The sequence below is a fragment of the Vigna unguiculata genome, chromosome 2 (assembly GCF_004118075.2).
Source record: "Vigna unguiculata cultivar IT97K-499-35 chromosome 2, ASM411807v1, whole genome shotgun sequence".
Taxonomy (NCBI): Eukaryota; Viridiplantae; Streptophyta; class Magnoliopsida; order Fabales; family Fabaceae; genus Vigna; species Vigna unguiculata.
In genome coordinates this window covers 21,005,866-21,077,954 of record NC_040280.1, presented here as the reverse complement: position 1 = coordinate 21,077,954, position 72,089 = coordinate 21,005,866, and the positions used below count along the sequence as shown (strand labels likewise).

Sequence of the window (72,089 nt, the reverse complement as noted above, 5' to 3'; positions counted from 1 at the left end):
CTTCAGGCTTCAAGTGGGAGGCTCACTTAAGTGCAGTTAGTGGCTTCTTAAGAAAATTAATTTCTTCACTGTCTTTGTGAGGGCACCTATGCTCATCTTTCTGCAAAAAGCTTAAACTGATTTTCCTTCAAACTTAAACTAAAAGGTAAATATCTAGTGGAAAAAGGCATAAACTAAACTTGTAAAATGTTGAAGGTATTTATTGCAATATTGATCAAATTGCACCAAAATACTGCTGAAAAGCAAGTATAAGTGCCAATTATTGCCAAAATGTGAGTTTCAGCTCTGAGACCAGTCCTAATGCATACCCAGTTACGTAGGGTTAGTTTGGAGGAAAAAGTGGCCAGACCTTATATAGGAGTAGTTTTGGAGGATTAGATCCATACCTAATTGGCTGATCTGTCTTGTATTGTAATAGTCTAGGTGGAAGTGTTCTTATGACATTATAGCTGATATATTGCATGTGGTCTGGTCTGCATAATGTGAGGAAGTATAGGTTGGCAACCCAACCTGTAAAGGTCAGCTTTGTGAAGTTGGTCCTGATGCATGTTAACTTTGTGAATGGTTCCAAAGTCAAAGGCCGAATGAGTTCTCAACATGGAAGTGGCATTTATAAAATTTGGCCTGGAAACAAAGTCAATGAGACGTTTTTGATTATGAATATATATATTCATTTGGTGTTTTTGAATTTGTTAACTCTTTAAGCATTTTCATGAAGGGGTCATTTTTATTTTTCCTGCCAGTGAAAGAGGATTGATCATTTATGTTTGGTAGCGTCTGTTTTAGCAGTCTAAATGAAATTACCAAGTTTTGGATTTGACCACATTTGTTAGAGATATTAATTTTTGGCTATTTAAAGATTGATCTCATGGCTGGTTGTTGCTGTGTACAGGTCTGGTGATTATGCTTGTACTGCTTATGTGACGTTCAAAGATGCATATTCACAAGAAACTGCATGCTTGCTTAGTGTGAGTATTTAACAAACTAAAGTCCAGAATACTTGTATATCAACACTGGAATAGTCACATACTCGACTAGTGATTAAGTTGCATTACTGATAAGTTCCGTAATATGTTCTTTGTAAAATGGTTTTAAATTTATGAAAATGAACATTGTCGCTGAATGTGTTGGAAAATGCCTTGGTTATTCAGCTAAAGGTGTTTCTAAATAATTAATTGTCAATAGACAGAGTCTTTACGTGATGTTATTGTGCTTTTTTTCAAAATTTTCAGTTTTGTTTTGTTTTAGCTCTATATGAAGAGCAGAGACATGCTTGTAATGGTGTGCTTGCAAATATAAATTACAGCCTTCTATTTTTCTGCTTGTTCATATTTTCTCAGTTTAATTTTTATTTGTGCTTCTACATAACACCGGAATCAGTTGTTGTCGAATGTCTTACTTACAGCTGCTTTAATCTGTAACCATGCCTCCTAATATAACAACTGAATAACTGCATAGTTGACTAACTAAATGTAATGAACTAATCATTCTATGGTAAATAGCATGTGCCTAGTGAGTAGTGTCTAATAATTTGTGCCTTTCTTACTAATATGTTCTGCTAGGGAGCCACTATTTTAGATCAACGCGTATGCATAACACGCTGGGGGCATTATGAAGATGAGTTTGATTTTTGGAACCGGCCCTCTTACAGTCATGAGGACGAAGCTGCTTCAACTGTATGTATATATATTTCCCTCAATCTCTAAATTGCTAATTATTACAACTTTCTGCTCATGGTGTGACATTCTATTTCAGACACCACAGAGCAGTCAATTTGTTTCCTCTGCTGGAGAAGCAGTCACCATGGCCCAAGAAGTTGTAAAGACCATGGTAGCAAAGGGATATGTTCTCAGCAAGGATGCGCTGGCTAAGGCTAAAGATTTTGACGAGTCTCATCAGGTTTCTGCCACTGCAACAGCAAAGGTTTCTGAACTGAGCCAGAGAATTGGCCTCACAGATAAGATATCTGCTGGTATTGGAGCTGTTAAATCTGTGGATCAGAGATATAATGTCTCTGAAACAACCATTGCGGCGGCATCCACGGCGGGAAGATCGGTAGCAGCGGCTGCAAACACTGTGGTAAACAGCAGTTATTTTTCGAAAGGTGCTTTGTGGGTGTCAGGTGCTCTAACCAGAGCTGCTCAAGTTGCTTCTGATTTGGGTACTCGCAGGGATAGACAGTAAATAAAGCATGAACACATCAAACACTCTGTTGTAGATATGTCTGCCTCTGCTAAATGCATGGTGAAACTTCATTCAGTAATATTATTGTTGTGCTTCTACAGTGCATAACTCCTGTTCAAATAAATTTCTTTGTAAACACTTGTAGAAGAAAAAGCTAAAATGCTGTGAGTTTCCCTTATAAGCTAAAATCGTCTTACGTACTCATTTTTACATACAAGTTTTTCCTTTATCTTTTTTTTTTTTAAATTAAAGTACGCAAGTTAATTTTAATTTATCAGAATTTATAGAAAAAATTATCTTAACAGGAACAAAGTGCATGTAATTATGAATAAATGTAGTGTATGCCAAGACATGATTGAACTAAGAAACCTGCGCTATTTCTACCACTGAATTACGATTCTAACTTTACAGTAAACCACTAATAAGGGGTTAAGATAATTATGATTTGTTGGGATAAAAGGATATATATATATATATATATATATATATATACTCACACATGGCATACAAGATAGAAAATCACAATTAAATTATATGATAGTAATTATAATTATACCAACATCTCAGATATAAACCTTTATCTATTGTAAATTCATTTTAAGAAATAAAAAGTAGTTATTTTTTAAATATCTGTCCAAAGTAATTTCCTACTTATTCTGCTTGTTGTTTACTAATTTTCATTATCCAAACTAGCAACCTGGGTAGTTCTGATTAAATTGGTCTGATTAGTCCGATCATAGTCTCAATGAATAAAAAATGCAAAGTTGTCTTAAAACTAGAATTTATATAATGATAATAGAAAAATATTTAGGTTTATAATTTTTTTCTATGGTATTTGGCCAAGACTCTACCACCTATATAGCTGCATACTTTTACTTTTTTAGACAATGTTTAAATATAGATTTTTTTATACTAGTTCTACAGACTAAATAGGTTTAGTCTGAAGATCTTATGAGATATTTGTAATATTTATATCATAGAACAACAGTTATATACAATCTAAATATATTTTGAATAAAATAAATTTAATGATAATTTCTTTTCTATTAGAACAATTTTTTTATTTTTGTATTTGGAAATAGTTTTTCTATTCGGCTGAATTTAGATTTAATGAGATACTATTAAAATATGTGTGACTGTTTTTGCCAGATAATCATGCTTTGAAAATATCAAGATTCATGCGGGATAGAGAGAAGCAATCAGAATAAATGTTTTGTAATGCAAATTTATACAAGTACATACTAAGAACGCGTTACTCAGATACAATTTTGTTTTAAAAATGAGTGATTGTGTTTAAAACTGGTATTTTAGTGAATAATTATAGGAAAAAATATAGTTGTGGTTGAATAGTATTAAGTCAAAAGTTTTTTTTTATTGAAATATTTATACATTAAAATTAAGCAGAGAGATAGGAATCTGGGAGAGTGTCTGGTGTTGATGAAAGCATGGCATATGTTATGCCTGTGATTTATGAAACTATAACAGTTGGCTTGTCTATTCCCATCACTTTTGTTTCTTTGCCTGCTCACAACTTTCATGGCTTAATCACCTTTATGCATCAAAATGTTAAGAGTACAGAACAAGAAAGAAACACTCTCTTTCATTTGCCCATACTCTAGTTGCTTAATAATATATGTTTCTGCAACATTATCTATAAGTACTTTTAGAAGATTTAAAAAAAATAGTTTATATAAAATTAAAGTAAGAATTTAAGAAGTTGTATAAAAAAGTTTACAAACCCTTATTTCTTTCCTCTAGAAATTATTTTGGACAATTTGTTTTCAAATAAACCTTCGAAATTGCATTTCCATCCATAATTTTTGTAGTTATAAAAGGTCGATTACCAATAGCATATTGTACATCTTTGTCAACGACTTCTAAAAAGATTTTCATTCTTATTTTCAGTAAAGATAGTTTTCTCTGACAAAGAGTGGTGGTCTATTAATTGAAACCTATTTAGAAAAAGTTTGTGAAATGATGACTATTTTTCACGATCTAATTGATTATCTTGCAATTAACTAGCTTTGGTGTCAATTGTTAAAATATATAGGTCAATTCTTCTCAAACCAAGAGAGGGAGTAGATTGATTTTACCAAATTTTACTCAATTTAATCTTTTCAAAATAGTAGCTTGTTAAAACAGTTACAACAATGTGATTGGATGCTTAAGTGGTTGGATTGTTTATACCATGACAAAATTAGAAGAAGGAAAAACAGAACACTCACACAAGAGGTTTATACTAGTTTAATTCTTTGGAATATACATCCAGTTTGTCCTAACAACCACAACTAGAGAGTATTTTTTACTATGTTTCAAAGATTTACAAGATGTACAAAAACACTTAGAAAATCTTAACTCTAAGACAAGAAAAAAACTTATGCAAGGCTATACACACTTGCATCAAACACAATCACTTTCACAGTGAGTTTCAACAACTAACAGAATACAAATTCACAACTCAATAATAAGATTGAATACACTTGTTCAATTCTAATTTTCTTTCATCTTGCCAAGCTAAGATCATGTAATTGATTCCAATTTTAAGAGATCTTGATGAACTTCAGTTATTTCCTTCAATGTGTTCAAAGAATGCTTTTTCTGAATTTTTTCTAGAATTCAATTGCTCAATCACGTTATGACAAAATATATCATTTTTTATGTTTAAAAGCTTGTGCCGAGAACTTTAATCGATTCTATTAATTTTCTAATTTATTAGGTTTCTAATCTATTAGGTTATTAGCCTATCTGATTAATTGTTCAATTTTTTAGCTACCTTTTAAATTTTTTGCACCATATTGATTCATAATGAACTATGCACGAATTAAGGTAATTCTGTGTATGTGTTATACTTTGACCTAATTATAATCTACCTAGATTTCTATCTAACCATAGGAAAGTATGCATGTCATGGTTTTATTTTCATATTTCAAGGACATCATCAAAAAATACAACTCTTTCATATAAACACAAACATACAAATTACACTTCTAGTTAAATGCTCTATGGACAACAATACCAATATCAGTTGTAAAAACTCTAATAAATGTAAAGTTAGAAATAACTATAACATCGATGTGATCATGAATAGGAAAGAATTCACTTCAAGAAAGTTTCAAAAAGAATTAACAAAAATTGGAAATGAAGATAAAGATGTGATATTCTCATGAGTTTAAAAACAATAAAAAATATATTTCATATAATACATTTTTGTTTGGATTCAAGAATGATCCATGGTGTATTGGGTTATTCTTTTAAGTAATTGGTCTTATTTTAGATTTTTCTTTTCATACAAGGGAGTGTTTGATCATCCTTCACTTACCCAAGTTTCTGTTTATTTTAGTATTTTAATCTAGAGCGATTTGTGAGGAATTTGTTTGTTTGTTTTTTCTTGGTATGAAACCTATTTTTAAACAAAAAATTAAATCAACCAAACAAACTGTGAAAATGTAAGAAGACTATGATAATATTTGAAACAAATGAATTAGAATCATAAAAGAATTCGTTAATTAAAAGGAGCTCATGAATCTAATAAATAGAAATGTGTATGAAAACCTTTTTTTTTTTTGTTTCCTAACTCTCGACATTGTCGAAAACAATTAACTAAACAAAACTAAAATGCGGAAATGATTAGAAGAAAATGAATACATCAGTGCAATTGAAAGTAAGAAATCTAAGTAACATTTAAAGAGAGAGGTATATCTCTCTAGAGATACTTTCAACCAAGGGATAGAAAAATAAAGCTCACTTCTATTTGTTTTCTTAATAAATTATTTCACAAGAGACATGATACCTATTTAAAGAAAACTTGGATTGGAAGATTAGAGAGAAAACGTTTATTTTTAAAAAGTATAATTCTATTTTTTATTTTCTTTTTTACTTTCTGGTGTGACTTAGTGTAGATCATTGATTAATATACTATTATATTATTTTTTGAAAAGATCAATGATCCACATTAAACCATATCACAACGTCAGGATAAGGATAAGAGTTAAAAAATGGAAGTCATGATATAATTTTTCTTTTCTAAATTAGGATATGTTGTGTCCAAAGACTCTTATACCTTATTATTGGGTGCAAACACTCTGATCTTTATATTCTTATTACAAGAATCAAGCAAAAGTTTTTTCTTCCAAAGATTTCTAATATATTTTTTTCTTTATACAAGATCGGATTCTCTATAGTAAAAAGACAACTAATCTTAATCTTCTCTTCAAAGTCCTCTAAATTATTCTTCTAGTGTGTTTTTCTTAGAGTCTTTCCTTAACTTGTTAATTAGCTCGAATTCTACTAATGAATCTTGAATGGTCTCTTTTCCATCTATGTTCTCTCCTTACTATAATAATAATAAAAAAAATCCCAATTAACTTTATCGTGAAAGAATCTCTTTATATCTATTAAAATAATGAAATGAAGTTGGCAATCCCCAATTAAAGCAAAACAATGACATCATAATCAACCAAAAAGATGACGAACTCGTCAAAATTGATTAAAAAAAATAAAAATAAAATAAAAGCAACAACTTTTTTTTACTCTTTATAAATTTTAAAATTCCATAGTTTTAAATAATCAAACTATTCTGATAAATTTTTAAAAATTGCAATTTTTTTAAAATTCTTCTTTCAAAAAATACATTTTTTTTTATCATAAATCATACAAAAAGTAGTCGCTTTCTAAAATTCATCCATAAAAAACATATTATATTTATCTAAAAGTTCTAACTATTTACATCAAACTCTGCAAGGGGAATAATAAACATGAAATTTGTCTAAACAAGTATATACTATTTGGAAAAGCTAGAATTTGTAGTTTTCATTATAAGATTAATGAAGATACTAAAAATGTTTTGCTCCTTTTTTCTATGATTTTTTTTTTATCTTTTATCTTTGTAGTTTCTACCCCAGTAGTTGGCTTGATGAAGCTTTTTGAGGTCTCTGAGTCAGTGTCCTCCGCAATGGACGGTTGAGATGTACGATCCATCTTTTTTCCTGATAAAGTAAAAAATGATGGGCACCATCAAAATAAAGAACATAACTGGAGACACTAGACTGGTAGTTGACGAATCACCATCAAACCATGTTTCCTCCACACAAATACTCCCAAATTTCACAATTTCAAATTTTGGACAATCAAACGCCATTATCAATCTTATTATATCTATATTTATATATATTTAATTTTAAGAAATGAAAGCACTTGTGGAAAGAGAAAGATAGCACATGGAATTTGAGTAAGTTGAACTCACCACAGCCATATCAGCATGTGGATGGGAAGATTCATTACCCATTGTTTTCCCACCTAAAATTATTTTTTATTATTCATTTTTTTTTCATTTCAGAAATCATGACATGTTTTCTATAAATGTCAGAGTGGGTTCAAAACCAATCTGTCTCATAATGGATTTTGAAAAAAAAAATCTGTTTTTTTTTTTTTAAATAAGTCAAATTAAACTCAGTTAATACAAGGTTAAATGGATTTAAATTAGACTAAAATAGGTTAATCCGTAATTCACCATCTTAAATAACCTTTGTTAATTTTTCATCATACCTATTTTCTATTTCTAATTATGTTGGTTAAGAATTTATCATTTTAAAGATTAAAATATTATTTGATAATGTTTAAATGATTTGTCCTTAATTTTTTGTTTGTTCATACTATAAACAAATAAACCGAGTTAATCCACTTTAATCCAATAAATATATTAAATAAATTTAGGAAAATAAAATATTTTTAAGTTCGTCAACTCATTAATTCATACACGAGTAACAAAAGAAATCAGATTGAGTTGATTTACTTAAATCTGAATCTTAGAGTCAATTTACAAAGGAAAAATATATTTTAACATATTTTTTTTATCTATTTTTAATCCACCACTTTCATCATCTTTAGATCATCTATTTTAATTTTTTGGTGGTAGTGATATGATGTGATGATATAAGAGTGATGAGAATGGTGGATTAAAAATGGGTCAAAAAAAGTGAGTTAAAGTATCATTATCCATTTACAAAACAATAATTGAAGTTTAAGGTTTTTCCTGTATGCAATACAACATGAACAAATAAACATGTCACTTGTTCAAACTATTTTACTGAAATAACATTATTTCTCTAACAAATACATTACTTTTATTTACTATGACTGTTGGAAGTTTCACATCGATCAGAGATAAGACAATTTCATAATATATAAGTGATGTGCAAACCTCACCTTATGAGATGATTTTGTGGTGTTGAGTTAGACTTAAAACTCACTTTTTTGAATATTCTATTCTATTCACTATTGGGTGGCTAGCTGATCACCCATTTTCAGACCCACACATGAGATAAATATGCCTCAACGTCAAATATTAATGTGATTTATTTGAGAGACAAAAATGACAATGAAAAAACTATTATTTCTATATTGTTTTTCTCTTTTCAGTGTTCTAACCATGTCCTTAGAACATTGGGCAGACCTAAACTATAAAATTAGGTAGTAGATTCCTTAAATAAAATGCAAAAAGCTAGTTTTTAGGCTTTCCTTTTTCTTCCTAATTTTAGTTATTTAACTGGATTAGAAAATGAAGGAGAAGAAAGGATTGAAAGAAAGAAAAGTGTTAATTTAAGGAAGATGGATCCAGCCAATGGCAATAGGGTATGGTACCCTTTGAGCTTCCAACTAATAAAGATGTATGTTAAGTTGTGAGAGCTCCTTGTCTTTGGCTAAATACAAAACACTATTTATAGGGTCCCCATTAAGGTCACATCATTACCTATACTTAGATTAGTGGGTCCTTTTGTTCCTTTTTATCAAGACCAGATTGATTCCATTTCTTCTTTTTTTAATCACATAACAATTCTCTCATTTTCATATCTGCCCTAACTTTTAACAAATACCAAATACTTATAATATATCCATGCACAATTTATAAAATACTCAGAGGGGAGAAATTAACTAACTACTTTCCTTTTCAACTTGCTTCATAAAATATTGTGAAAATTTCCTTGCAATTGCAATTATCAATCACTTATTGGTCATAAAAAATCTAAAACATGTTATGTCAATGGTATATTATTAGATTTTTTCTAATAATTTTTATTTGTTCTTTCCCTTATTAATTATTTTATTTTATTTTTAGTCTTATAAACGATTTAATTTGTTTTGAACAAGTGAAATGTTATAAATGACCACATAAAGAATAAAATAAATAAATGTATTATGAATAATTTCTTTTAAATATTAAAAGTATAATTAATATTCTATAATTTACTATAAAACATATTTAACTCTAAAACATTATCATTCAGTTATTTATTAGTTTTTACCACAACCTGAAGTAACTTTTAACTTATAACATACTTATAACATAGGTAGAAAATTAAAAAATGATTATAAAAAAATTGTGTATTACCAACAAATATTATTCGTCGATAATAGTAAATATTTGTCAGTAAATCAATTTTATCGACGGTTAAAAATCAATCGTTAAAATGGTCATTGATAAATTTTATTGACAGATCTTGTGATTCACATGTTACCTATGAACACAGGTAAATATCCATAGATAAATATTTGTTGGTAATTACCGATAAATTCTAACCTTTCGATAAAATCTATTAGTAAAATTTGCGACAAATTCTTTATTTCTTTATTTCTTTCTTCTTCCTCCCCTCCTCACCGCCCCTCCACCGCCATGTTGTCACCTCCTCCTCATCCTCCTTCTCTTCCTTTTCCTTCTTCTCATCCTCCTCTTTGTATTCCTTTTCTATTTTCTTTCCCACTCCCTCTTTCTCTTCCTTTTCCTTATCTATCTCCTTGATCTTTAGTAGTTACTGTCATCTCACAAATGCATCATTATTGCACTTTTCCATCGCCAACTAATTGTCGGCGTCGTCGTTGCCGCACATTGCCACTGTCATCATCACACATCCAATGTTATCACGTTGTTGCACCTCTACCGCCATCATCGTTGCGTCTCCATCGACTCTAACCTCCTCCTTCTCATTCCCCCTCCTTTTCCTTCACCTCGTCTTATTCTTCTTATTCTCACACATCTTTCCTTAATATATAAAATAATCTCATTAGTATGGGTGAGAAATTTGATACTCAATTATCGACGAATTTGCCAAAAAAAAATTTATAAAAAATTAGAGTTATAATTTATTGATAGAATTCATCGACAAAATGAACAATGAATATATTATCAACATAAGTATCTGTAAATATTACAAATTCTAATTGACTGACAAATCTATCCAACAGATTTTATATACCAACAGTTTCATTATCAACAAGATTCATTATCAACAAAACATTTTATCGATAATTTAAAATTCTATGATCCATTAGTAAAACTTTGTCAAAAAATTTAGATTTACCAACGATTTATTTCTAACGATAATCATGAAAATTGTTGTAGTGGATAAAACATTTATTTTTATCTCTTTCTTCAAACTTGAAAGTTTAATAGGATTAGTTATTTGAATTCGAAATCTAATTTGATTAAAAGTTAAAAATACGGAAAATTAAAAACAATGTAATATTTTGTTTACAGTTACAATTTATCATTCTTTAATATTATGTCTTTTAGTGTATTTATCTACCGTTTTCAACATTATAAAATATATCTTAATAAATATGTTATACTATTCTAATTAGCTTTATATAATTAGATTTGAATTTGTTTATAACTAATATATATATATATATATATATATATATATATATATATATATATATATATATATATATATATAGTTTATAGAGTTGCATGAATTTAAATTTGATTGAGAGAATGGAGAGAAAGGAAGTGAAGATATTGTGAAGACATGCAGCACATGCAAGTAACGAAGGTTGGTGATAATAAATGAATGAGAGAGTAAAATGAGAAAGAATGAGTATATGATATAGTGAAGAAAACAACAAATGTGTGAGAGGGGGCATGAATAGAAATGGGAAGACACGAAGGATTGATGAGAATGAAGGTGTCGTGGACGAAAGGGACCAAATGAAAGGCGCATTAGCCATTGTCGAAGTGGTGAAGAAGGATGAAGAAGACCACCATGTTTAGGTTTTGGGTTCCACCTGCTGTCAGTGTTCATCTTGGCGGTAGTTCTCTCCCAGAACATATGCATGGCCACACACTCATCCTACATATCACACTGTGTGTTCATGTATATGCTAAAATCATGAATTTGGTGTAAGGTCCAGTGCTCCTTGCCTGTTCCAACCATCATAATTAATGGGTAGATGACGCTAATCAATATCATACTTTTTTCTTTCTTTTTTAAATTAGGTTATCATCACTGTCTAAGTATCGATACTCATTTCAAACGTATCAACATCTTACTGTTTACTTTTATATACAGATATAAATTTGAAAAGGACTACTCAAGTTTGAGAATGGATTATAAGTAGGTAAGTTGTTATTACAATACTATGTAACTTACGTATTTCTAATTTTAGAATTTATCTCGGTGTAAAATAATGAAAAACTTAATCTAAATAAAAATAAATTATTATTTAATCTTTTTACGCTTATAAACTTATATATTTATGGCTTAAATACACATTTAGTCCATATTTTTGTTATGTTTGTTAATTATGGTTCTTATTTTTGTTTTATGTTCAATTAGGTATTTATTTTCGTTAATTTTGATCAATTTGATCTTTCTTCCGATGGTGTTTAAATAGTTAACATATGTGAATAGTGCATGCCATCTGTTAGTATCAACTCCTGTTTTTTTAACTTTTTTATAGTTTTAAATTAAAAAGTGTATACGTGACAAGCCATAATTGTGTCATGTGTCAATGTTAGTGTCACATGATAATTTGTGATTGTGTTATTTCCTTTTTGTTCAATAGTTCCTATATCTCTTGTTTTTATTCAATTCAGTCACTATTAGGGATGACAATAGGACGGAAACGGGTTTCAATATCCTATCTCCATCCCCATTGAAAAAATTCATCCACATCCTCATACCCAAACTCAATAGGTATCAAATTTTTGTCACATTCTCATCCCCACCGGATAACAGGTATATACTCGTATCCATACATGTACTTGTTTTTTTTATTGTTTCAATATTAATTAATTCATTTTCATAAAATAATAAAAAATTATGATAAAGGAAACATAATATTGTCAAATATTCAATACTACGAGGAAAGTTATTTTCTCCATATCAAATATTTAAAAGAAATTACAATTGTATATATTTCATATCAGAATACCAAATGAAATTTCTTGAGAATCAAAACAATATTTATTAAATTTGCAAACGTTAATGAAATCTAGTTGATAAAATTTTAAAATATTTAAAAAAAATATAAAAGGAAAACAAATATTCAAATTAAAATATATTTTAAATTTTTGTTTACTAATATTTTTTAGATTCTAATGAATCTCTTTTCATTACACTAATAAAAGTTATAATACATCACTAGATCAAAATCATGCAAAGAAAAAAATTAAACTACTAATAATAAAATTTTAACATAAATCTTGTATCTTTTGAATTTCAATAAATATTGGATGATGATAAAAACAATTCACGACAATTACATTAAATTTTTATATTATAGTAAATAAAATTTATAGAAGAAAGCAATATGAAGATATAATGTATTGTTCTTTTCTCATGAATTAATATGAATTAGATCTTTGAGAAATTAAATGAGTAAAACTTCTGTAAAAGAAATAAAACACGTCAGAGAAGTTCAATTTAATTTTTTTCCTTTTTTTATTTTTACATAGAAGTTTATTTAAACATTTGAGTTATTTGGAAAAGGCATACACTATTTGGGACAAGTATTTTTACTTTCAGAATTTATGCGTTATTAGATTGTAGAGTCATTGATTGTCATAGAAATATAAGACCAACACATAATTATCTTATTTTTTTTCTTTAGTGTTTTAGCGTAACTTTTTTAACCAATTTGATTTTTGAGACAGGTTATATTAGGTGCTATAACATCTAATGTCAACAATTATTTAATAACTTTTTGTGATGGTGTAAGAAATTCTTCAGAATTATTAGTTATGTGTTTTTTTTAATAGCGTTATCAATATTATGCCTCGATTGTGCCATAACCGAGGTATAAGCCACACTTTTCTGTTTTTTTAATGTCTATTTGACCTCGATTATATATGAACCGAGACAATAATGAATGGATATGTCTCGGTTGAGAACCGAGGTAGAAAAGTGACTATTTTTATCTCGGCAAAATATGCCTCGGATCTTAAATCGAGGTCAAATAGCCAAAATAATCGCGTTAGAAACCCTTCGCTGCACTAGTGATATAATTTTAGTAACAAAATTACAATATGATAATGAGTTAAAAAATAAAAAATAATTATATAAAATATATTAAAATAGTATTGTACATGATAAAAAATATAACAAATAAAAATATTATCAAATGTGTGTCTTAGAAATAATTTGAGAAACTATTGAATGAAATTACACAAAAAAAAACAAATATATAATTAAAAGTACGATAAGATGAAAATCTAAGAAATAATTTTATAAACTTAAATTTGATTAAGTGTATTGACGATAGATTAATTATTTTTATAAATGTGTATTTGGTAATATATATATATATATATATATATATATATATATATATATATATATATATATATATATATATATATATATATAAGAGAATATAACGCGCTAATTATGCCTAAGAACTTGGATAATGTAAAGTTAATATCACGTACAAGACTTATAAAATCTTGTTATCAGGTAAATTTTATTAGTGATTTATAATAATTTTTTGTTTTGATTATTAATAAAGATTTTATTTCTATTTTGATTTATGATGTTAACAAGTATATTGATTAAGTAATGATATCATTCACTTACACCTCAAGGCACATGTATTTTTTTTTAAATAAGTTTTTAGTCCCACTAAATTCAAATATTTTAATTTTGGTCATCATTAATTTTTTTTCCCATTTTGACTTTTATATAAAATATTAATAGTTTAGTCTATTCTGTTTATTGACATTCTTTAAGCTGGCTTATCTTTAGACTGATCTATATGAGTGTCTAACTATAAATGATAGCAGTATTCTTTTTGTTGTTTTAATTATTTTGTAGTAAAACCGTAACCAAATTTTGTCCTCATTTATTTCACAAGTTCATGTTACTATTATTGTCATCAGAAATTAAATTATTTTATTTCTCCTCTTTTTTTATCTGTATTTCCTCTTTTAATTGTCTAAATTAAATGTCGATAATGATTTTTATCTTGCATTTTATCTCTCACCTGCATATCACGACCAAATCTGTAAAGAGAATATGCATTGATCTCTTCTCTCCTTTTTTCACTCTTACATACATATTGATAAATAATTAGTGAAATATAATATTTTTTAATAATAAAAGTGCACTACAAAAGATCACAAGTAGAAAAAAATATATTATAATCATTATTATTTAAAATTTTACAGTTGTTAAGTGGTCTTATATGTCAATACATCAGTACCTATTAATTATTTTATCTGTTTTTTTACCACTACTTCATTATTTGTCTCTTTTATTTAGTTTTAAAATAAATAAATAATAGCAATAGTAAGGTAGGATTTGTGTTATACATACACACACAGCGATAACATTAAACATTCAGCTTGGTCCAAGTACATTTTATGTCGTTATCCATTATTTGTCCTTTTTTATTTACGGTTTTAAAATAAAAAACTGGTAAATATATAGGACTTTAGGATTTGTATAAAAAGAATACTTGTATTAATATATATATATATATATATATATATATATAAAAGAAAACTCTTAAATAAAAATTAAATTTAATCTCAAAAATTGTTAGTCACTATAGTGACCAATTTATATATCAATTTAAAAAATAAAAAATTATTAGTTACTAAACTAGTTACTTTTATGAATAAATTTTTTTAAATGATCACTAAATTGATTACTAATTAATTAGAGAATGATTTAGAAACTAATCTCTTTGGTAGTCAAAATTTTGACAACTTGTTTAGTGACCAATTTATAAAATATTTATACTTAATTTCTAAAATATTCTCAACCTTCCTCCTTGTTGAATATCGGTTTATTTAAATCTTAAATCTTCAAATTTGATTCTCTATCTTTTGATGCTTCATTTTCTCTTGTTTTTGTGCTTGTAATTTTTGTTTTTCTCTTTCTTCCATGGCATCACATTTTTCTTCAATTTGATATTTGTTTTTGTATTTTTTTCTTTTATCATCTTCTTTGTCAAGAGTGGATTTTATTGTAGTGGCATTGGACCTTTTGTGAATATTAGAATGTGGACCTCCATCTACTTTCTTCACTTGACATATACTTTCTTCCAGAGATATTTATCTTCTTTTGATTTTGATCCTTTTTTCATACTCACTTTATTTGTAGCACATTCTTCTTTTATCAAATCCAACGCAAATCTTTTTTCTTTCATGTGGACTTTGAATACTTCTATGTTGTTAACATATTTTATCACACAAACTTTATTTTCAAAAGAGACCTTGTAACCTTTCTCTAACATTTGAGCAACACTTAACAAATTCTGGATAGTCTCAGAAACATATAAGACATAAAAAATTAATTTGATACCTGAATGAGTTTTAATTGAAATTGTTCTTGTACCTTTCAAGGCAAGTTATTCTCTATTCCCAATTCTTACATTGGAAATATTTGATTTATTGAGCTCCTTGCAAAGTTCTCTATCATGAGTCATGTGGTTTGTGCAACCACTATCTATAATCCAATCTTTTGTAGAAGTAGTTCCTCCTCTGATTTATCATTCACAATCTGAACAACTTCTTGATAATCTTGGGATTTGCATACCTTTTCCACATGTCCCAATTGACAGCATTTGTGACATTTGACATCTGGCCTCCACCAACACCAATTGGGTTGATGACCTTTTTTCTTGCAATGGGGACAAGATGAAAAAACATGTGTGTTGTTGTATTTGCTCCTTCTATTTTTCTTAACTATGAGAGCATTCTCTTTAGTGTAATTTAAATTACCTTCAACCGCCGCATGATCTTCCCTCATCAATCTTCTTCGTTGTTCTTGTGCTTGCAAGACATGTATCACCTCTGTCAAGGTAATTGTAGATAAATCTTTTGTGTTTTCTAAGGAAGTAATAAATGTCTCATATCTTTCCGGCACCGTCACCAGAATTTTCTCAACGAGTCTAGAATCTGGAAACTCCTTTCCCAATAATTTTATCTTGTTGGCAATACCCAACAATCTGTTTGAGTATTCTTTGATTGTCTCTGACTCTTTCATCCTTTGCATCTCGAACTTCCTTATCAAGTTCAAAACTACTTTCATGCCTCAATTCTTCTCGTTCCCTTCATATTTTTCTTTCAAGTATTCCCAAATTTCTTTGGGAGACTTTAGAGTCATGATCCTGGTCATAATCATTTGTGAAACACCTGCGAACAAGCATGACTTTGCCTTTGCCTTTCTTGTCTTTTTGTCTTTATGCGCTTTGATTTGAGCCACAATGAGATTTTCAGACAAGGAAACATCATCTTCCTCTACGACTTCCCATAGATCTAGTCCCTCTAAATATGTTTGCATCCTTACTGCCCATAAATCATAGCCTTCACCATCAAAGACTGGAATAGCGACATGTGACATATTTTCTTCCATTCGACAGTAACAACAATGGCTCTGATACCACTCTTGAGATTTTTAGGGCTTTTGAGAATATGAGAGATATGATAAATATAAGAGAGATATATGAAATATATTATACGGAGGAACACGTTGTATTTTATTGATATACCATATATATATAGAGCAGAATATAACAAAATATCAAACATACAATATTTAGAATATCTCACTCATAATTTAAAATAATAACCAATTTCTAAAACTGAAACATATATCTAAAACTAAAATATTTTCTAAAAACTAATTTAAATAAAAAGATATTAAATAATATTCTCAACAAAATATATATATATATATATATATATATATATATTATAAGAATTTTAAAACACGTGATTTTTGGCAATCAAAGAATTACTAGATAAAACCATCAATTTAGAAATTTAAAATAGTTTTTGTAAAATGATAATAAAAAGTAATTAGATATAATCACGAGACGAATTTTGTACATGGTTGTGAATTAAAAATTTATTTATAATTAATATTTTGATAACTATTTAAATTATTATATATTATTGCGTTGCATCAATCAAATTATTTATTTAAGTTTTTCTTTTCTGTAAGATAATCAACTTTTTTTCACTTTTTCATTTTTTCGCCTTCCGCCCCTAATGCAAAAGAAGTGTTTTAATATATATACTGTAAATTTTTCAATTCTGTCCTACATCCTTTTATATCGTTAACTGTTTTAATAAAATATTACACTATTAGGATTTAAGCAGGTGTCTTTTTCCAAAAGAAAAGGATTTATTTTCAGGGTTTATATATTTAAAAATACACACAACAATAATAGAATATAAATAATATATTGATTTTTTAAATGTTAAATCAATCGATTGATGGAGTAGAAGTCTGAAAGCCGTTAACTGAAGGAAGAAGGTAGAGGTGATGCGTGTTTATGGCTGATTAAGCTAATTTGGGACCACATGTTGGAAACTAAATTCCCTTAAACTTTATGTTTCAAATATCAGAAATAGATTCACCAGCACATAACAACATAAAAATAACACTAAATTTTAATGAACCTTTTACTTTTGTGGAAGAAAAAAACATAAGAATCTTATAACTGTAAACCAAGTCACACCTCCCAACTATTTTGTTAGAGCTGAAAAAGTTAATTGCAAGAAATTGGTCCAGTAAAATAAGACTTCAATTGGGAGACACAAGAAGACAAATAAGTGAAATAAAGAAAAAGAGAGATAGATCAAAGAAAAATAAGTGAAAAGAAAAAAGAATCTAACTACCAATCCAACTTCAACAGGAATCACTCATGTTCTTAAAAGGTGTTTTTCTTTTTTCATGAACGTGATATTTGTTAGATCTCAAATCTATTATTTTTTATAACTCTGACGATAATAGATCGGTGTTTGAAATAGTTCAAATGTGATTCAAAAAGTTATACATTAGATAGAATAAACAAAATTAAACACTATATAAAAAAAATATCCATAACATCATTGTCTTAACATTTTAAATAAAAGTGGTATCAAATATATTATATGTGTAGGATCAATGTCTTTTTTATATATATATATATATATATATATATATATATATATATATATATATATATATATATATATATATATATATATATATATATATATATATATAAACCATAACTCATATGAAATATATATAAACTCAACGGTGGTATCAAAACCGATGGTTTAAAGTGATCGATTACATAACCATAACAAAAAAGAAAAAGGCTATATGGAAAAAATATACTTAAATTATTTTTTATATTAATTTTTAAGCTATATAAACTATGAAATGAAGTTCATATAAGATTCATGGTAGAGACATCTATAAAATTTTTGTTGAGATGATAAGTTTGTAATATAAACATGTTGATTAAAATTAAGAAAGTGAAGAATGATGAAGAAAATTGTGGAATGCATGTCCTTTTTTTACCATTGATGTGGCCAAAATTAAAGTCACACAGTACCATACACCTTAACTGGTCCTCTCTGGCAACTTACAGTAGAAGATAGATAGTGCAGTTTGAAAGAGTGAAGTAATTTCCTGATACCTCTATTTCCCTGTCTCCTTCACACACACCAAACTCTTCCACTATCACCATTCATCAATTGCCTTCTAACATAAGCCAAACTATATACACACATCTCAATTTTCTACGCTTCTTCCTCCTTTCCCTTTACCATCTTTCATATGCCACTGCAAAATACAATCATAGTTGACTTCTCTTTTACATTCTCATGTGAGATTCAGAGTCATATATATCTGCCATCAATAATGTGTTAATCAATTTCTAATCTAAAATTTTTTATTTATATTAATATTTTTCTTTTTTTATCGATCCTAAAACTTTTAACTTACTTTGAATCCCGACATGCTATTCAGACCTAAACCCTACACCGTTTGTCACTTGCAGAAATGATGCCATCTCAGTTGCTGCACCTTGCTTATTCGGTTACGTGTTGGTTTTTTATAGGGTTTAGAATACGTATGCATATACGCATATATGAATTTGGATACTCACATTTATGTATATTTATACATGTATATATATATTAATGTGTACAGGGTATGTACAGGAGGGCCATATGAGAGGAGGCAGTGGATAAGGTGAGGTGAGAGGAATGTGGTCAGTAGATGGATGCTATATTTTTATTTTATTTAACAGAGTGAATCCATTTTTCATTTTTCTTTGTTGTGTGTGTTTCATGGTCTAAGGACATCTCCAACTAAAGTGGTAAACGGGTAGAAATTGATGAGGCATGGGGTCGTTAACTTTTGAGGAAGTTATGTGTTTTTGATGAAATAGTGGTAAGATATGAGAGGGTGATTCGATAAAGTTGTGGAATTAGTAGAATTTGGTTGGGTTTTTGAAAAAGTGTGTAATAATGAGTGAGGAGAAGCATGAAAAAAAAAAATGGTTGCTAGAAGAGAGGTGACGTAAGAAAAATGGGTGGGAAAAGGACAAAGGTAGGGTTGGAAGAGCAGGAAAATATTTTCACTCTGGGTGGAATGTGTACTGTTTTGATGAAAACCATAGCAGTGTTTTTGTTGATGGAAATGATTCGGAGAAAGTGAAAAAAAAAAATGCATGAAAGAAGAGGTTGAATCGAAAGAAAGAAAGAAAGAAAGGATAATGGGTGATGCGAAAGAGCTTCGTCCTAATACACGATACCTGTTGGTGGGTTAGGTAGCAAACCCTGCCCCTCCTCATTGGACCCATCCCCTAGATTCCTGCCCCTTCTCCCTTTCCTTTTCCCTCTCTTTCTCTCACACTATCCATTTTGGACTTAAACTTATATCCAACTCACTTCTCTTTTTTCTTAAGTAACCTCTTCTATTCCCTTCACCATGTCTTTTCTTTATCACTTTTTATTATTAATCTAATCATCATCATCATCACAATCATCGCCATTTCCCACTTCACATTAAACAAAAACTTAATAATCTCTCTCTCAATCTCCAATTTCCCAATTCCATCATACTTTTTAAACCCCTTTTTTCTTGTCTCCTAAGTGAGAAACTAGTTTATTATTACCAAAATAATTACATTTTAAGACCTCACTTACACATCCACACAATACTATTCATGAACAAGTTGAGGCAGAGAACCAAGTTTTCCTTTCTCATCTACACCAAACATCCTTTCACATTAAATATACTTTCTTCATTTTTTTTTTCACTACTTGTTTTTCCTTTTTCATGTACACAAGCAAATGTTATTTGACACCAATAGTTTACTACCAAAAGCAAATGAAATAGGAATAAAAATAAAAAAAACCCTGTGATATATTTGGAAGTTAATGTGTAGAACTATATAGTCTATAGATTCAAACATCCCTCTCTACCTCTCTCTCTCTCTCTCTTTTTCTCTGTGTCTCTCTCCTCCTCCCCCTCCCTCTTTCTTCTCTCCCTCCTAACCTCATTTCCTTTGAAATAGTAGCACTAGAGAACAAAAACTCTAGCTAGCACTGATAATGTATATACAAGCCACGATTCAGAAGAATTAGTCCATTCTCTTTCAAGTGAAGAAGCTGTTTAGTTTGCTCCAAAAACATTTGTCAGAGGATGTGGTGCAGTAATCCTTTGTCATTTCTTCTTTAACCTTATAGCATATGCAAAAATCTTCTCTTATTCTATCAAAGTGGTGGCGATCACACAATCTATATCATTCACCTGATCTTCAAGATTTTGTGGCAGGCCTAAAACCTGCAATGAGATGGCTTTCTTCCCAGCAAATTTCATGCTCCAAACCCCTCACCATGATGATCATCATCAACCCCCACCTTCTCTCACCTCAATTCTACCACCTCAGGAATATCATGGTATGTTACACTCTCTCTATCACTAACAATACATCAAACATACACACTCAAATACTTATGTGTCTCATATACTGTTCTGAATGTTGATGCAGGGGGAGTGACCTTTCTGGGAAAGAGATCCATGTCATTTTCATCGGGGATTGAGCACGGAGAAGAGCCCAATGCTGAGGAGGATTTGTCCGATGATGGATCACAGGCAGGGGAGAAGAAGAGGAGGCTCAACATGGAACAGGTGAAGACACTTGAGAAGAGCTTTGAGTTGGGGAATAAGCTTGAGCCAGAGAGGAAAATGCAACTTGCAAGAGCTCTTGGGTTGCAGCCAAGACAGATTGCGATATGGTTTCAGAACAGAAGGGCAAGGTGGAAGACCAAGCAGTTGGAGAAAGACTACGATCTTCTCAAAAGACAGTATGAATCTGTCAAGTCAGATAATGATGCACTTCAAACTCAGAACCAAAAACTTCAGGCTGAGGTTAATACCTGCCTTCTAACTCAATCAAATTCCAATCATTTGCTTCTCTAGTTTACTTTCACATCAACTTTTCTTTTCCTTCAGGAAAAGTGAATTTCTTCTTTGTGAGACTATTTTGATGAGATTGTTTTGATTCTGTGGAATAAAGCTTGGTGCTAGTAATGATGATCCTTTTTCATTTCACAAGTGTTTGTTTTTTTTTTTTTTTGACTGGTGTATAGTTTTCAGAACCGTTCCTTTCACCTCTTCTCTTACTTTCCATAAAGTTGTTTCTTTTTTCCTTTCATCTACAGTGACTTGTTAAAGATTCAATCATCCATCTTCTCTCCATTGACATCTCCCACTATCTCTCTCTCTCTTTCTCTTGCACACTTCACTGGTTTAACAAAATTGATTTTATTTGAGGGCACCGGTGTTTGTTGAATAGCTGGTTTAGGTCCAACTCTTGTGCATGCATAGTGTTTGTTGAATTGCAGCGTCTTATTGGATTAGGTAATTTTTGTGGTGCAGATATTGGCACTGAAAAGTAGAGAGCCAACTGAATCCATCAACCTTAACAAAGAAACAGAAGGATCGTGCAGCAACAGAAGTGAGAACAGCTCGGACATCAAGTTGGATATCTCAAGGACACCAGCTATTGACAGTCCTGTATCTACACATCAGGCGAGCAGAACCCTGTTTCCATCTTCTGCTAGGCCTGCAGGGGTTGCTCAGCTTTTCCAAACTTCTTCAAGACCAGACCTTCCATGCCAAAAGATTGACCAAATGGTCAAAGAAGAAAGCCTAAGCAACATGTTCTGTGCCATGGATGACCAATCCGGGTTTTGGCCATGGTTGGAGCAGCAGCATTTCAACTGAACCAAACCAAGAGAGTTAATTAATTTAAAATTTCAATGTACTACTTTTTTCCCTGTGAAATCAAGAGGGTGTTCGTCCATCAATTACCACACTTGATTATCATGAGTTCTTTAAATTAAAACCCATGTTTTGAAACTTGGTGTATAAAATAGAATTAATATATATCAAGTAGAAGTTTTCAATCTGGCCGGGCTTGAAAATTTTTATATGAATGATGAATAAAGGGCTAGTCACTTTTGAAACCCTGAGTAATGTAACAATCTTTCTTGAAACTCCGAGTATAATGCTGTTTGGTTGAGTTAATTAATGGGGAATGAGAAACCAAAACCGTTGCTGCAAGTGCCTGATGAGTGCAGGCAACATGGCGTGTAACATTAAAATAAGGAGAGATTCTCATTCTCTCTTACACTTAACATCATAAACCCATTATTTTAGCTTGCTTTGGAATCACACCCGCGTATATTCTAGATCATAAAAAAAAAAATGTTTGCCATTGCTCTGAAGAAAGAAAGAAGAGCCTGCGATGATGTGAGGTGATCTCATCAATCAGTGCCCACAATGAACCAAATCCACCAGAACTTAACAAAGTGGGCATAAAAAAAGAAAGAATCAAACACAAATTCCAAGAGGGGAAGAAGACAAGCATATGGAAGAGTGGAAGAAAACAAAGAGAGTTGGAAATAGTCATTCTCGTGAATGAGATATTGTCGATTTTGTTGTTCATGGCAACATAGGAAAAAAGGGTATCGTGTGAAAAAGTTTAGCTACTATTACTATAATAAAAACTTCATTGATATAAAATATTAAACCATGTTTAACAAATCTTTTTATAGTTCTTTAAATGTTACCGAGAATGTGTTAAATAAAACGTGGGTGACAAAGGGTAAATAAAGAATTTTTGGGATATGGAGCACAATTGGGGATTTGGCCGTACCCACTTTAATTTTTGGCACTGATGAATCAGAGAATTAACTCATCACTGCACCATTTTTAGGGTTTAATGGAAGAGTTCATGTGAGATCACTGTCACCCACTCTCTATCATCCATCTAAGTGCTTTTTCACACCTCACTTTCAACTCACCTCTTTACTTGTACATTTTATTTTCCTCTATATGGATCACATGGCAGTGTTGACAGCGGTCAAATTTGCACCCTAAAGTTTCAACCAAAAAATAAATTGTCACAATCTACCAGTCAAATTCGCATCACGTCATGCCATGCATAGTAATAGTAGTAGAAAACTTTAGCTCAGGTGAATATGTACATGCAGATACAATGTAATTTTTTTTTTGATTAATCATATGATGTGTTGTTTTCAGTTTTTGTTGTGGAGAGCATCAACATCATCATAGTAATGAATGTTGTCAGTGTCATAGATGTATTAACTTCTTCCCCTTCCCCTTCCCCTTCCAGCACGCTTCTTGCAACATTTTTCTAATAGCTTGCTGTCAAATTGATAAACGCTATGGTACCTACCCTGACTCATTCTTTTCTTTTGTAGTATGAATGAGTTGTTCCCTAACTCGCTAAATTTCATGCAAGGATGCTTCCCTTTCTGCTTGTCGGGCAATTAATTCTCGGTTTTTTCTTTGTCATCTTACTCACCACCACATTTCCCTTTTAATAACGTTTTTTTCTGTCTAACATTTCAATCGTCCCACAAATCTACACCTAATTCTACTCAAATCAGCACCACAATAACAATTAATTTTGCATCATTCAGAATAATAATGTCTCAAGTGTTAAATGAAATTTTATTAAGTAAAAATACTTTTAAAAGAATGAATTAATGAATGTTTAATATAATTATATTCACATATAGTTGTCAACCAATTTAGAGGGATTTTAATGATGTGAAGAGGAATTGAACTCCATTATCAAAAAACAACAATTAATGTAGAATCCTTGATCACTTGGATATACCCACATTAATTGAATTGCCTTCAAATTTTATAAAACCATATATATTTCTAGACTTTTAAATACCAACTATGTTAATTAGACTGATCCTTCTATGTCCCTCCTTTAAAAGGAGTTTTAAAATACTTTTCATGTGACTTCATTCGTACAGAGTGTGATATAAAACCAATTTACATATCATTTTATTTACTTATTTATTTTTAATAAGAACCTAAATATAATTTCACAAAAAATTATTAATTGTATACATAGATTAATATGAACACTTTTCTAGAATAATGGTGAGAAGAATGACTTAGCTTCCATTTTCAAGTTTTTTTTTACATTTTTTTGCAAAATTTGTCGAGATATTACAAAATTGAATCCAAACAATTTTTTCATAAAAATCTCTAGAAAAATAAAGTCGTTAAGAGTTACGATGATTTTAAAGTTAATATTTTATATTAAAATCGTCGTGACTCCCAATAACTTTAGCACAAAATATTAACACCGAAACATTATTATGATTTCACCTTTTCATAAATTAATATTACATTAAAATTATCATAATTCCTGACAAATTCAATTTTTCAGAAATTTGTAAAGAAGTTATGTGGAATTAGAAGACTTTGTTTTTTAAATCGTTATGATTCTTTGACCATTTATCCTAAAATTACTAACTTTCTTTTAATATCTAAGCAAATTTGTCAAAAAAAAAAAAAAAACCATTTTCAATTAAAGACGAGGCATATCTATAAATCTGATATTAGGTTTCATGTTGAGCTATTTACCAGTAAGACAGTAGTGGTCGATAATTAATAAATGCTAATAAATAGGATACATTGTTAATTGAAACACCATTGCTTTGAAGCAATTGCTTCGGCTGAAAGGCACAACTCCTTGCAATTTTGGAAATTTATGCATAAACTTCCAATTATGTTATTGTCATATATGGAAGCTGAATAAGACCCTAATCTTACGCACACCTTAATTGTAAATACATCATATAATACGTAACTATCCATTTCTCTATTAAACAATACATGTGATACAATCTCCCTTGCCTCCAATATCTACTATATTTATATATATATTAATATTATAGTATTGCGCTGTTATATGTATGGGATCATGTGAACTTCGCTTAAAATAATCACCCAATGCCTCAAAGTTTTGGCATTTCATCACACTTTCAGAAACCAACTATGATCTTAAGCAATTTTTTTATTTATTTTTTCAGTGGAATCATTGGGTGGCCACGTGCTTAGGGGATTCTAACTGGACATATAAAGGGTTGTTAGGGTTTTTGTAAGAGTTGCAGAATATGAGCATTCCCAGCATGTTTGGGATTATAATGTCCATAAAGAGTGTGGAGAACATGTGGTTTCAATATGCAATAATTTTGTAGCTATTGGTTTGTTCTTTATCTAAACAAAGTATTTTACTATTTTAATATCATTCTGTAGATTCTGTCAAACATAATTTTTAACTAGTTTTTTAGTTCTTCACGCCAACCATACTAGGTTGTCACTAAATTATCCACATTTAAAAGTTCAAAACTTAATTTCATCTAACTTCAATGTTGATGCTGACTTAGTTTGTACATTATTATAATCTAAAGTTTCACATCAATTAAAAATAAAAAAAGTTAGTACTGTATAAGAATAAAATTCATAAACTCATTATTTCAAGTGTTTTGTATTAAAGATAGTGTTAGTCTTTTTATACGTAAGTTGAACTTATAATTTTATAATTTTATTGGTGTTGTATCTTTATGGTAACATCAACTTTGTATATATGTTCTTATTATGCTCAATAATTTTACATTACTTAGAAATCGAATGGTTTAAGACGGTTTAAATATTTCTTTCTCCTTTTATTGAGTGACATCGGGTAGTTATGAGAAAAACATTGGATTCTTTTGGGTACCAAAAATGGGAGTAAGTTTTAAGGCATTTGGTCCGTCCTAGTGCCTGCACATGCAATTAAGTGGGTTACAGTCACCTCTTGTTGATTCTATCTGTTCTATTAGATAGTTTTCATTCTCACTCACCCAACATTTTTTTTTTCTTTTGTTATTCATATATATAACTTACTTCAACTTTCACCTTTTCCACATTTTTATACTGTCTGTACGACCATCATACCTTAAAAGTGCTATATTTTGAATAAAAGATCACTGTGTAAGACAACAAGGAAAGTGGTTCATAGTTATGGAACAAACATTAAACGAATGAACTATAAAAAACATTATTTAAGACTACTTGTTCTGATTCAATCATGTTCATTTTGTACTTTGGTATACACTCAACACTTAGTAAGATGAATACGATGATGGGTTTGATGATTATGCAAAGTATTTGAAGAATGATTAAGATTGATGATGAGTCCAATCCAATCTACATTATAGTGATTTTCTTTTTCTTGTTATTATTTTGTGGATTTTTGCTTGTCGTGTATATTTAAGCATTTTATATTGAAACTTACTCTTCTAAATGTTAAGGTTCTTCTTAAAGTAGGTAAATAATTTAATTTTATAAGTTTTTCCATTGATCCATGTATTAATATTCAAAATTATAATTTATATCATTGATTTTTTTTCTAATTCTTTTTAAACATTATGGATATGTATGTTGCTTATTAATAATAATGAGAATAAAACTTTAAAGATGATTGATCATGAAAATAAAATTGATATATTGGTGGCATTGTATTGAAATCTTGAAAAAATGAACTGAATTGTTATTTTTTATTTCTATGATTATATTAGAAGGACTTGTACTAAAAAATTAGATGAAGTATAATTAATCTCACATATTAATATTTAAGACATTTTTTATAACCAAGTCTTTTAAACCAGTAATTAGACGAAATATAATTTATCTCACATATTAATATTAAATTTTTTAATAATCTAGTCTTTTAACCCAGTGATGTAAATAAGGCATTGTTTTAGGGCATGGGAGTTAACTCGGTAGTCCTAGGATTGATTGTTGTAGTCTTAAAATAATGTTAGGCCAACAAAGTTATGTCCCACAAACAAAAACTAATAGTCAATTTTAGGATACAGTCTACACCATATCAATGAAAAAAATTATATTTTTAAAATTATATTTTATTTAAAATTAAAGTATAATTTTTTTAAGCAATATTTTTTAGATAGACAGTTGTTGTCATATAAAGAAATTGTACTAACACTTAATTTTATCGGAAAATTTTGTTAAACATGACTATCTTGTAATTAGACGTATAAAAATAAACTTAGCATGATGATCCGACATGAAAAATCATAACTGAAAACTTTGTAAAATAGGTTAGATAAGACAAAGAAAGTTATAACCTAAATTGAATTTTATAATTTTTTATTTTGTTTTGGTGGGCAAGCCTAGATGAACTTCCCAAACGCACGGCTAATTTAATGATAAATCCTCTTTATAAAATAATATTATTTTTAATATATATATATATATATATATATATATATATATATGTGTGTGTGTGTGTGTAATTTATATGTAAATTATTATACCTAAAATTTAAATTTAAATTAATAATGAATTTTAATTTTAAAAATACATATTTATTTTTGTTAAAAATATTTATAGCAAGTCAAGAGGACAGTTGATTCAATATTAAGTCGGACCAGCTAAAAATATTGTAGTTCATTTAGAAAGTCTCATACAAACCCTTTTAGGTTATGCACCTCCATACTTTGTATTGGTACTCACTTAACTTTTAAAGTGGTGATTTTACCCTTTGTGAAAAAAGAGATTTCAAGACCCCCTCTTCTGAAAATCTTCTAAAAACAAACTTTCTGAAAATTCTGGAATGGATTTTTCAGAACAGAATTTTTAGAAAAAGGTTCAAAATTCCAATCCGGAAGTGTGGAAAATGCTGATTCTGGAATTTCTTATCCGTAAGTGTGACAACCTTTTGTAATGGCCACCACCACAATAGTTAATACTCATAACCGCATTTGTAGCATCATCAAACTCTTTTTTCCGACAAATTCCCGATTTCCAAAACCATAACTAGTATTTTCCGTGAAGGGCGTTTCATTTCTGTGTATGTCTATGAATGAATGTGTGAAAAAAAACAAGAAAATATCCAAAATCAAATCTCTTCAATCGAATCAAACATTATCAACCGCAGAAAATTTGTAGTAAAAAGAAATAGTAAGTAAAAGTATTATTATAATTTCTTAGAATGTAAAAATAAAATAAAATATCAAAATAAAGTTTAACATTTAAGCCATGTTTGACAGGAATGAAAGAGAAGGAAGAAAAAGAGAAGTGTGAAAAAAGTTCAACTCAATTTTCGTTTAAGAAATGTAAAAAAATGTGAATCTCACTTGGCATCATTTCTTCTCCAAGCCATAAATATGTAGAAGAAAACGAACATTGTTTTAAAAAATTGATAGAACTGTCACTAAGATAAATTAAAATTCGATAAACAAGAATAAAATCAAATAACTTTATTTTTACATATTTTTCTTTTATTTATCTTAAACCGAAAAACATTTATTTCATTTTTTTTCCTATTTCTTCCTTCTCTATTAAACAGTGTTAATGTTGCCAAAATATTGTCACGTGATTTTCAATTAAATTTATTATTTAAAAAAATATGAAATAACGTCCTAAGATAAGAAATTAATAAAAAGAATAGTTTATTATAAAAAATTATGTTGAAAATATATAACAATTCATAATAAGAATACATCAATATGTTTTAATGAACCAAAATCTATTTTTTTTAATAAACCAAAATCTATTTATCGACTTCTTAATTAGTACATTCTTTTTAGCAGAAGACCACTACTACCATAGTTTCCAACTGCAGCTCATTCGTCCATTGTTTTTTGGTAGTCAGTAACCATAACTCATTCTTTTATTGTTTTAATATATTTATAACACGGGATAAGGTTGTAACTAGCAGTAGAAACAAAACCAAATAGAAACAGCAGTGAACCATAAAACTTCTGCTGTGTAAACTATACAACTCTAGCATGATTGTAATCATTCTATTCACTCTAGTGTCCTTTGCTTTCAAGCTATGTTAATATCTGCACCAAAATAACCATATATATTGATATAGATGTGTAAGCTAAAACAACTGGTTTTGCACTTTGCACTTCTATTTTTCTCTTAAAAAGGTACCTCTGCTTTAAATGAAACTACTACAAAGTAAAAAAGTCTTTAAAAGCTTGGTAATTAGTGGTTATGGAGAAACGCTTTCACACCCCGAAATTAGATGTATTCCATATCACTTTGGATAATCTTAATTTTCTTATCTTCCTTTTTGCTTTTGAAAAATAAAGAATGGCAAGAATTTTAACCTACAAAAACACTTGGCAAATGCAGAGAGAACTGGTATATAAACAATACGACTATGAAAGGAAAGAGTTGGTTACATGAGTCTACCAACATAGGTTACTCGAGGATATTGCCGTTGCAGCTGTGGCCACTGGACAAAAAGTTGATCAGCCATCCGCAACTTGTACAGGAGCAAGGCACTCAAGGAGAGCCTTCTCACTCTTGCAATACTCTCAACATAGAAAATCGATGACCATCTGATTCCCAGTACCTGCACAGAAGTTTGAGAGGTTTCAGTGTCAAATGAAGTGGATAAAGTGGATTAATATAAGAATAATGAATGGGGGGGGAATAAGAACCTTAAATATGAATGCAATTGCACAGAGGGGAATGCAAGTTCCAGGTCCATTGCAAAGTATCTGGATTAAGTAGCACACAAAATTACCTCAAATTGAAACAGAGTAAAAAGAAATAGAAGCAAATAATGATCGGCACAGTACCACTTCAGGTCTAATTTTAACCATTAGCCATAACGCATGCACCAGTGCAACTAATGTAGTCCAAACAGAGGTTATATACGATTGACCAACTTCCCTACTCCGGTATATCTTCATGAACTGTGCAGTATCGGTGACCCCTGAGGCATTCTGCAGTAAAATTTATTTCTGATAAGAATTTGTAAACCACCAAGAAGCAGAAGTGAAATTCAAAATCCACCAAGCGCTAAAAAAATCAGTAGAAGAAAATAGAAGTTAGATAAATAAATATTTTCTATTTCCGGTCCGAGAGTCTGGAACTGGAAAGGTTTCAAGAAGAAATAAACCAAAAAACAAATGTAGCAGCTATTAAAGACTACAAACTTCTCGTTCATAAGCTACTATTACATTCCCAGATGCCTCTTGAATAAAACCTATAAGCGAGTTGGCAGTATTGCTTTGGGTCTACCTATTGCAAACAGCAGCAGTCACGTTTCTAGTCGTTTGACAACAATAACTAACATCCAATTATACAGGTCTTCAGCCAATATACTATCCCCAGAAAAAATAGTTACATTATTTCCTCGTAACTACCAATACACGAGATAACATGTTGAGAACCAATCACTATATAAAGCAAAAAGTAGACATTGTGTGAAAAACTATCCGATCTTATATTGTAGAAAAGAAAAATTAAAGTTCTTTGAATAAAAGGTACTTCTTGACACAGTAAAAATTAAAACCTCAGAAGTCAGGGAGTTTTCCAACATTTGAGCTTTTTGAAGACTCATAATATCAGTAGCAGCAGCTATGTAGAATCTTGGATAAAACCTATCTTTCTGCAACACTGCCAATAGATTAATCATCTCAGCAGTATGACCACCTACAGCAAATAAACCTAAAAATTAGGTAATGTCATGAAATGTTTTGATTTGGATGGAAAAGAAGGGAAAGTAAGTTGAAACCTGATCCTAAAATAATAAGGGTACTGACGGGTTTTAAACCCCTTTTGGTCAAAGGCCTGCGACTGTGATATATAACATACAGGAGACGGACCAAAATCAAGGAGACAACAAAAATTGCACTCAAAAAGACGCCAAATGAAGACACAATAGAGAAGCTGCAGCCATTGCATTTGCCCATCAGAGGTAGCTTCAAGGTTACAGTCAGAGCTATGCTCACATCTTCACTGCAGAATTAAGGAGAAAATCAATGTTGAAGATATGATTACTTTTCATAACCAATAAGGCTCGTGTTTATACTTGCAAATTGTAATTACATAAATACATATATGGAAAAAAGGAACACATTGCTATAACAAACATGGTGAGGGAGAGGAGAGAGAAAGATGTTAATTTTATTGACTAGATATTTGGGAAAACCCTTAGACAAGTGCTCTTGTATTTATTATTCTTTTCATTCTATTCATTATAAATCTTTCTTTTCTTCTCTTTTCAATTCTTGGTTCTTAACAAATTGGTCAGACCTACCAGGTCTTCGAAGAAGAGGCCTATTAGAGATGGAGGAAGCCCGAATTTGGACCATGGGGAATCTACCGGCCTTTGCGAAGGCAGATCCAATTGGTTGGATTGCTAGGGCTGAAAAATTCTGAGGTGCAAGAAATTCCTTCATTCTAAGCTGCAAAATACTTTTATGAGCATGGAAGGCACGACAATGCTCTGGTTCTATAATTTCAAATTGGGAATCATTTTCCACAGCTTTGATAAAATGATTCAAAAATAGCTGTTAGTCACATCTTCAAAAGATTGGCTGCCATGAAGCAAGATGCGCAAACTGAGATGGAATCTAGTAGCAAAGAAATGGAGACTTCGACAGTGTTCTAGAAAGAGAGGACCAACAATCTTGATTATCTGAAATACTTTTTGGGTATTGAAGTGATTCAAACCGAGGAAGGTGTTGTTATTTCGTAAGACAATATGCTATTGACATTCTAGAGGAGATAGAGCTAGCAAATTGCAAGCCTGTTAACGGTCATACGGATCCAAATCAAAAGTTGATGGTGGACCACGGCAAATTTTTTTCAGATCCAAAGCTATCGAAGGCTGATGAGAAAACTCATTTGTCTCACTATAACAAGACCTAATATTTCCTATGCAATCAAAGTTATTGGTCAATTCATGCAGAATCCTCACATGGAAATGTTATAATTCAAATTCTCATACATAAAAAAAGACTCCAAGACAAGACTTTCAATGAGGACAAAGTAAATACTTAAATTATAGGGTATTGTTATGCAAATTGGGTTGGTTGTCTCATCAACAAGAGATCCACCACAGGATGTGTACTCATTGGAGGGAATATTTGATCCTCAAAGGGCAGTAAACAAAAATGTTGTTGTCTAATCCAGAGTAGAATTTGAATATAGATCTATGGTTTTCGCCACTTGTGAACTTGTGTGGATTAAACAACTCCTCCAAGAGCTCAAATTTAGTGATGTTGAGTAGTGGAATTGTATTACGATAATCATACAACCCTTTATATCAACTACAATCTTGTGTTTCACGAGAGGAGCAAACACAGAGATTGATTATCATTTTTTCAGAGAAACACTATTGTCCAAGGAGCTTGGGACTGAATTTATCAACTTTAACCAACTTACAAATTTTATATCCAAGTCCTTGAGAGGGCCTACAATTCAGTTTATATGTTCCACGCTTGGTGCATACAATTTGTATACAATTTGTATGCTTGCTCCAACTTAAAGAGGAGTGCTAAAATTATTATCTTTAATGTATTGTTCTACTTTCATAATTTTGGGTGCATACCTAACCTAAGGGTTGAGTGTTATAGGATATAATTTTTCCTTGTATTGTACTCTTCTCTTTACACATGCGTACTCACACAAATATACACAAATATACATCAGATGAGGCAACAACTCACTGATCTCTTCTCATAACTAAATACAAGTCATACCAAAGGTGAGGATTTCAAGTTCCATTCTTTCAATAAGAGTGAATAAATAACTATTTTATAATCATTTTTAAAACAAAACTGGTTTTAGAATCAGTTTTAAAACTGAACTAGTTTTAAATATCTGTCTCTGCACCACAGCTATATAGGCCTAGTGGTAGTAAACATGTATGTTTTTGGGCACATAATAACTGAAAAATTTATATCCGATTAAAACAAAAAGATTTACAAGTCATTCAAACTTCACATCTATAATTCTAAAATCTAGGTTCTTTTTCTAATTATGAAGGCTACAGGCCTTCACCATCTCAATCATGTATAAAAAAAACCATACAATCCAATAGACTTAATTTCCATATCTTAGAACCATTGAACATCAGTTCCTCCCATTTGATTTTGGTTTTGACTTTGACAAGAATTCCATATCCGTGTTCCTACCCTTGCCAATCAGCCATTGAAGTTTTTCACATAACCAAATTATTGAATAATAGAACCATGATATTGGTCATTATCAAACCTACTTGAAGAAAAAAGTCGATATACAAACAAATGTTTGCGGTATACAAACAAATGTTTGCGTACATGCAAAATTAATTTTTCTATATATGAATAAAAAATTATCTTTGACATTTGACAATCAAGAAATGTATTAAACTATTTAAATAAATTCATATAATTATTGACATAGCATTTAATTTAGAGAGGAGGAACGAGTGGAGACCATGATGACCAGATCAGTGCTTATTTTCTAAACTCGTTTTAAGTCAAGACAAAATCAGTGGTGTGGAAATTCAATGTTATACACATGACTTGAGTCTGAACAAGGAAATATAGTTGGATGTATTGCAACTTGGAATCCATCCCTGTCTATTATTTGAAATAATATTATTGCTGCCCGCATTACCTAATGTCCTGACTTAAATAACTGTGATTGAATTTGGGGTGAGACCTAGCTATGTATATAAAGCCATGTATTCAGGAAAGCAAGGTATGAGATCAGTGGTTTGGTATAAAACACCCATAACTAACAAGCAAGCATTAACTTATTATATAGAACAGACAAATATTGCCTTATAACACACCGCTAAGAGCTTAATTACAAATCCTCGGGCAATCAACAAATTAAACAAAAGATTTAAACTGCAGTGAAATATATGAATGAACACCAAGGTTGCGTGCCCTTTTAAGTAAAAGTATCATGCATTTAAGAAGAAGAAGAAAAACTAGAAGGAACACACAATTTCCACACTTAATTTCATTCATGAATATCCAAATGCTACATTAGTTAGGATGGTTCTCGTCCAGGTGAAAGGTTTGAAAAGGATATGGACTTTACTCTATATGGTACAGCTTAGCTTATCTATGTAAAAATTTAATAGCCTGAAAATATAATACAAAATGTAATTGACCCGAACTTGACACTTCAACAAGAGACTAAAAGCATAGTATAAACTAACTTGACATTGACACAACAAGTAGAGCCTATACCCGCCTTAAGTTTATATTTATTTATTTTATAAACCAAATAGAGCATATACATATTCAAACACAATTGCATCTTCAATTGTATAAACCAAACAAAGCATGTTCAAACACAGTTGAGTCTTAGGTAATTACAGTAAAATACCAAACCCAGCGAGAAACGGAAGCACGGGTTATCTGGTGACGAACAACAATTGCAAGACAAAAACAAAAAATGCGCAAGCTCTCTTCGGCGATTCTCCTAAGAAATTGACAATTGAAGAAATAAGATGAGAGAATTGACAGATGAAAAGAATGACCGGAACCTGATTTTCGTGTCTAGGGTTTTGCCAAGCTCGTCGAAGACTCCACAGCCTCGTCGTTTGTCAGTGGAGACGACAAGGTGTCAAGTTTATGCTTAGATACTAATACAACAAATATTATTTAGTTTAATCCAATTTATTTCTTAAAAGTAAAATCAATATTACTGTGAGACTGCTCAAATTAAATAAGTAAAACATAAATAATAATATTCACTAAAAAAACATTAATAAAACTGTCATATTGATCTTTGTCTACGGGATGTTTGAGGAACTTGGTTGTCAAATTATCAAATTCTCATTTTTCTATTTTCAAGTTTTGCCCCTACAAAATAAAATAAATTAAATTAAGAAACTGATACCAAATTTACTTCAAGCAATTAATAAATGAAATATTTTTAACATTTTGTATAAACGACAATGATGATATTAACCTATTTTTCAATGAACATAAAAAAATATATAATAAAATTGATTGTCATAACTTATTTTATAACATCACCGTTAAAAAATCATATTGAATATTACGTAACCACACGTGTTATTACAAATGTACGCATCCTTAAATATACGTGATATTAGATATTATATTAGTATGTAATGATATTGTAATGTTATTAAATTAATATATAATTTTATATTAAAAATAAAATGAAATATATCAAAAAATATAAGAGAATAATTGTTGATAAATAGAAAAAAAAATAAAGATAGACAATTTTATAAAAAGCTCGTATAAATAACGGTCAATTTTAAAAAATTTAACAAATAATTATATTTTAAAGGATAAAATTGTAATTTTAAAATGTAGACACAAAAGAGAGAATCATCTCTATATATTGTTATAGATAAAAACAACTTGTAATTATCTATAAATAAATAATCAAACTATAAGGTTAAGCTCAATAACTTAAAAGACTTCAAATTACATTTGCATACTATTATAATTTTTTTTGCTAGATTTGAGAATCTAGAAAATAATTCGAAGTAGTGGTTTTTATAAAGATAACACTAAAACATTTTATTATTTAAAAAGTCTGGCTATAAATATAATTTTCTATTAATTAAGTTTCATTTTATAAGAACTAATATTTATATAAAAAAATTTTAAATTATTTTTTGTCTTCTCTCTAGATTTTTAAATCCATCATTTATCTCTTTTTAAAGATTGGAGTATGTCATAAGACTCCTAGTACTAAGGTCTACAACTATTGATCAAAATCTTGAATAGAGTAGTTCATCTTTTGTTCTTCCTTTAAATCTTGTTAGTAAATATGTTTTGTGTAGGTGTGTAGGGTTTTGTATGTGATGTTAAAAGGCTTAAGGTGAATCCTTGTTCGGATAGGATTGTAAGGGTGTGTTTTGATCTTTGATCAGAGTTCTCTATATGCATGTAGAGCCGGTGTGAAGCACCTTTTGAGTCGTCCGGATATTTCGAATTTTAAATAATTAAAATAATTAAAATGCATAACAAAAACATAAATACATCGCATTTATGAATAAACCTCATTTATTAAATAGTCCATTTCCCAAAAACACGGGAAATTTAAAACTTTTATTAACGTATAACAAAACACTAATCCATAATTTATAAAACAAACAATGTACTAATATCTCTCAAAACTTTACATATTCTTCCAAAAACTAAAATCAATAAAAACATAGTAATAAAATCTCATGTTATCCCTCGCTCTGTGTCTAAGCATCACTAGCACCACCTGCATCAACATCCAACGTGTACCGCGTACACGATCATCACAAACACAAGCAGATAGGGTGAGCTTAATGAAATCAACATACATCAGAGTAATATACAAATAAACAATCACTTAACTATATTTCCTACAAAGACCCAAATTACCGTCTCTTTCTTTATTCTCTATCACCTGGCCATAACCAGATAATTTGTGTTCTACCTCTTCTAGTGATTATCCCAAGATAATTTGCTGCAAAACCTATCGGCCACAACCGACAGAGCACGTGCGGCAAACATCGCCACGGATCATATACCGTAGCACCAGGTGGAGTTCCCAAATACGAACATAGTCCGTAACGTCCCAAAACTACCAAACTTGTCAGTCAACTACTAAGGAGGACAATCTATCTGGACCCATCCGTACTGACCACAACCAGCACACTCACATCGGCAACACTCGTCAACCCGAGCTCAACTCAAGGGTTCCTCGTGTTCATCCACCATCTTGAGCTCAACTCGAGGGATGCCATTCCGAGCTCAACTCGAGGAATGTACGTACTTAACCCATATCCCGAGCTCAACTCAAGGGATACGTTCCGAGCTCAACTCAAGGTACGTTCCGAGCTCAACTCAAGGAACTCAGCAATCTTACCTATGGGTTATCACCAAAAGCCTTGTAGATCACGCCTATAAAGTCCAACCACTAGGACTTACAGCAGCCAAATTACCTAGCGGGGTACACGTACCGCTAGGCGCCAGTGGCTTCCAAATCACCTGGCGGGGGACACGTACCGCCAAGTGCTAAGCACTTGAGAACCACCCTCAAGATCTCCTAGAAACATTGTAGACAACGCATCTGGAGTTCAACACCACAAATCTGATACTACATTATCCGTTTACTCATGATCTTTCTAGAGAGAGTAATTGTTGCTATTTAATTTTCGTAATGCATAGATCTTCCTTGTTGATAAAATAATTACCTTTAAAAAGTTTAGTTTTGATTTTCTCATTAAGGGTTTGTAAATACATTTTATATACTTATATGTTTATTTATTTTTTTATCAAGTGATGCTTTAAATTATTTATGGAAATTTCTCTCAAATGAATGAAATGGGAAACGGAGAGATGTTTTTTCAGATATTAATGAGAAGAGATAAAGTCTAAAATTAATACATAAAGGATATAACAAAAATTTAAATAATTTAACAAAACAAAAAACAGATTTATTGAACCTGCCTGTCATGCAATATTAATGAAATTAAATTTATAAGAAGTACATCACTTATTGATGTCTATAAATTGGTGACATCACTGACCTGATACGTTAGTTTCATGATCAGTGATGATTTAAAAACTTTACATATTGTATACACAGAATTATATTTCAAAAAGAAAAAAGAAAAAGCCTAGGAGCAACATTTTTTATCATGTCATAAATGAAATATCAGTGTGTATTAAATGTACACAACAATATAGTTGTAATATATTGTCAGTAGCATCACTAATGTAACATACATAATAATATATAGAATAATTTCACATAATATTTTTTATACAATAAAAAATTAATAAGTTTATCTCGTATTAAAATACTTTGTCGTCTCAAATGTATTATTTTTATCAGCTGCAAGTACGAACATTAGTATAATTTATTTAGAAATTAGTTATAAATGAAAACTTAACATTTCATCGAAAATCAGGAAATAAATTTGGATTTTGTTGAAAAAGGTTGCAACTATGAAATGAAAGCTTTGTTAGAATATGCGTAACCTTTGTTAGAAAAGGTAAAATCTAAGTATGAATACTTATTTGTCCAATATATTTTAAAATAGCCTGATAAGATCTGCATGAAGATCTAACTTAGTCTACAAGTTTCTTTTATAGGGAACATATTTTTTTATAAGATCTTTAAAAGATTAGTAGATTTGTTTTATATTTTTATGTACTGGATGTATATTAAATATAATTATGTATGTACACTTTAATAGTTAGTGAACTCACATTAATTAGGTAGATTTATCGTATTGTAAGGTTGAATTAGACTTTTAAGGTTCACTTCCTAACGTGGTATCAAAATGATGAGTTAAAGTTTATCCTGATGAAACTTGTTGTTTGTTGGACCTATCGTGCAACTTTTTATTGGATTATTGTCAGACACTCAAAATATATATGTTAGCATGAAAGAGGTACGTTAGAAATCTCATAAAAATTGTAAAAATAATACATATTCATAATATATAAATCGATACAAATCTCATCTCCAACTTTGTAAGATTGAGTTGGACTTAAAGTCTATTTCTTAAAAATAACATAATAAATTAATTATTTGAAAATGTTGTTAAAAACTATTTAAGTAATACATAAATTTATCTTTTAATAATCTTATGGGATTGATCTCGTAGAAAATATACTCAAGATAAATAAATGAGTTTAATACATTGTAACAAATTTAATATAATAATGATACTAATAATAATATAATTATTTATTTAAAGGCATTGACTTGTTAGATCTAAAAAGACTTTTTTAAATGGTAGAAGGTTTGACCCTTTTTAACGAAAAATGGTTTTAAAAAAAGGCTAGGTCTAACCTACCTACTTCCTAAGAAAATGGTTTCATATAAACCAAAGTCATGGGCTCGTATAGCGTGACTTATTTCCAAACCTATTTGAGACAAATATATTAATTTCAATATATATATATATATATATATATATATATTCCGATGCTTTAAAATAAATTTATGTTAAGTATGTATACACATTTTTTACCTACTAATACTAAAGAAAAATTTGTTTGTTCATTTAATATGAGAAACATCTAAAATGAATAATCAACAAATCTAATAAATATATTCGCTTGAACCATTTTATAATGAACATCAATAAAAATAGGAAATATAATTACACAGTAAAAAAACTGGTTGTGAAAGAAAGGTGCTTAACCTTTTCACCCATCAAAATCAAAAGTAAAATCATGTTCTAATTATATTAGAAATTAAAACCAACAACGTTTTTTGAAAATTATAAGGAGTCACTAAAAGAAATTATTGTGTAGAGGTTTTTATTTCAAGTTGTTTTATCCTTTGTAAATTAATTTGTAAAGGGGTTTTAAACCTCTACGGATATATTTGTCACACGCATTTTGTGGAGGTTTATGATGATATATAGTATTTGATTCGTGGAGGATTTTAACTTCTCTTATTGATGACTACTATTTTGTGAAAGTTTGAAACCTACTTTATTTGTAATTATTTTGTTGCAAGATTTAAAACATTTGTCTCTATTATTTATTTTACTTGTGTAATTTCTATCTCCTAAATACAATACTTTGTTAGTGATTAGAAACTCAAGTATATGGCAATGTACGTCACCGTTTGGAGTGCTTTTATTTTTGTGTCAACATTGTTTATTTGTAAACTTCTTTCAAATACTTTAATTGTGTCAAAAGACATGACAAACATTTACCAAAGTGCTCAAATATATATCATTAAAACATTCCATTATCAAAATCACCATAGTAACATAAAAGTAATTTAAATTGAAATGTAGTTAGAACTTAATCCATAATTAATCAAAATCCTTAATAGACTAAATATAGTTTCTGTTGGCACAAATAGCTTTGATACATTGAGATTTGACGAAGATGTGAAGGATTGATGAAGGTTGATTGATCTTATCAAACTTAGAGTGGATATTGAACTGGACTACATGCAAAGTTCTTGAAGCTTGGAGTTGGAGTTTAACTTGAAGACTATTTGACACAAAATAAGTGCCTTGTGTCTGGTTACAGTTTTTTCAATATGTTAAAATGGCTTTTAACAGGTTAAATGACTTGTTATAGTTTTGCAACTAACATATTTGATCGACTGAAATATTATTGAATTACTTGATTTCACTTAAGTCAAGTGAAATCAACATATTGAACATAAATTTTAACCTGTTCAATATGTCAATTAACAAACTTTAAAGCTTGAATTTTTAGAGAAGTGAAATTCATTTTTAGCACGAAAATTAGTTTAGTACTTCTGAAAAATCTCATTCTCTTTAAACTTCTCAATGTTGGATCTGTGTGTGATAATCTTTGAAGGTTTGGAGTTGTGATTGCTCTTGGTTTAAGCTTGGAAGAGAGGTTTTTGGTTGGCTAGGAGAAGATGGTCAATCAGATTCAAACAAAAGAATTTTACAAGTGTAAAATTGAATCTAATTTTTTAAAAACAATTAATTCAACATCCCTTCTTAGCTAAACACTTCATTTACTTCTTATAGTTTCATCCTAAAAAAACATCATAAACACACTAAATGTTGCTAGCAGATGATCCTCTTGTACCCAAAGGACACTCAGGTTTATTTGCATCACTAGTTTGCTGAAATGATAAACAAAAATTAAGGTGAAATAATATTCGTATGTAATTTATTTTTTGTTACCCACGAAAATTGATGTTACCTATGAAATTATTTCATAGATAAAATGAAATTATTTACGAAAAAAATTTCATAAATAATTTTTCGTAAATAATAAACAATTTTCTTGTAGTGAATCAACGACATAAGTGTGATTTGCAAGAATAAGAAGAAAATAATAAGAAAACTATGTAAGCCATTGTTTACTTAACTAACCATAAGTGTGATTTCACAACCAACAAAATAATCATTTTACAAAACCAGGCTTCAATTTTATCATTTTAAACAACAAATTGTTGTAATTAAATTGTAAGCATGCAAACATAATAGAAATATGAAGCACAATGCTTCAACTTGTTTAGTATCCAATATCAAACTAAATCTACCCAAAATCACAAATAATGGGCTTAAACTTTTAAAAAGTACTTACTTGTGGTTGAGGATCAAAGAAGTCCGCCAATTAATTAGGGATCTTTCCTTCCTTCTTATCATGTAGGCTTTTAGTGCACCCAAGGTGGTTTGAACATGAGATTCTAAATTGGTGTACTTTTATTCCATCTGATTAAAACATGTTAGTGATGTGGTAAGGTTAGATGAAGCAAAGCTTAAATCTGAAAGTCCAAGTCTCGTATTTCTAAATGAGTTAGTAGGAGCTCCCAAACCTATGCATTGCACTGTCCCATAAAGCTTTGGGTTAACACTCTGATTCATTAGTAGTGCTTTGAGTCAAACCGACTTCAATTTGTTCCTATAGGCATAGAACAATATGTAGTTTAAAACTCTAAACATTTAAGGGAAATGTTTTAAAATATCATGTTATAGTAGAACTAACCATTGAAGCCTTTGCCGTATCATTTACAAATGATCCATCCTTTCTTTTACGATTTTCAATGTTAAGCCCATATTTATGTTATGTTTGCATGCTTTACAATTTTAATTAGAGTAATTTGTGGTTTAAAATGATAAAATTGGAGCCTAGATTTGTAAAAGGGTTAAATATGTTTTTGGTCCCTTAAGTTTCAGTGAAATTTGGAATTAGCCCTTCATCAAAACTTTCGACCAATTTAGTCCTTCATCTTTAAAAATATGTGAATTTAATCCTTTTAACCAAATTTTGTTAAGTTTATCTGACATTTCAAGCACATTTCATGATAGTATTTGAATTGTTTACACTGTTTGACACATTTTTGCTTCATTGTTAACTCAAATATTATCATAAAATGCGTTTAAAATGTCAAATAAACTTAACAAAATTTGATAAGAAGGACTAAACTCACGCATTTCTAAAGACAAAGGACTAAATATGTATAAAGTTTTGAAGAGGGACTAATTCCAAAATTCACTGAAACTTAAGGGACCAAAAACATATTTAACCTTTTGTAAAATGATTATTTAGGTGGTCGAGAAATCACACTTATGGTTAGTTAACTAAACAATGACTTACATAGTTTTATGTTCAGCCTCCACCAAAAAGAAAAACCTATACAATATAAATCAGATACCAAAGGTCGTCATAAACCCTTGCAGAGAAGGTGTGACAAATATATCTGTGAAGGTTTAAAAAACTCTCGCAACTTAATTTGCAGAGGATAAAAACTCCTACAACTTGAAAAAAAAACCTTCGCACAAAAGTTTTTTTTAGTGACCCCACAACTATTCCCCACATTTTTTTAGTATATATTTCATAAATATTAGACTATGAGGTCGCGCCAACTAAATCTAATACACAAATCAAACACATTTGAACATGAAAGTAAACAACACTCATGATATTAGGGAGATATTATAGGTATATGACATGAGTTTAATCCACATAAGACATTTGACACCACTTTTAATCCAAAATTTTAAGACAATGAAATTTATGAGTCTTTCATCATATATACAGTGTTTAACTTTATTTTTTCTACTCAACATAGAATTTTGACTCACACTTGAATTATTTCCTATAGTAGTTACATATATTAATTAGTTATTAAGATCATATTAGACTCTTGATCAATACTCATCCAAATGACAATCTATAAATAGAAAATTTATATGGCCTTATATATCTATCTTGAACATTAACCTCTATTAACATAAATATCCATCCACCGATTCAAAATTTACAAAATGAGAGATCTGAATTCCAATACAAAACACAGACATGGATCTTGCTAATTATCACCATATAGAATCATATTTTTTTCCTGAAAGCTCTCATCAGTGTTTGTAGTTTTTTTACATGTTGAAACATTAATTAAGGCGGAAAACGTGTGTTGAGGAAATGAAAAACGTGTAAATGATTTTGTGATTGAAGAAGACATTAATTGCACGTAGTTAACTAACTAACTTGATAGATAAAAAGAACCAACCATGAGCCATATGCTACTTCTGAATACTGGAAGTTAAAGTTTATATATATTTTTTGTCCAGACAACTGCCAACTGATCCCAACCGATATCAAAGCCACCACCTTTCAATTACCCACGTGAAATATCAAATTGTTTTGAAGGAAAAGTTTTTGAACATAAAAAAAGACACGAAAATATCATAAACAGACCTTATGTAATTATTTGACTAATTGATGAGACAGTGGTGTGTGAAAGAAAAACAGTTGGTTATAGGAGCAACTTGGTGATAATTTGGTACAACATATGCATATAGTATGGCTTCAAGAACAATGCATTAAAGGGTTTGGACATAGTTGAGAGATTGGGGCACATTACACGGCAAGAACAGAGGACACTTTCACTAAGATATTGCTTCGAAATTACCCCTACCCTGGATTCCAAGCAATTTAAGCCAGAATTGATGAATTAATGAGTTGGAACTATTTCATGGCCTAAATTCATAGCTCCATATTAAATTTTGCACTGTAGAAGTAGCTTTTTGTTTTTGGGACAGGGATACATTGTGAAACAACCTTCCCCCACCACATATTGCATGCAAATGGTACCTGCAGGTGTGTGGGGCCATCGTTTCTTTTCTCTTCACCACAACATCAAATTTACCACCTCAATTTCAAGGAAAATCATTCAATTTTCCTCCAAAGTTAAACTCTAAAACAGGACTTTAAAACTAAAATATGTTGTTCATCAAATTTTGTCTATTCTAAACTTAGAAAGGTAACCCAATCAAGACTAGAAATTAAGCTCCAGAGAGTAAAAGACGATATACAAGAAAAATGTTTTTTTTTTCCTACATGTTCTTTTACCCAACTTTTTTTTACCTTTTTGTTTTTCTTTTATAAAAATCAAGCTGGTTATTTTCTTTAAATTAATAATAAATTGATGCACATTTATTTATTTATACTTGAGAAAGGCTAAAAACACATTCTTTTTTTAGTATATATTCTTTCTCATCAGAGGAAATGGATTAAAAATCATAAAAAATATGGAACTCGTTTCTGGTTTAACGACCCCTCTCATTTAATGACTGTCTCTCGTAGTTGTCCAGTTTTAAATAAATTCGAATTATTAAAATGGAGTGAATCCGAATTCCTAGTATTTCTGTTCGTTTTACAATATGCTTTTTTAAACTTTCCCACTTCATGGGAATTAAATTCAACATAGGTAGTCCATGACATGCTTTTTTTTTTTTTTCTTGTTCTTTATTTGGGCGATGAATAAATGGATGTTGTGATTATTATCCTGTTAAATGAATATATATAAATGGGAGATATAATGTATATATATTAAGCTGGCAAAAGATGGTGGTTTGGATGAGGAGTTAGTTATTTTATATTGTGGTCCTAATGCGAACATTAATATCACGGGTTGGCAAGAAGAAATAACCGAAAATGGTGTGGGGTATGTCACATGTTATAGGCACTGTCAGCTTCAACCCTGACCCTTCTAATGGGTCCACAGGAAACTGCAGAATTTCTCTCATAAGATAGATTACTAAGATTAAACCCGAGCATTGCAGCCTCCAAATTTGAAAAACCATTCGACACTATCCATGTAAAAGGCCACACATGTATTCATCCGATGACAGCAACCTATTTGCGCCGCGAAACAAAAGTTATGTGTTTCATTTCATATTTCATATTTCATATCTGATACAATGGCAAAATAATTAGAACTCATGATGTAGTCCATTTTATTTACAGCCACAGAAGCTGGTTACTACTAGAAAGCGCGACATAATTAAAACTAATGAACAACTGCTTCACATGGATCCGATGGTAGTAGTGTTTGGCGTTGGTGTCTAGAAAGTACAAACCAAACCCTACCCAGAAGAAGAGAGAGTGAGAGAGTGAGAGAGACATGGACATGCACACGACACAAATAAATGCTCTAGACTAGACTACTACATAAGTAAGCTCCTAATAATGGCTGCTTGAGCACTGTTGGAGTCTGTGTTAGCCAGAAGCTCTGATAATCGATCGCTTAGATCGTCAACCTCTCTGTGCAAGTTCTTTATATAGTTGCATGTCTCCTGCAATACCTTCGCAGCCGAAACCTGCAATACCACCCACATATCATTATCAGTAAAGTTCTTCATGCACATGTGAATTCACCAGAATTCATTCACACAGTAAATTCTGTATTATAATATGCTACATTACAATGAAATATATTATTATATGAGTAAGAAATGTAGTTAATTGGTTGAATAATGGGGGCAAGAGGGGGGAATCTGAGTTGTGAGTTATCTAAGAAAACGAAGGGCATCCATCCATCCATCCACAGAAAAAGTGCAATGTGAGTGAGAGAGTGAATAAGAAAAAGAGTAATAAATACCTTGTCGGAGAGCCTGGCGCGAAGCTCGGGGATAAGTTGTTGCAACTTGGAAACGAGATCGGTGATTTGCGCATCCGTGATCTCAGCGGAAGCACCGGATTGTCTGGAACGAGATCTTCTGGAGGACATTGTGAATTAATGGAATGAGGTTGTGTCAGAAATGAATGTTATTTGGTGTTAATTAGCGAGGTTTAAGGAAAGTGGAAGAAGAAAGAAAGAAATGAGAAGAGAGAAGAGAGAAGAGAGAAGAAGGTGAAGGAGAGGAAATGGGGTTGTCAGAGGAGAATGAGAGAAGTAAAGAAAGTTATCTGAAAGTATGGAGGTAGAAGGAAAAGGAGAGGGAATGAATGAATATATTTAAGAAGAATGAAAGAAGAAAAAAAAAATGGTTTTTATAGATTAATTAAGATGGTTGAAGGAAGAGAGTGTTAAATGGAGAAGTGAGGCTTTTTTGTATTTTGGGGTCTGCTAGAAGTCGAATTTGTATAAATGGATTCGTTTATTTTTTTTTTGCGAAAATGGGTCAAGTCGTCAGGGAAGAGGACGACATCGGAGGTGAAGTCGTCCTCCCCCTAACCGGTTTCTTTATTTTTTTTTTCAAAAATGAAGTCGTACTATACTATAACGATTTTGGTTTTAAAAGAAGTGAAGTCGTCGTTATGCATAACGACTTCACCTTTCCAAAATTTTTTTCTTTGTTTTTTTGTTTTTGTTTTATTATTTTTTTTCATAATATATGAATTTTCATTATTTTTTTAATTTAAATTTATTGGAAAAATAAACAATAAAAAATTTAATAGAATAAAATTTAACTTTAAATTAATATATTTTAAAAAAACAAATAACTTATAAATTTAAAAAACATTGATAACTTATAAATTAAAAAAAATAACGAAAGCTGAAAATTAAAAAAATATAATAAAAAATGAAACAAAAAATAATCAAAACAGTTCAATTAAAAAAAGGAAAAAAATAATTGAAATATTTAAAAAAAAATAATGAAAAGTGAAAAACTAAAAAAAAATTAAAACTGAAAAGTTAAGAAAAAGAAATGAAAAATGCTACAGTACGACTTCACTTTTCAATTTAGTAGAAGTCGTTATAAGAAATAACGACACTATTTTTTTTTTTAAAAAAATGCAAAACCGGCCTGGGGAGGACGGTTTCACCTTGAAAGTCGTCCTCTCCAATAACGATTTGACCCAATTTTACAAAAAAAAATTCAACAAATCCTATTTTACAATTTTTTGGTCAAAAAGACCCTCAAATACAAAAGAGCCGAGAAGTGAAGTGGGATTATTAATAGGGTTTAGGAAGAGAAAGAGAGAGAAAAATGAAAGAGAGATACGCCATACTGTCCTTTCTGAGTGTGTTCCCTCGCTGGGGTTAGACCTCAAATGGCTTGAACCAAATGTGGTTGTTTATTAGCCAACGACGCGGGACCTCTCTGTGTCAGTCTCAGCACGCAAGCCCACGTTATCTTACTACTTCCTTGTCATCTTAATCATTAATCTTCTCTTCCTTTCAGATTAACTTTCTTTACTTCTCAAACTATTAAACACACCACTGCCTCTTATAAACTAAATTACATGTCAAATTATTCTTTTTCCTAAATTTTTACTGCAATGTCAACATTTCAAATATCTTACTATTCTATATGTTATTTGTGAGATTGTGACCCATTTACTTTCAAAGAAAATAATTATTCTACCACAACCAACTCAAATTCAAATTGGGTCCCACCCAGTTTCTCTCCAACAACAATTTCTACTGCAATATATAATTTTTATTGTGTATTATTCATAGTAATGCTCCTTACTATTCTTATTCTTATAAGACCATTTATTTATTATAATGTTAGAATTGCGATTTCATCTTTAAAAGAAATATTAAAAACATAAACTAAATTCTCTATTATTAAGTGATATAAAATTATTTTATCGTATAAGAACGAAACTACTAACACATGTTTTTTTAGTACACTTCTTTTAGAGCATAATGTTTCATTGTCTTTATTTTTTATGTTGTAAAATCTAACAATTTATTGTAGACTATATTTTGAATGAATAAAAGTACATATATACTTTTAGTTCATCTTCATAAATTTGTCTTTCTTTTTGTGCATATTTTAATTATTAGTTCATAAACATAATATTATTGAAGGACTTATACTCATAATTTTGTAATTTATCATAAATTTTATTCAATGAAAAAATATCTTAAAATGAACAACTCTTCATTAAAAAAAGAAAAAAAACCTGAGTCAGGAAATATTTCGCTAACATAATTCTTCTCTATTCAAATTTCATTTTTCGTTTCTCACTATCAAAATAGGATCAATTTAAACACTTTTAACATCATACTCTTTTTCAAATAATTTTTGTTATTGATTAAGGTATATATGTTGTTAGTTAAATTTTAATTTATAAATCACAAAAGAATTGACAGTACTAGTACTGAATAATATCTCTCTCTGTATAAGCATGAATGGACAGTGTTTGAATGTAATAAACTAAAATTGCACACACTGTAATTAAACAGTACTTTACACACACAAAACATAACATCCTTATCAGATAGGGTTTAGTGATGCAATCCACCGACCATGAAAGGTTACACTGTACATGTGTTGTCTTAATCCGTTTTAATGGGTTAATAGTAGTTTTTACCTCTAATTAATACTTGCATGTCCTTGGTATTGAAAAACCCTTATTTTGTTGAGATTCATGCACAGAAGATAATCACTTAGCAGCAAAGACAAAAAAAAAAAATGTAGGATTAGACTTGGCTTTAACAATATTAGTAGTGTGGCTCTTGAGCCTGCTGCTGCAACATCTTAATCCACTTTGGGAGTTGGGAGCATCAAACAAGTGGCTATGCTACCGGCTCTGGCTGCTTCTCCACCAACCATTGAAGCAGTGACTTTGTTCTTTTGGCTTTTGTCTTCATCTGAAACTCTCCATCAAAACTTTTCACCCTCCAAATCAGAGGTGAAATTGTTGACCAGTCTCTTCTTTCCAGATAACATTATTCATGCAAGAGTATCACGGAACTCTCACTCCCCTCCATCATCGAAAACATTGTATCAAACAAAATGGAACTTGGTTTGTGGTCTGGTCGGTAACTCCTTCATTGTTGACCGCTCTCTGCAACAACATCTCCATAATTCACGTTTAATTACTTTGATTATTACAGTGTGGGAGAGTTGCAGTAGTTGTGTGTGTGTGTGTGTTTTTTTTTTTCCTGTGGGAACGTAGCACATAGCAACCCACAATGTCACGTGTCATCTCGTTATGTCTGTCTGTCTGGGCATCAAAAACTGTAACATTAGCACGTCTTTTTTGTTGCTGATACATGTATATTTAGGTAAACGACACATTAACTTTATCACTTTAAATATCACTCAATTAAAATCGCAACTATTCTCGACCTAAATTCATTTTACATTTTTTTTTCTTACTGTAAAAGGAGGGAGGCGTGTACTAAGTCAAAGAAAGGTGCATTAATTCTAAGCTTAATTGGTTCAGCTTCGAGAGTATATTTTAATTAATAATATACTCTATGTACACAGATATAAGTAAACAAAAAGTTACGTATTTTGAACTTGAATGTAAATGAATTTTAACAGCTTGATTTTATTTGATGTCACTATTTTAAATTTTTTATCTTTAAGTTTGAACAAATATAGAAATATAGAGGAGTATGAAAATTAAATGATCTTAATTATTACTTTTCATTAAAATAAAATATTCAACTTTCTTTTTTATATTTTTTTTGCTTTTGTATATAGTATCCCCGTGTTTGTAAATTGAAAATGTCAATTTTTTGAGATTTTTATTTTTATTAATTTGTCATTTAGAAAATTCAGTATCATATTACTTATCTCTTTTTTTTATCAATCATATATGTCAATATGTTTTCTGACATTTCAATATTTTATACATGTCTTTAATGTGTGGGCGGACAGAGAAAAGAATAAAATATGTTTTGTGTCTTACAAAATTTTTAAAAGATTACGTCTCCACAATTTATTTATATATTATTTTTGTCCCTTAAAATTTAAACATCCTTTTTAAATCCTTCTGAATATATATATATATATATATATATATATATATAAATAAATAGTTAACTAAAATTACTTTTAATAATAAGATTTACGTGTGTTAAAAATGTCACTAATTATTATTTTTTGTCTATCATTATTGTTAATAAAGACTTAGAAAATATATCTAAATTTTAGAGAGTGGAAAATATATTTTTTTAGAGGAGTTTGATAGATTATAAATTTTACAAAAATGTAAAATACATTTTATCCAATAAAAGACGATTCAACTATTTTTATTGAATTAACAAAATTTATTATATATCTTTTATCTTTTATATAACAATTGTAAAGATAAATAAAAAAGAAATGGACTTTTAATTTATTTTAAAAAAATTCTCTTTGATTCTTTTCTGTTTTGTTTCATTATATGCTTTATTTTTATTTTTTTCATTTTTCTTCATTATATTTACCTTTTATACTTTTGTTTTGCACTCTAAATTTTATAATGTAATTTAAAAATATGATTAAAAATAAAATAAAAATAACAATTTATGTACATTATATATATTATAAGAAAAAAATACATATATGTTTCTGTAGCTTTTTTTTATGATACTTGAATAAAAATTATATTGACGGTATAAAAAATTATGGCCACACAGAAGTAATAATAAAAATACCTTTTTATAATATTATGATTATATAATAGAATCACGTATAAATTTGTTATCAAACGTAAAAGTAAAATTTATATATATATATATATATATATATATATATATATATATATATTTTTTTTTTTTTCACTCTGTTTTCGATTACTATTCATATCTTTTCAACTTTGGAATACATATATGTTTTCACACAGAGGCAAAACAATCATGTGAAACTCAAGTATACAATTGTAAGATCTAAATACCTACATATGTACAATTATAAGTAACTACATTGCGTGTCTCATCCATACACTTTAATTTAGAATTCTACCTTTGAATTTCTTTTCATTTAAACTAAGTAATTAATTAGCATGGTATCTCCATGTATGAAGTACCAAAAAGTCTTCAATGGGATGAGGCTTTAGACAGCAGTGTGATTGCAGATTCATACATTGTAGTTCATGAATGTGACACAGATTCCGATTGTGAACACGATCATCACGTCATTACTTTCTTCTGTCTCTTCCTCTCTTTTCTCAAACTCAACCAAATGCTCTACTTTGTCTGAAATTCCTAGAAGACCACCTATCATTTTATTTCTCGACCTACACGTGTTTAATGACAAAAAATAAAATTCATCCTCAACCTAATACTGTGACATGTTAACGTTGGTGACCCTCTTCTGCTAGCTGTCTCTTTTCTTATCTATCTTTCTATCCATATAAACAAAAGTTGGTGACATTTCTCATTAATTAGCTTCCAACATGTGACTCATTTATGTCTCATTACTATTAGAAACACAGCAAAATTAATGCTCTGCAGTTCGGCTAAATATACTGCATATAATAACAAATTTCACAGAAGGAAAAGCCAAACACAATTATCACTTCCAACCAAGTAAGAATCTGCAATGTTATGATTTTGATGGTGGAGTCAGAGTCTGCATCCGTAGAAACATTTTTTCGAATAACATAAACCGAATCAAGTCTAATCTTGCGTGTTATATAAGGTGTCCATCTTTGACCACTTAGTTGTGAGTGAATCACATACATCTAATTCATAAATTTATAATTTAAACAATGCTTAAAGTACGTCCTATGAAAACAGAATATGAGACAAATATACATATCCACGTGTCAGATTATACATATATTATTACTGCGACCACCAGCTTAGAATAGTTTAATGTTTCACTGTTTGTTGTTGTCGATGTTAGAAACTTTTGATGAATTAATATGACCTAATATGAATCTCTTGAAAGTGGTGACTGACAAAATCGGATATTTACACGTTGCATGTGGATTTTTTATGGCGTGATTCTTGGCATACATGTTATGTATACTATATAAACGCCCACAATTTTAGCCATATGGAGGGCTACGAAACCCAAAAGTTGGTTCCCATCTGTATCTATATCTACTAAGGGAACTCAAGTGATTTGCATCAGAGATAGATATGTTGCCCACTTCATCATGGATACCACTTTCTAAATAATAGGGTTTACGTTTTAAAATTACACGTGTTTCGCAATATATTTTTACTTTATTTTATAATATTAAACTCATAATTTTGGATTTGATAAAATATTATTAGAATAACTATATACAAACTTGAAGTTTTGTGGTACTGCTGGTCATTTTTTTAATATATTGTGTGCTTTACTGAAAAAACGTTAAAAGTTTAGGTTTTTGTTAAATAATTCTATGAAAAACACATTATATGAGTTACATCTTTGAATGAATATTTTAAGTTATTATTACAGCTTAGGTTTGATAAAGGTACATGAAAAGGTGCAATTTACTAACATATTTCTAAAAGCAATTTGAGAATGATGAACCCATAGATTGAGTTAGGTTGATGGACCTTACCTTACAAAGATTAGGTCTTACTTTTGAGTGTCGTCAAAAGTACCAAAGACTTTTCAATTTTTAATTTGAGATGCTACTTTATACACACACACACACATATATATATATATATATATATATATATATATATCCAACGAAACCTTTTCAAAATTTTGTTCTAACTCTTAATGAACCGTATTATAATGATCTAAAGGATATTATTATCTCATAAACCCTAAGATATAGTGGTTGGTTTTGTTAGTGTTATTATTTAAATAGGATGTAATAACGATTATGAAAAATGTGAAGATTGAGGTAGAGGGAAAAATATTAATAAAGTTGTAAGAAATAGGAAAAGTAAGTAATTGATGATTGAATCGGGGGGCAAGGGGTGTGATATCGCTATACTATTCTCCACTTGAAGTCGAAGTGAGTTGGAATAGGTTTGACCAAAATAAACGAACAACGAAAGATACCAAATATCGCTCATGCTTGATCACATGCATGTCACAAGCAGTGTACCCTTTATATCGAATACGTATGGGACCGAAGGAGTTGAGTTCATACCCTCAAAACAAAAGGGACAAAAACCCCTACCCTTCAGGAACAACAATGTTTATTCGACATCATCTCTTAAACATTTACATCAACTCAAACAACAGGGCACGTATCATTGTCTCTCATCATCTTATTATTATACCAAACCCATTGCTTAATTATGATCACTACTCTCCGGAGTTTTTCTTATATTTGTCCTTAATCCAATTTTCACAATCACAACCCATGTACTTTCTTGCACTTTCATCGTAGTATACTAGTCCTTTCCCCCCCTACTTCTTTAGCTTCCTACCCCACCACCTATGCTTCCCTTTTCAACAATATCATTGTTTATTAAATTATAACATGGAATATTTCATCAAGAACTCACTCTTGTTCAGAGCTTGCACAAACTATAGTGTTTATTTAAGAGAGTGAACGCCTCAAAATATCTTCGGTTTCTTTAGGATTTCCTTTTCTTACCATTAATTTTCATCTATCTGTTTAATGTTTCGCGTCCAGGTTTACGATAATCATTCCAATTCATGTTGTCTTCCGTTCAACTGTACTGCTAATTTGTTTGAGAACCTGGCAAAATTAATTGCAGTTTTCACTCTTATAACAACCATTTTCCAAAATGATAACTAGTTCTCTAGAATTCATAATTTAGTCTTCCAGCAATGTATATCCAAATTAATAGATGAAACTGCTCCACAAAAGTGTGGCTCGTACCTATTCATTATTATCGAAATAAGTTTTTATATTAAGAATATGTAACTCTGACTGTTAATAAAAAAGTATAAGAGGAAAAATAATGCATTGAAGTTCATATATATATATATATATATATATATATATATATATATATATATATATATATATATATTCAAGAGCCTAGAGATTTTTATATAATTATTATTTGGCTAAATGACTGATATATCGAAATTAACTTTAGACCATTATTTTTTGTTTCAATCTTTTCCACTACCTATTTTACAGATTATTCGAGTCGTTGTATTACATTAATTTTATTGTACTAGTTTTAATTATATTTTCATTCACAACTGATAAATATATTTGGAATAATAAAGTGAAATTGTTGACTGAATATCTCTTAAAAGAATATGTATCTTTTTATCAACAATAAAAAATATATTAGATGGAAAAACTTAGAGTGTTCCAACACTCTTACAAAATCATTCAAAAAAAGGTTCAAATATTAAAATTACCCACAAAGAGAATTAGGATAGAAAATAAAATAAAAAACAGATTAGCACACTCTTATGATAATTAGGGCTGGGCAAAAATAACTGTATTGTACTAAATTTAAGTTAACTATACTATTTTAAACTAAAAAAAAAACTGAATTATTAATAGTAAAATTAAACTGTACTATTGTTTAAGTTAAAGTTTAAAAATCTGTACTGCAAACAGTTAACTGTTTAGAGCAGTACACTGAACTGTTTTCATTTCTCTTGAATCCCATTCAGTCTCTTGCTTCACATTCGCTCCACAAGCACCATCGATATTCAATCACCACCGATATTCAACCACCATCGAAGTTTCCTGTCTTCGTTGCCTCGCCGCCGTCGAAGGTCGCCGTTGAAGGTTGTGCCGCCGTCGAAGGTTGCGTCGTCTTTCTAGAGGTATATCTTGTTACTCTACGTCTCTTTATAGCTTTAGGTTTTCATTTCACTTCTCTTTTTTGTCCAATTCGATTTTTCCCTTCAATCATTCTGTATAATTAATTTATTTGACACATCAGTGAACAAATTCGATTTTTGACTTCCAGTTTCAGGTCAGGGAAGTGGCAGGAGGTGGACACTGGAGAAAGATTTGTCACAATTGAAGGAGCATGGCAAGGGCTCTTTTGATGACCACGAGGTAATTAATTAGGATTGTAGGGAAGAACCCTTTCTTCTGTCATGATCATTGGCCTGTGAAGGACTATGCAAGGATTTTTTAGTGCTTGTATTTGACAAAAGAGATTTCTAAGGAAGTAGACAGGGTTGTGTTTAGGATTAGAGCTTTTGGAAGAAAGATAATTGGCAACACTAAAGCAGTGGAAATGCAGAACAATATCACCAATATTGGACCTTGTTTTGAGCCCCTTCCATATGTTGTTGTCCACATGAGGATAGAATCAAATCTTCGATCTATCAGCTATGGCACCAATCACATCTCTTGTTAACAGTGCCTTGTTTAATTAGTTATTCCTGCTGCATACTTTTAGAGTAGATGAAGAGTCCCTTTTTCTTGGCTCAACATTTTCACTTTTGGCCATGATTGACAACTTAGAAAGAAGGATTTTGATGTAGTGAACACACACTTGAGGGAATTATTAATCAGGGAAAAGGAATAAAACTTGTTTTTGTCTTGCTTTATAATCTGTGCTTTCTAGTTGCTAAGATCTTCTCTGGTTTCTAATTACATAAACTATTATTAGTTTCACAAGTGGATGGTTTTATTAAAAAGGTAATGCTGATTTAACTGTATAAGATATTAAGAGTTTTGACAGCTACACCTCCTTGTTACATGAAAGAAATCTTATTAGAGTGCCCATCTGTTTGCCCTTATCTTTTACCTTACTTTTGACCCTTTCTAAATTTGACTCTCCGAGTTATCTCGTGATTTCTAGGGCAATTGAATGGTCCTCTTCCGCTTTCTAATTAACTTTATCTTCCTTTGTTTTTTGTAAAGAAATTCTGAAATAAACAAGATATTAGTCTTCTTAGTTCTTTCGTCCTTTCTTTTGCATCTCTAGAAATTGTGCGATCCTTCCAAGTCACAATGCTGGGATATGTTGCGTGCTTGCTACAAATTGTTCTGTTGTGGTGTATAGTATAACATGATTCATTACATACAAAAATCTGCTGGAATTCTTGTTTGAGTATGGAAAGACAAGTGTTTTTTGTTGTACACTAGAGAAATTTTTGGACAGGAATTTAAGGATCTCGTAGTCTTTCCATGCATATACATATTATAATTAGGTTGGTGGCAACGATGTTGCTAATTTTACTTGGAGGGTTGGCCCTTTTTTAGCTGAAGGGTTGGTGGCAAAGATATAAATATGTAATCAGGTTGGAGAAGATGAATTCAGGTTGGAGAACAAAACAATCAAGTTTATAAGCTGCAATCTTGATCAAATGGATTTTACATTGCCAGAAACTGTCGAAACTCTCACACCAGCTACTTCTGAGATTGATCATTTACCTCCTTGTATGGCTACATCATCAACTGAGCATAGTAAAGGTCGGTCAGATGTGTGGGGGCATTTTACCAAACAAGATCCTTATTCTGAGAAGAAGGCTAAGTGCAATTACTGTGGTGATTTGATTAAATATTTGGCTGGAACAAGTGGGATGAGGAATCATTTGATAAGATGGAAGGAAAATCCTAATAGAGAAGCATTCAAAAGGAAAAAAATTGTCATCATCAACTACAGAAGGGGCTAGTGTTGGCCCTTCACCAACAATTTCTAAGTTTGACCAAAATGCATCTCGAATGAAGTTGGTGAAGATGTTTGTGAAGTCCGAGCTTCCTTTTCGATTTGTGGAAGATGAAGACTTCCGTGACTTTGTACGATCCTTGCAACCACGGTTTGAGGTCCCATCACGCACTACATTGAGGCGTGAAATGTGGGAACTCTATGAAGAGGAAAAAGCAAAGTTAAAAATTTTTCTATCAAAGCAGTGTGGGAGGGTTTGTTTAACTACAGACACATGGACTTCAATCCAAAACCTAAACTACATGAGTTTAACAGCTCACTTTATTGATGAAGATTGGAAGCTTCATAAGAAAATTTTGAATTTTTCTCAAACAACAGGTCATTCAGGGGAGCTCATTGGTAAACATGTTGAGGCTTGTTTGAACAACTGGGAGTTGAAGCGAGTCCTTAGTGTCACTGTGGATAATGCTACAACAAATGATGTTGGGGTCCAATACCTCAAAAGAAGGATATTATCATGGAATTGTCTTATCTTAAAGGGAGATTCATATGCGTTGTTGCGCACATATATTAAGTTTGATTGTGAATGATGGGTTAAAAGAGATAAAATATTCAATTTCAAAAATTCAGAGTGCAGTTAAATATGTCAAATCTTCTCCAGCTCGATTTGCTAGATTCAAGGCCTGTGTTGAACAAGAGGGAATTTCTTATAGAGGTCTTGTTTGCCTTGATGTTGAAACCAGATGGAATTCAACTTATCTAATGTTAGAGGCAAGCTTGAAGTACAAAGATGCCTTTGTCTTGCTAGATATGCAAGATAAGAAATTTGGTGCTGAAATGGCCAAAAGTAGTGGTGTGCCACTAGAAGAGGATTGGGAATATGCGAGGTCTGTTCTACCATTCTTAAAGATGTTTTATGACTCTACCATGCGGATTTCTGGTTCTTCTTACGTCACTAGTCATATGTATATGAAGGAAGTGTTTGGAATTGGTAAAAAGATTCGACAATATTCTGAGAGTAGTGATGCAAGCATAAGATTGATGGCAATGAGGATGAAGGGTAAGTATGACAAATATTGGGGAAATCCCAATGGAATTAATATCTTATTATTGATTGTTGTTGTGCTTGACCCAAGGAGTAAGTTGGATTTTGTTAATTACTTCATTGACTATATATTTGAACCTAGCATGGCCAGTGGATTGAAATCAAAATTATTGTCATCTTTAAAACCACTTTATGATCAATATCAAGGGGTTGAGGAGGGTTCTCAAAGTAGCCAACAAGAATCCCAACTAGATGATGAAGATGATGATCCTCATGGCATGAGCTTCTACCTAAGAGCTATAGGACATAGATTTGATTATATATCAGAACTTGATAAATATTTGAGAGAGGATCCTGAACCTTATACAAAGTCAGTTGAGCTTGATGTTTTACATTGGTGGAAGGTCAACTCAACTAGATTTCCTATCCTTGCAAACATGGCTCGAGAGGTGTTAGCCATTCCCATCTCTACCGTAGCATTAGAGTGTGCATTCAGTACAGGAGGAAGGGTGGTTAATCCTTATTGTAGTTGCCTAATGCCTAAAATAGTGGAAGTACTTGTTTGCACATAAGATTGGTTAAGAGGAACACATTTCTCTATACTTTTTAATAAGGATCCTAAAGAGCTTGACGAATTTGAGCAAGGTGAGTTTATATGAAAACTTTATATACTTTTTAGTTGATACTTTATATGAAAACCTAATTTTTTTTTTGTAGATATAACTTCTCAAGACGAAGTGGGACCTTCAAGTGCAATTAATTTAGATGATTGAAGATGTATTAACATTTTGATGTTGTTTATGGGAGAACCTACTGGAGAACCTATGTATTAAGATGTATAAATATTTTGATTTTGGTGTATTGAAGTATGAGGCTTATTTCAAGTATTATTTCCTAAGCACTTTCAAACTATAAAATTTATATTATTATTGCGTATTATAATCATATGTAATTAGTGCAATTCGGTTCAAAATAATGTAATTCAGTTCAAAAACAGTGCAATTCAGTTCAAAAATAGTGCAATTCAGTTCAAAATCAATGCAATTCAGTTCAAAAATAGTACAATTCGATTCAAAAATATTGAAGTTTATTCAAAATCAGTGCAATTCGATTCAAAAACGGTTCAAAAATAGTGTAGTTAAGTTAAAAATTAGTGCAGTTCAATTCAAGAATAGTGCAGTTCAGTAAAAAATAGTGCAGTTCGGTTCTGATATAGTGCAGTTCATAAAACAGTTCAGTACAGTTCATATTATAGTGCAGTGCAGTTCAGTCCAGTTTATTTTTCAGAAAAACAGTTCAGTTCAGTTCGTCTGAACTGTTTTTCAGTTCAGTGCAGTTCATACGAACTATTTTTTAGTTCAGTGCAGTTTTTGGTAGTTCAGTACAATACAGTTATTTTTCCCCAGCCCTAGATAATAAACTAAATGTTAGACCTTCTAGATTTTGTTTCCTATATTGTTGAACCAGATCATCATTTGGGTTTTCCTACTTCCATTCTAGATTTGCATAATGAAACCTTCAAGGTGTCTCGTTTTAATCAAATTGATTGTGAGAATCTACCCCTGCATCAAAGTAGAAACACTTTAAACTAAATAGTCTTTGAGGAAGGTTAGTGCATGCATGTATCTGCAAAAGGAAACATTTTCCTATGTGTTCTTAGGAAACTAGGAGCTTAAGATGGTTAGGTTTGTTGCATAAGAGGTATTGTGTATTTTGAAACTCATTTTTGTCATGATCTTTTTCTTAAAAATTTCTTAGAGAGTTGAAGGATGAAAATGTATTTAAAATGTTCTTAATCTTAACTTCTAAATGATATAAGATTATTGAGTGTATCAAAACAAATTTCTTAATCAAGATTTAAGGGGAATGAAAGTTCATCTTCGCAATCACTTTTTCACATTGCATGTTAAGGGAATGAAGGTTTTAATTATTTTTAGAAAACATGAGGTTTGTCTTTGGAACCTCATTCTTACATATAGTGTCAATGTTTTGACCTCAAGTCCATTGAAAAGTGTTGTTATAATCAATCATTGTATTTGAAGTATTGTCAGTTTTGAAATTTATAACTCTATTTTTGTCTTAAAAAACGCATTGAAGGGTTAAAAATTGAAAAATATATTTAAAGTTTTCTCGGTCCTAACTTATATGCAATGTGATATTTTAAGGATACTCATGCTCATAATTTATTTTACCCTTACTAACTTAATCTTCTCTCAACAAACTTGATATTCAATTCTCGAAGTCACAATACCTACTTTTTTCACCATGAAATGCTCCCTTTCCTAAGGGATTACAAGATCAATACTATGCAAAATTTTGGATGAAAGCAATGTGACCTATTAAGAAATATGAGAAGAAAATAAAATAAAAATGTGAATTTTGTGAAGAAAAGAGAAGAAGATAGAGATGGAAATTTTGTATGCATAGAATGACATTAATTAAGTGTCTGAGAAAATTAAGAATCTGGAAGTGGTGGGTCATCTTAATACCTAAAAGTTTGGCCAACTTGCAAAAATAGAATCACATCCTTTCAAAATTCAGTAAGGCTATGCATGGATAGCTGGAGATGAGCTACTTGCCCTTGCAACTACAGTAGGATCCACGTGATTTCATAGAATCTTACAAAACAAAGGACACTATCTTCAACTAGCTACGAAAACAACAACATTAGATTAATTAATATGCCATCTGAAATTAATTATAATAATCTCCCAAGATATTCATCTCATATTTTAATACACGCATGTGATGCATTATTTTATAATTCCATAGGTTTAACAATTTGGAACACCATGTAATGGAAACTTCCTTTTAAGTAAGACAAAGTTGCCCTAAAGATTCACTGCCACTCATCACAGCTTAGCCTTTTGATTTGGGAATGATCTAACTTGGTTTCCCTTTCAGTGCGTGCGGCTTTCTAAGAATCAAGCTCACGACAACTTTTAAGGATTCCAAATGAAACTAGAGTTAGCTACAAAAATAATTTCATAAACAAAGTAATCTAATGTTATTAACTCATCATTGCTTTGTTCATGAATTAAGTGGCTTCATATCAGATACAATATTCCTTCTTCTCTCTTTGAAAATGGTTACAATGTTTAGAAGACGGGTTAGTGGCCATGACATCACATAATATTGATCATTGTGTAATACAAGTTATTGATGTAAGGAAAATATTTCTTTAACAACTAAATTTTTGACAATTTTCTCTTATGATATAAAGTGATATTTTTTAAGTGATTTTCCATTTCTCTATTTTTTCATTAATATATTTCAAAATCACTTAAAAAATGTCAAAATATCATTGTCCTTGTGGTAATGCAATGATTTGAAAATCAATTTAGAAAATTTATTTATTTGAGATCAAAATTGAAAACCATGAAAAATACCTAACTTTGATATAAGGTCTGTAAATTGCACTAAATAAAAAAAAATCATTCTAAAGATAATCTAACAATTCAACAGAAGACATCAGGTTATTATACAGTATGTTAAGCATTTGCCAAGTAACAAAAGAAACACCCAAATTTAATAGGTTAATCTTAAGATTCTTGCTTTATATTTAATACAATTTTACAAAGTTTTTGGCTGTAAAAGAAGAATTTATCTAAAGAAACTATTTTCATCTAATTTAAATTACCATGTTAAATTATAATATATAAATTGTAGAAAACAAAAACAAAGAGATGGAAGATAAGAACCAAAGAACAGAGATATATGAAGAAGTGTACTTGAGCATGAATCAAATGTTATAAGAGGTATGTTATATATATACATAAAAATAATCCTATTAAAACATGAACCTTTACTAATATAAATAAGTGTAAATTTCATATTATTAAGTTAATTTGATAAAGTTGAATTATATTTAAATTTACTTTTTAATATTACCAATTATTTTGTTTTTCATTTTCCTATAGGTAAAAGTAGCTTTTCTTTATTTATAAATGTATATCGAAAAGTTTAGGAAATATCTGCCTAACTTTTTCTCCACTCTGTAAAGGAAACGATAGACTTTTTATACTTTTTTTTTTACATGTTTCCTTCCACTAAACAGACAAATTTGTTGGTTCAAGGCATTAAAATCCTAATTGATATCTTTGATCTTGAGATTTTTCTTTTCCACAACCCTGTCTCCTTCTTTAACCAACGCTTACATCCATTTTTTTTTTCTTTTTGTTAAAAGGGATAAGTTAAATAATTATTAAAGTTTTTACTTTATGGCCTCTTTCGTTTTTGACTATCTTTTCAAAATTATTAAATAGTTCTAAATTTCCACTGACTTATGGTCCCGTCAATATCTAAGTAATATGTATTTAAGTTTTTAAACTTAAAAAAAATTAATAATAATATTTTATTACATGTCACATGAAGATGAAGACCATAGTGGTAGTTTGAAATTACCTAATAATCTATTTTCCCCCCTTTCGTCTACATACTGAAGAAGAAAAAATGAAGGAACTTAACTAGCTGTGTCTGGCAACTTAGCTGGTGGATTCCAGAGGAGAACGTTGTTTTGGATGTTTGTGGATTAAATTTGTCTAACTATGTTAAGTTTTAGTTTATTAATATTAATTATATAGATATTATTTAAGTTTACAATGTTAATGGGTTTAACAAATCGAAGAAAAAATGTTAATTTAGTGGGTTTAAAAGGAGTGGGAGAGATTGTGAATTTAACGTCTAACTAATAATAATTAACATCTAACGTTTGTCGATAAAAAAAAAAAAAAAACAATGTTAATGGGTTTACAAAGCAAACATAGAATGAGCGGGTATTAATTTATTGGCAAGTGTACCAATTCGTTTCAAGTAGTAAAATGATAATTCAAGTGTCGTTTTTCCAAGGAATTTGTGTTTGTTAATCTACTTGTGATTATTTACTTATTTTAACAATTGTGAAAAACATTTTTAATTCCAAATAAAATAAAGCATGCAAAATTATAAAAATAAAGATGTGATTCGGTAAAAGGCATCATTAGGATTGGATTTCATGAATCAAATTAACGCTACACAATATATATATCTCTACGTATTCACATTCATATTAAAAGTATACTTATTCTAATCTCTTAGAGACAAGTTCTAAATCATATGTTAAAACTTTAATTCCTTAGTCATTTTAGCATACAATTTGCATTAAGATCATATTTCTAGAATGACCAAGAGATAATGTCTATCCCTAGAACATAACTCTTAGGTGTTCTATCCATATCTAGTTCCAAATTAATTTTCCAATGATTCAGTAACAACAAATAATATGATATTTCTATCATACACATTAATAATCAAGATAGAACAATTGAATACGAAAGAGATTATATTGCATAGGAAAAGTTACGTAGAGTATAAATTCATTACATCCAATCCTAATGAAAATGGAGATTAACTACTCCTAATCATCTAGAACATACAGATTTGATGAATTTCGCACGAGTAGATGGAAGAATTTGCTGTAATTTCGTCCCACAATGTGCCCTTGACCAAAATTTTGAGTTTCTCTGCGTTTCCACACAAAAAGAACTCCTTCCTTTCCTTTGATTCTTGACACTTAACCAACCAGAAATTGTCTGCTCGCTGGGCGAGCCTTATCTCTCGTTGGGTGAGAGATCAATTAACTGCAATACAACTGCTATGTCTCGTTGGATGAGACAGACTTCTCGCTGGACGAGTGATGAAGATCTGGCTGGGCGAGATGGTCCTGACAAACAACTTTGTAGTCTTTCATTTTCCTACACAATTTCCTATATAATGACCTAAGAAAAGAAAAATACTCCTAACTAAACAAAACACAAAATACTAATAAACATCCTAAGAAATAAACACAGAACACATGAAATAAAGACAAATAAAAGAGGTTAATAAGCTTAAATACCAAGTATTTATCAAGCTTATCAACGAATAGTATTGTAAATCTAGGAGTTGAATCTAAAAGAGGTGAGTTCACAAACACAATATGTTGTTATATTATGGTGAATGTATACATATAGTGTTGTGAAATGCTATTCATTTTGTAAAAACCTTTAGTGGGAAGTATTATATGTGTCATACTTATGGTCAAACGTGGTGTTACAAAAGTGGTAGCAAACAATAGTTCTAGTTCTTAATCTGAAAACAATATTAAGATGGAAAATTAGAAATGGCTTAGTCATGGATTCATGAAAGGAGATCGATAAAATAAACAAAAAGTATGGAATTCTAATAAGAAGAACAAGAAGCGTCATGAGACAACGTTATCTTGCTCTTATTTTCCTTATTTTGTATTTATTACTTAAAAAGTAGAAGTCAATTTTGTTCTGATTTTCCTAAACAAATAGAAAATTGTAGAATAGCTTTCTAATGGGCTAATTCAAGCCCAATTACATCATAATTTTTTGCCAAGAAAGAAAGGTTACACTTGGAGCTTCATAAGTGTACAAAGAATGTAAGAAAATTACGATTACTTGGAGTAAGGAAAGTATAACTCAAGTATCACCATTGTCTCTCCAATTCTCAATGAAAAGCCAAGAGAATTTAAATTTGAAATTCAAATCCTCCTCCATAAATTTCAACCATCATATTTTATAATAAAATTTGATTTTTTTTTTTATATTTACATTTGCATTTGAATATGGAATTCCTATTCAATTGGAGCTTATTTTAGAGAAGTAGAGCCATCTATTCATTCTCCTTATTCTTCATTCACGAACTCTATTAAATTCCCCCGTGAAATTAAGAGCATTTAATTATTCTTTGATTCGAAGTTTTTAACGGCTTTAACAAGTATTATGTAGCCATCACTCGTCTGTTCAAACAAAGGTATTTGAAAGATAACTACATAAACTACTCATGGAGAATATAATGAAATGGTCCTAACTAATGATTACAACATTTTCTCTTTTCGATAGATCTTCTAAATTTCTTCTTTATTTTAAAACTTCATTTTCTACTTTTCATCAACTAAGATATAATTCCATTGGTTTATCTGGTTGTTGGTGTCCTTTTGCTTGAGTGGACGAACAAACATGGTGATAATGAAAAAGGCACATGTATGTAGTAAAGAAAGAAAAGAAAAATAGTGAAAATGAAAGACAATGAGAACAAACAATATAACTATTAATAAATTATATAAATAGATCAACCTGATTAACATATTCATCGAATCTCATTCTTAACTCACACGGATTATGGATTATTTGAGATAAATTAATGAATTTAAAATCCAATTCATCTATGTTTTTTTATCAGGTTGAGATAATGACAAATATTAACTTATTTATAACTTTTGTGAATATGAAAGATCGTGGCAAAAGAATTATGTTTACAACGAAATTGTGGTTGCATCACCAATTATGTTTTACAGAGAGAGTTTTATTGGGAAAAACAAACACCAATGAGATCTGAGTCTATGGATTTATGGGTCTTTATCCTTATATAATATTTTACTTTTTCATTTCTAACCAATGTTAGACTTAGACTTACACTTAGAGGTCTAACAAATTATTAGTCTCTTGTTAGTGGAAGAATTGAACTTACAATATTTTCACCTTTACTTTTAAATCAATTAAATCAATCTTATTTGTTTAAATCGTCAGTAGGAGCTATCAACGGGCTTTCTATTTTTCGTTTTATATCAACTTTGTCTTTGTGAGGAAATTGTGAGGTTGATGGAGGCAACATGAAAGTGTGATGACCGTTGTGATCTTGGAAATCCATGAAGCGTCATAAATAGCATACATATATATATGTTATGCATAGAAGATAGAAAGATGCCAAAAATGGTGTAATGGGACAATTGATTTGGCAGAGGCAATGTCGTGGATTTGCATAGCACAAGGATGTAGACTACCAATGCCTCTTTTGCCACACAAACCCGACAATTCGCCGCTAAATGTTCCTGTCCTTTTCCTTCCAATGTCAATGCCCACCATTGGTTCTTTGAACTTCATTTTCACCCTCTTTCATGGATAATCCTAACACATGCTTGGTCTTTGCAAGCCCATTATCTTTTACTCTGCAATATTCAAACTTTCTAATCTACGCTCTTTCATAACTTTGTTATGTAAGTGTTATATTATATGGAATATTTAATTTAAGGATTAACGGTTAGGAATGAATGAGAGTCTAAGTTTCATATTGACTAAAAATGATAAAGTAGAATACTATATAAGGATAAAGATTCATAAACCCATTGTCTTAAGATTTTTGGTTGAGAATGGTGTTAATACCTTATGTGGTTAGACTCAGGTTTCATTGATGTTGTATCTCTCCAGTGATACCTCTTACTATGAAACCTAACATTAAGATGTAGTTATGAGTGTGTTTATGTTGAAAATGAAAGGTAAATTATGTTGAAATGTGGGTTTTGAAGGAAAAGTGAAATGGGTTTGACATTGAAAGAAGAGGGATATGTTTTTGTTTCATTTGACATGTGAAGGTGTGGTGCATAGTGGTCGAAGGTCGCAGTCAAGTCCATGAAATGGACCAACAAGGCATGTAGAGAAAAAGAAGAAGCAATGGTTAAAAATTGACCAAATTCTAAAAAATTGTGGTACATGTGGGTGTGCTGAAATTGAGGAGAATTTTTGGAGTGTTGATAAAAAGTGAGATTAGTGATGGTGTGCATTTGCAGTGATGAAAGGAGGCCCCCAAAAGAAAAACTGAGATGGGATGGTGCCAATTGCTCATTCATCATGTGCCCATTTCTCATGATTTGATCTGTCTCATGACCCGTCAAGATCACCCTCTTTCTCTCTCTCTCCTGAATCTTGGTCTTAATTTTCCCTCTTTTTCTTCTTTTAGCTTCTTCGTATCACTCACTTTTTCAATCATCAATTATTTCGAGCAGAACCAATGCACCAAACTCTTTCGATCCCCTCTCAATTTTCATTTACTCAATCAAACAACTCACCTTTAACTTTTGTATGGACAAGGAGTTTTAACGATTCAAAAAATTTAAATATATGTTATTTGAATAGTTTATAATTGAATTTTTTTCGTCTATTAGTTTGATTCGACAGAGTAATTAAATATATTGAATTTTATTTTTTTTAAGTAAATTAATTTCTCTTTTAAAGTAATATTTTACTTTAAAAATATTTGTCTCATCTTATTGTTTAGGCTGATTTGATTTGATCTTCAATTTTAGTTGACTCATTTCGACTTTAAATTCAAATTAACTCATATAAATTCTCTTATCGTGATTATTCGTTCTAGAACGAATCAACTTGACATGCGAAAGATTGAGTTAAACTAGTTCCAGATCTAACATCGAAATAAATTGATTTTGATCAAAGTTTAAAAAAAGTTAACTTTGATTGAATATTAAGTTAAGTGATTCCGAACTAAATATCAATGAGTTGAATTTTTAGAACTCTAAACTCTTTTTATCTTGACCAATAAAAAATTTCACAACTTACAAATTTTCAAATTCTGTTACATTAATTATTTAAAACACTTCGAAGTTATTTTACTTTAAAAAGTTATTAAGTTTTCTAAATAATTTTTTTTAATGGTTTCATCCATACAAAAGAATCCAACCAATTTAATTGGTAGCCCACTTCAAAAAGCAGATTCAGACCACTGTTCAATCAGATAATACAAATCACTCAGAAAATCTGGTCAATCATTCTTCGTCAAAAGAAGAAAATAAAAAGTTAACAGTAGTCAACATAAATTTTTTTTAGGAAATTTATAAGTCTTGAAAGAAATAGAAAACAAAAAAAAACTTCGAATAAATAAGATACTTTGAAAAAAAAATATTAAATAATAAAAAATACTTATATATAAAACCAACATCCAACTGTCTTTTTATTTATTTAGGATAATGATACTTTAACTTATTTTTTTTATTCATTTTTAACTCACTACTCTCATCACCCTTAAATCATTACATCATGTCACTACAAAAAATTAAAATAGAAATAAATTAAAAATGGATAAAAAATGAATTAAAATATTATTTTTCTTTCATTTACTTGTCTTCAAAATCGAAGAAAGTACCTTTTATGTTTCATTTTTTCTTACGATTCCAATCATTTGTTTTTATTTTCTTTTTCAAATACTGATGAAATATAAATATTTCGTATTATACCCTTTCTTATTCATCGTAAAGTTAAAAATGAAAAGGAAATTAAATTAATAGAAAAATAATTAAAATATCACAAAATTAATTCGACAATCGCTGAACTCGTGTCAGAATATAAATATAAATATAAATAAATAAATAAATATATATATATATATATATATTAATTTTCTTAAAAAAATCTAAAAAAGTAATTAGCTTCTTAATTTGTACTAAAACCTCAAACACCAAATAAAACAGGTTGGTGGTAGTAATTAAGATAACATCATAATTATAATTTTTCCTGTAATTACATGTATAGTATTCTAAACTAAACATTTCTTCAAAGAGCAATTCATTCGCTTAGAAGGTAACATTGGTTAATTAGCTGGGTCGGTTTTAATTAGATTGGTTAAATCTAAAACGTGGAATAAGCTCGTGCCAAAAATGTAAAACTTCAACGTTATTCATTTATTTTTCTATAATTTTGTAAACTAAATTTCTTTATATATTACATATGAAATTTATTACGAATGAAACAAACTGATACAAATTTTAAGATTTGAAACATATTCATTCTGTAAAAAATTATTATCACGATAGCCATCTCTTTTTTTATTTTTTGGTTTTCTTTCTTTATTTATTTATGATGTCAAATAAAGTTATAACAAGTAAAAATACAAGACTAGTGATATAGGTAGTTGTTATTTGAGTCATTACTCAGTTAATTAGAGAATGGCTTTAATTTTTTTGATCAATTTGAAAAGTTTGACTGATCATATTTATTAAGTACTTAATTAAAAGTTTATAGCCGTGAGAATTTGGGCCTTAAAGTCCAAGTCCTTTCTCTTCATCCTATTTCCTTTTGGGCTACTTCTTTCTGCACCACCATAAATTATGTTATCCCATTTTATCCTTCATTAAAATATATTAAAAATTCTAAATTCACAAATCCTTCATTGTTATCCCTTCTCTCTTCCTTCCTCAGTGTCGCGGATTCACTGCACCTCCCTACATCCTAACCTTGATGTTGGACGTTGGTTGTGTTTGTTTTTCATTTGTAAATGTTTGGCATTCATGTTCTTTTTACTGATTCAAGAGGTAAGACTTTAATGTTGTGTTTAAATAGAAAATTTAAGAGAATAATTTATTTATTTAAAGAATTTGAATTTTTTTGAAATAAATAAATTGTTTAGAAGAGGAAAGTGAAATTAAAAAAGTTTAAAAAACTATTTCAAATAATTAAAATATAAATTGAAATTCATTCAAAAAGTAAAAAAAATTAAAATTTGATAAGTTATGAAATTTTTTATTGATTGAGATAAAAAAAAAAAAAGAAGAAAAGTTGAGGCCGACTTAACTAACAATTGACCAAGACTGATTCCGGCAACTTCGATCAAATTTCGACCGGTGTTGATTTGTTTTCGACACAAATCGTAACTGTTTCAATTACCCAAAATTGAAGGTCTAAAGCAATGACGAGTAATGCTTTTTGAAACTTCAAGTCTGAAATTGATATTTCTGAATCCGAATCCAACAACTTATCTTTATCAAACCTAGAACTAGATTACTGTTTTTTTTATCTTCTATAAGAAATTAAATAAATTTCAAACCATCCATTTATATATATAAGTTTAATTTTTAAGTACAATAATTTCATATTATCATTCAATCACGTATCATCATTGAAATAAATTTAAAAAAAATTGTGATATCATAACTTGTAATCAAACAATAAAGAGAATAAATAGCATTTATTCTCACAACTTGGTAATATAAGAATATTTAATTAAAGAATATTTAATTAGTTGTACATTTGTTTGGATGTAGTTTCCGGAAAATTAAGGCATAGGATAAGGGCAATAAAGAGGGATATTTATTTAAAGATGAACAGTGAAGCACATGTTCTGTTTGTAACCATCTTAAAGAAGAAGCACAGAAAATAGATTGTAAGAGAGTGAAGGTTGGTGAAAAACATTAACCACAAAGTACCATAAATGGGTCACCGTCATAAACCATAAATAGAACTGGTAAGTTTCACTTAAGAAAAGTAAATATTTATATTAAAATAAGAAGGATAATTGATATTTATTAAAAACATGAGAAAGGTGTATACATATATTATTATGATGAAAGAAAAAGCAAGGAAAGTGGGAAGACGTAAAATAAAAAAGAAATAGAATGGAAGAAGAAGAAAAAGAAGAGATGAAGAATGGAAGTTCAATCGCATTCATTCGTGCCGTAATGTGTGCAACGCAATTCATAGCTCACAGCTATTTGTCTTTTGGTTCCCATTTATCTACCGACACCTCAACATTAATTCCTGTCAAAACAACCTAAATATCACTTTCCAATAATTTCACCACATAAAATAATATATTCAAATTAACTATACTTTTTATATTTAATTTACTTATAGATAAAAAAAAATCTTTAATTAAAGATATTACCATCTTTACTTCCAAAAATCACTCTAATAATAAATAAATAAAATATATAAAGAATACAAGAATATAATGTAAAGACTCTAAATACAAAAAAAAAAACTACAATTGCATAGAATAATCATTATGTGTACATTTGTATAATATACACAAAACACTCTCAATTTTTTGACTCCAAATACACTCATACCCTCCAGAGCAAAAATTTAATTACACTACACAAAACCTTATTACATATAAAATTAAACACTAACTCAAGATATCTTTGACTTGAAATAAGAAACATAATAAATTTAGAGTCTATTATATAGTTATTAGCACTAACTTCTTAACTTATCCTAAAGAATGTAAAATTTTTCAAAATATATTATTTTCATCATCCAGTACAAAATTATCAAAGTTTATTTTTTATTGATTGTAATATAGTGTAAGTAAATTTCTTTTAATGTACCACTTTTTTGATCACTCATGATATTGATTCTTGACTTTTCTAAAAAAAACTAGAAATTATGAATATTGGAGGTAGAAGGTTCGATGCTACCTCCACCACTTATAAACTCTACAATTATAATTTCTTATGTAAAGTTGAAGTTCTTCGTATATTTTCTGTACAAACTATACAATGATAACAAACTCTTTTTTTTTAAAAAATTGTAGGAGTTATATATATATATATATATATATATAACATGTAAATATATATATAGAGAGAAAAAGAGAGAGATTATCTTCCATGACAACTTCTCATAGAAGTTATCATACCATTTTTAAAACATTTCACATTTTAAAGATTTTTTGTACAAATACTTTTTGTGTGATTTTATCAAGTTTACAGAAAAATCTGTTTAAATACTTATTTCTTATAAACTTTTACTAAAAATATTGTATGAAAAGTTGTACGAAAACAAAATTTACAGTAGCTAGTATATATATGTAATATCAATCGACTATCTCTGCTTTTTTCTCTTCTTCTTTATTTATTAATGATTATTTTTTCATTTGTTCTGATATATTTTACTTTATTTTTAATAAATATAATTTTAGTTTATATATTAACTTAATAATATTATAATATTATTACCTGCTAATATAATATCACACATATTTACAAAATGCATAAAGCGCCTGTGTTTATGTAGTATATGTAATATCGTTAATAAGATTGGTTTATTTTTTAAATCTAATAAGTTGAGAAAGAAAAATAATATTTTAATACCTCTTTAATAAAAAAATACTTAGTCGAAAACCTCTTTCTAATAATATAATAATATATATTAAAATTTTAAATTAACGAATAAAATAAATATAATGAACATGTTATTATTTTAGATTGTTATATAAGTTTTCTTTAAGTGCTCTCAACATATCATTATCGTATAGATTTAAAATTTTATTTTTATACTTTGTATGTACAAAACAAATATTCCGTTAAATATTAATATATGTTATTGAAAAGGATTTAATTTTGATTGAAAAATATTAAAGCAGTTTTTATGGAATGTTGTGATTTAACTTTTATCGGATGGAATTAGGCTGTGTTCATGGTTCGTTGTTTTCGGCCGTACATTTTCATACTACTATTGGGTTATTCTCTGAAGAGAAATAGTTTTTGTTGTTTTCATTATTTTGTACATATAAACAACTTTTTGCACCGAGCGACAAAAATGGAAATTGAAGTTGAGATGTACTACGTTGTTTGTCTCAATCCATTGTTTCTGAAGGTGAAAGTTTTTCTTCAATAATTTCCCCATCATAAATAGGTTTCTTTTGTCCTTGGGGAAAAGGTAAAAACAATTACAAGTTTATAATTACTTTATTTTAATTAAAATTATTATTAAAATTAGAATTTAAATCTAACTCAATCTCATTTAAATATTATAAAATTATTTTGTTTGTGAGACTAAATATTGATTATGATATTATTGTTAAAAATATACTTAATTTAGTTTTACAAAATCAATTTATAAAATAAAATTTTATCTATTTATATATTATAAAATTATCTTATCTAATTAATATAAGATATAAGATATGGTTAAAAAACTTTATGAACATATGTTAACCCGCATCTTCGAAGACAATGTTTTCAACGAACTTCACTGATTAAAATTACAAAAGAGAAAGGAAAAATGAATTATAGACCGAGAGTATTGGTCTATCCTAAAATGATGCAATAAAATTTCATGTAAAAAATTGTGATAATTTCAAAAATATTGAAAGATGATTTTATTATTAAAAAAATTCATAGATAAAAATTGATTAAGTCATTTTTAATACTTTCTGTATCAAACAATTTAGATATTTAT

At 29.7% G+C, this 72,089-nt stretch overlaps 4 protein-coding genes across 8 annotated transcripts in view; 2 read left to right on the top strand and 2 right to left on the bottom strand.

The window, feature by feature from the left end:
• LOC114171042 (binding partner of ACD11 1) overlaps positions 1-2,388 on the top strand; it is a 5,221-nt gene extending 2,833 nt beyond the window's left edge. Inside the window, exons 2-4 of the mRNA XM_028056328.1 lie at positions 893-968; positions 1,563-1,676; positions 1,756-2,388. Of these exons, the coding sequence (XP_027912129.1) occupies positions 893-968; positions 1,563-1,676; positions 1,756-2,184 (619 nt within the window). The 3' untranslated portion in view covers positions 2,185-2,388. The remainder of the gene's footprint in view (positions 1-892; positions 969-1,562; positions 1,677-1,755) is intronic.
• Positions 2,389-20,654: 18,266 nt separating this feature from the next.
• Positions 20,655-22,723, top strand: LOC114174320 (homeobox-leucine zipper protein ATHB-13-like). Of its 2 annotated transcripts, none has more exons than XM_028059152.1 (4): positions 20,655-20,899; positions 21,027-21,151; positions 21,244-21,623; positions 22,134-22,723. In XM_028059152.1, the coding sequence occupies exons 1-4, from the start codon at positions 20,895-20,897 to the stop codon at positions 22,479-22,481; spliced, it is 858 nt and encodes a 285-aa protein (XP_027914953.1). In that variant the 5' UTR covers positions 20,655-20,894; the 3' UTR covers positions 22,482-22,723. The 2 variants fall into 2 exon arrangements, with proteins under 2 accessions (XP_027914953.1, XP_027914954.1); XM_028059153.1 differs by having other exon boundaries at positions 20,669-20,904.
• Positions 22,724-29,612: 6,889 nt separating this feature from the next.
• On the bottom strand, positions 29,613-35,132 carry LOC114169526 (UDP-N-acetylglucosamine transferase subunit ALG14-like). 4 transcript variants are annotated; one of them, XM_028054715.1, is made up of 6 exons: positions 34,891-35,132; positions 31,135-31,358; positions 30,913-31,052; positions 30,194-30,340; positions 30,053-30,112; positions 29,613-29,964 (listed from the first exon to the last, which is right to left on the bottom strand). In XM_028054715.1, the coding sequence occupies exons 2-6, from the start codon at positions 31,310-31,312 to the stop codon at positions 29,788-29,790; spliced, it is 702 nt and encodes a 233-aa protein (XP_027910516.1). In that variant the 5' UTR covers positions 31,313-31,358; positions 34,891-35,132; the 3' UTR covers positions 29,613-29,787. The 4 variants fall into 4 exon arrangements, with proteins under 4 accessions (XP_027910516.1, XP_027910526.1, XP_027910536.1 ...); XM_028054725.1 differs by having other exon boundaries at positions 31,135-31,361; positions 34,891-34,994; XM_028054735.1 differs by having other exon boundaries at positions 34,721-34,985.
• A 9,839-nt stretch (positions 35,133-44,971) lies between these two features.
• On the bottom strand, positions 44,972-46,134 carry LOC114173213 (transcription factor PRE6). The gene is made up of 2 exons (XM_028057472.1): positions 45,714-46,134; positions 44,972-45,432 (listed from the first exon to the last, which is right to left on the bottom strand). The coding sequence occupies exons 1-2, from the start codon at positions 45,840-45,842 to the stop codon at positions 45,280-45,282; spliced, it is 282 nt and encodes a 93-aa protein (XP_027913273.1). The 5' UTR covers positions 45,843-46,134; the 3' UTR covers positions 44,972-45,279.
• Positions 46,135-72,089: the final 25,955 nt, after the last annotated feature.

Coding starts and splice junctions, on each gene's coding strand:
- LOC114173213 (XM_028057472.1), bottom strand. CDS start 45,842: ATGTCCTCCAGAAGATCTCGTTCCAGACAATCCGGTGCTTCCGCTGAG. Junction 45,433..45,713: donor GCGCCAGGCTCTCCGACAAG/GTATTTATTACT, acceptor GTGGTATTGCAG/GTTTCGGCTGCGAAGGTATT.
- LOC114174320 (XM_028059152.1), top strand. Junction 21,152..21,243: donor ACCACCTCAGGAATATCATG/GTATGTTACACT, acceptor ATGTTGATGCAG/GGGGAGTGACCTTTCTGGGA. Junction 21,624..22,133: donor ACCAAAAACTTCAGGCTGAG/GTTAATACCTGC, acceptor TTTGTGGTGCAG/ATATTGGCACTGAAAAGTAG.
- LOC114169526 (XM_028054715.1), bottom strand. CDS start 31,312: ATGGGCAAATGCAATGGCTGCAGCTTCTCTATTGTGTCTTCATTTGGC. Junction 30,341..30,912: donor AAAACTCCCTGACTTCTGAG/GTTTTAATTTTT, acceptor ATTTTACTGCAG/AATGCCTCAGGGGTCACCGA. Junction 29,965..30,052: donor CAATTGCATTCATATTTAAG/GTTCTTATTCCC, acceptor ACTTCTGTGCAG/GTACTGGGAATCAGATGGTC.